Source organism: Canis aureus, chromosome 19 (assembly GCF_053574225.1).
Source record: "Canis aureus isolate CA01 chromosome 19, VMU_Caureus_v.1.0, whole genome shotgun sequence".
NCBI classification, from domain to species: domain Eukaryota; kingdom Metazoa; phylum Chordata; class Mammalia; order Carnivora; family Canidae; genus Canis; species Canis aureus.
Window position 1 is genome coordinate 20,652,846 of NC_135629.1, and position 60,948 is coordinate 20,713,793.

At 44.6% G+C, this 60,948-nt stretch overlaps 2 long non-coding RNA genes and 1 pseudogene across 5 annotated transcripts; 1 reads left to right on the plus strand and 2 right to left on the minus strand.

Moving 5' to 3' along the window:
- Nucleotides 1–9,656: 9,656 nt before the first annotated feature.
- On the minus strand, nt 9,657–35,267 carry LOC144289728 (uncharacterized). 4 transcript variants are annotated; one of them, XR_013357639.1, is made up of 6 exons: nt 35,068–35,267; nt 31,308–31,598; nt 26,843–26,988; nt 23,193–23,365; nt 12,394–12,488; nt 9,657–9,938 (listed from the first exon to the last, which is right to left on the minus strand). It is a non-coding gene; the product is annotated as an uncharacterized LOC144289728 (long non-coding RNA). The 4 variants fall into 4 exon arrangements; XR_013357642.1 differs by having other exon boundaries at nt 12,313–12,488; XR_013357640.1 differs by lacking the exon at nt 31,308–31,598.
- A 16,504-nt stretch (nt 35,268–51,771) lies between these two features.
- LOC144291201 (uncharacterized) lies at nt 51,772–57,796 on the minus strand. Its single transcript, XR_013358527.1, has 2 exons — nt 57,715–57,796; nt 51,772–52,322 (listed from the first exon to the last, which is right to left on the minus strand). It is a non-coding gene; the product is annotated as an uncharacterized LOC144291201 (long non-coding RNA).
- Nucleotides 53,336–54,944, plus strand: LOC144291057 (threonylcarbamoyl-AMP synthase pseudogene; annotated as a pseudogene).
- Nucleotides 57,797–60,948: the final 3,152 nt, after the last annotated feature.

Sequence of the window (60,948 nt, forward strand, 5' to 3'; positions counted from 1 at the left end):
TTTGTTAAAAACAGGATGAGTTCAGGGGAAACTATTCAGAAGATGTGGAAAATCTGAGTGAACACCTCCACTGGGGGGGCAGAGCTGGGCTCACAGGGGACTCTGACAGAATTGAAGTCGGCGGTGCGACAGTTGTCAAAGAAAACACCAGCCTAATTCAGAAAGGTGCACAATTAGTCACCCTGCAGTGGTCAAGGGATTTTGTAGCTGTTCTGACTAATTTCAACTTGTTTCTCTTAAGAAAAATGGGAGGCATTTGGAAGGATCTCAAATCAAATAATCTCGATGATTTAGGAAAAGAAACATGAGCCCAGGGTGAAAAAGTTAATGGAGTTAGGATTGTTGTTGCTGTAACAAAAGACTTTGCTCTCTGTAGATGGGTATTGCAGTCCAGGAAGGAAAGCGTTGGCATCCTTTTGCGGCAAAGTTGGCATAGCTCTCCCTCAATGCCTTTATACACCTGATCGGGTGGTAAGAAGAGGACATAGGTGAGTTGTGTATCTTCCCCTCTGTGGTATACAGGACGTGTCCACAAACACTTCCACTCAGCTTTTCTCCGGCACACAATAGGACTGTTTTTGCCTGCCCACTTGAAGATAAGCACAGTCATGGAATGTCCTTTGGCTAATGACATATGAGCAGAAGTGACATGTTTAAAGCATCAGCTTTATGAGCCAGTGTGATTTTTCCCCAGAGACTTGTTCCTCTCTGTCATGGTTCCAGGGACTGGGCTCCAGAGGGAGTAAAATCCCCAGCCCATCCTTGATGGATGTTTTTGTGGACAAGGAATATGCTGCTTTTCCTTCAAGCCACAAAGATTATTTGTTTTCACAGCATAAGCTAGCCTACCTGGAACAATTAAGTTGCTTACCAGAGTCTCTAGAAATGGTCACTTGATGTGCTCCTATGATGTGGCCTCTTACACCCAACTGTAAGCCATGGGCCTCTGATCAAAGGCCAGTCCATCGATTCTTTCTCAGGAATCAGAATGCCAAGAGATAACAGGGACGATGGGCATTCCATAGTAGTAGCTACAGTTAAGAGGATACGAAGGACAGTTTGGACTGAGCCATGCTGGGCCAAGCACAAGGCCAATGCAAGACAGCTGCCCTGTAACAGGGAATGGCAAATGCAGGGACTAACGTGAGAAAAGGAAACTGAGAAAGGAGGTACAGTCCCCAAATAGCCCCAGTTGTGATTTTCCAGTTCATTCCTATAGGGTTGATTGTACTTTGTTTCCTGTTTTTAGTTTCTATGAGATCCCTATAGACTAACACTGCCTCCCGAACACACACACCCTTCTTGCTTGAAGCAGTCCAGGGTGTTTCTGTGCTTTCCAACAAGAACCCTCATGAGAACAAAGTAGAAACAGCAGCAGAGAGTTAATGGTAGCTGCTAACACTGGCTAATGCTTACTGTGCACCAGGCACTCTTGCGAGCACTTCATGAGTAGTAGCCCATCTCACTCTTACAGTGATATTATGGGGTATGTGCTTTCAGCATTCTCTCTTTTACAGATAAGGAAACTGAGGCATGGAGAGGTAGAGTGCCTGTCCCCTATCCCCCCTATCACCTTGCTACTAAGTGGTGTCTGATTTTAGATTCTAGACTTTAAACCATTATGCTATAATGAACTTCTAAATGCCATTGGTGATGTTTTGTTGGCAAGACATTTTTGAGATGCTGCTGCAGCATGTTTAAAGTTAAAATGATTGTTATTTATTTTATTTTATTATTTTATTTATTTGAGAGAGAGTGCCAGGGGGAGGGACATAAAGGATAGAGAGGGAGAGAGAGAATCCCAAGCAGACTCCCCACTTTGTGCAGAGCCTGATGTGGGGCTTGACCCCAGGACCCTGAGATCATGACCTGAGCTGAAACCAAGAGTCAGATGCTCAACCGACTGTGCCACTTGGTGCCCCTATTGTTATTTATTTTAGGTGTGACAAGTATTGTCTTTAGAAATGCATACTAAAATATTTACGGATAAAAAACTGATGTCTGGGATTTGCTTCAGGTAATGGGAGGGAACAGGGAGTGGGTGGCAGTTTAGATAATCCATGGTTAAACATGAGCTGGTCATTGTTGAAGCTGGGTGGTGGATACATGGGAATTTTTATGTCACCCTCTGCTTTTTTATGTGTCTGAAATTTTCTGTAATAAAATGTAAAAAACAAACCAACCAATAAACGTACAAGAAGGCCTGGAAAAGACTACGACTGGCACAAAATTTAAAGGCTGCATTTTGCTTTTCTATACTATTTTCCTTCTAGTGCAAGGGTCCTCAAGCTATGACCAGTGGTCCAAGTGTTTTTGTACAGTTTATAAGCTATGAATGGTTTTTAGTAATTGAAAAAGTACCCACTTTGTGTTGATAAATAAAGTTTTATTGGAACATATTCCTGCCCATTTGTTTTTATCTTATCTGTGGCAGCTTTCACACTACAGAGGCAGAATTGAGTTACTGTGACAGAGGCCCCATGGGCCACAAAACCTAAAATATTTACTGTATGGTTCTTTATAGAAAAAGTTTGCTGGCCCTCTTTTAGAAGGGGATTTATTCATGCATAACTTTGTTTTTAAAAACCAATAAAAAGAAAAAACAATATTTTCTTTTTTCATTAGGCAAGTAATACAAGACCATTGTAGATAATTTGGAACATACCAGAGTATGAAAAAGGAAATGAAAATTATCCACCGGGTACCCATTTCTAAAATCTTCCCCCTTCCCTCTCATTGACCAACTGTTGACAAAATGAAAGCTGCTCTGTTTCAGGAAAAAGTAAGGATTGTTTTTCTGGTGCACCATTGGACAAGAACTGCAAGCGAACATATGCTGTGACAGGGAGACACCTGAAAGGATTTGAAAGAGGCCATCTGGGATCTTGTTGGATTTAAACTGTAGGATAAACTTCCCATCACATCTCTAAACTCCTGTATAAATAAAACCTAGTGGGAGGGCATTGTAGTGAACGTTCAACATAGCAGTAAGAACTGATACTTGGGGTGTGAATCCAGTTAACAAGTTCCTGGGGAAAAAATAACAACCTTTATTTTATTTATTTTTTGAAGATTACATTTTTTAAAGTAATCTCTATACCGAACATGGGTCTGTAACCCACAACTCCAAGATCAAGAGTCGCATGCTTCTTCAACTGAGCCACTCGGCCAGCCACTCCCAAGATAACAAACTTTAAAACTGACTCAACCAGGTGCCTGGGTGGCTCAGCTAGTTAAGCATCTGCCTTTGCTCAGGTCATGATCCCAGGATCCTGGAATCGAGCCCCACATCCAGCTTGCTGCTCAGCAGGGAGTCTACCTCTCCCTCTGCTGCTCCCCCAGCTTGTGCTCTCTCTCTTTCATTCTATCAAATAAATAAATAAAATCTTAAAAACAAAACTGACTTAACCCATTTCCTAGCAGCACACTAGCCAAAAGACAGAAGCCACCCAAATGTCCACCAACAGATGACTGGATAACAAAACGTGATAAACATGCAATGGAATACGAACTCAGCCATACACAGGAAGGAAATTCTGGCACATGCTGTGATGTGGATGAACCTTGAGGACATTATGCTAAATAAAAAAAATAAGCCAGTCACAAAAGGGCAAATATGATGTGATTTCACTTCTATGAGATATCTACAGCAGTCAGGTTCATAGAGGCAGAATGTAGAACAATGCTTCCAGGACCTGGAGAGAGGAGGCAATAGGAGTCACTATTTATGGGGACCGAGTTCCACTGTGGGATGATGAAAAAGCTCTGGAGATGGTGGCAGTGGTGGTTGCACAAAATGTGAATGTATGTAATGCCATTGAACTGCTCATTTAAAAATAGTTTAAGTGGTAACCTTCATGCCATGTGTGTTTTACTACAATTTTTTAAAAATGACTTAAATTTTAAATAGTTGAAAAGTGATAATAGTAGGCAAAGAAGCCAAATTTTAGCAGCAAAGAGTTCTATTAACTAAAAAAATGTCTTAAGCCTGCATGATTATTATCATGCTTACAGGTGGTTACTGATGAGGAGACGATATGGAGCTTCTGGACTGGCAGTGAGAGTTTGCATTCGGTATTTGAAGGTTCAGGAATAGGTCTGCCTGGGAAATCAAAAACTTGATTCTTCTGGTTCAGTGATTTTATAATAATGCCAAGAGAATGGTCTAAAGGAAAAGTCAGAGCTGTCATAGTTGTATCACCCATGATCTGACTTTTCATCATTTGCATGCTGCGCTTACAAGCCTGATTTTAGTAAAATTTGCTCAATTTCTAATAACCCACTGGGATTATGGCCATTGCCCACATCATTTAGGGACTGAGTATTGGCCCAAGCTGCTGGGCAATTCTTGGCTACCCCAAGCCACCAAGTGTGTGCACTCTCCCTTGTGAATGACTGTATGGTCAGGTCAGCTAAGCACGCACACTGGAAAGATCCAATGTCTGGTTCCCTGTGGGAAAGCCCTGGAGAATGGGATGGGCTGCTGTCATCCACAGCCTAACAAATGCCAAGTTATATCCTAACCATAAATTAGAGTGGAAAAGATTTTCCCACGTGTTGATGAAGAGGAGCCATTGACTATGCCTGATGTGAAGCTGTGTGATCAGATGCCAATGATGGTTGGACCAAAGTGACTCCTGCTGGCTAGACCTAGGACAGTTGGACATGTTACATAAAAGCAGTGTCCATTCTAATTCACTCATTTGACCATTCTGATTGGCTAATGCCCTGCTTGGCCCATTGTTAAATGTTTTTAAAAATAAAAAAAAATAAAAAAAATATATTAAAAAAATCACTCAGCCAAATCATTCTTCGCTAGCAGCTTCCAGGATCTGACTGACACCACAGTAGGGTTAAATTTTCTGATAACTGCTTTAAAAAAGTGGAGTGGCCATTTAACCAACCTCTCATTCCCTCACACTTGGGGCTTTTGAAATGTGTTTTCATTGGATTTTGTCTAAAATATCAAAAGGATAAGATCACTAGGAGTGGAAACCAGAGCCTCAAAAATAGTAAAAACAACAATTTACTGAATATACTATTTATTGGCCACTTTACGTATGTTATTTCTAATCGCCACATGAAGAGTTAGGTCTGTTTCTTATTTTACTTATGATGGAAGCCAAGGCTGAAAGAAGCAAAGTGACTTGTGAAAGGTCATTCACCTAATAAGTGGCAAACCCCACATTCAAATATAGCACTACAGTATTTTGTCTCACATTTGGGAAATCCATGTATAACGCTTCGCTGACGTGGTGGACCTCTGTGGTTTTTGCCACTCAACACATCCATTCCAGTCACCTTTCTTCTGCTAACAGTACACTGATACTCCTCTGGGGCTCTCCCTACTCCCCAAGTCTCATTCCAGGTGTCTGGGAGGGAGCTCACAGGACCCAAACCTGGCAAATGAGTGCATGGTATTTCCCAGGCTACGGTGACTAACTCAGCACATATCCCTGGCCACAGTGACACATTCAACAAATATTTTTTAGAGATTTATTTATTCTAGAGAGAATGAGAGAGAGAGAGAGAGTGCTCGTGGGCAAGTGGGGGCAGAGGGGCAGGGGAAGAGGGAGAGAAAGAATTTCCAGCAGATTCCCCACTGATGCAGATCCCCAAAGCTGGGCTCTGTCCCAGGACCCTGAGATCATGACCTGAGCCGAAATTAAGAGTCCGATGCTCAACCGACTGAGCCACCCAGGCACCCCTCATTCAACAAATGTTTATTGAGAGGAGTTGGGACATAGAACAGGGATCAAGAAGGTGAGGATGCTGCTCTGGTCGAGTTTATTTTCTCGTGGGGGCAAGCAGATAATAAACAAGTAGCAAATACTCAGCATAACTTCGATCGATAATGAGTGTTTTTAAGAAACAAACAAAAAAAACATAAAATAGGGTAATGGGAATATAAGAGTAACCAGGAGCAGAGATGGACTCCTCAAGAGAGTAGCTGGAGTCAATGAGAGGCAGTGACACTTGTGTTGGGTCACACTGCCACCTGACTTGAGCTTGGAAGGGCATGGGTCCCTCAGACTGCTGGCAGCCACCTTGCCCATCCTTGGAGTCTGAGAATAAAGTCAATGTGGGAGAAAGGAAGAGAAAGAGAGAGAGAAATAGGGTCCTGAGGATCCTTGAAGCCTCCGAATCATGCTGTAAGTGAAGTGAGATGTGCTCCCCAAACTTGTGTGGAAGAGGAGCCTATCGATTTTTCTTTTTCTTGAGAAGTTTCGGTCATTTGTATGTTTTATGTTTCTTGCACCAGAAAGAATCTTAGGTTGTACAGCTGGATGTTCAGACTAATCACTGCCTGGCATATGAACCTCCTTCACTACTGGCAGATGTGAGTAGATTTTGGATAGATAAGCAGATGGCCAAATAGACAGATGATAGCTAGATGGCTCATAGGCTGATTGATATAGAAAAGATACAAGTTACTGATTGTCCATGCATGAAGAAAAGGATCAAAAAGATACACACTCAAGTCTTCATATAGTTAACGCTGGAGGGTGAGAGGTAGGGGATTTCACTTTTTAATTATTAACTGCTAGAATGTTTGCATTTAAAAGCAAGCACGAATCACTTTTCATATTTTAAAAAAAACCCTGCAGATCTGGAAGGGTGTGGCCAGAGAAGCCTGTGGAACAGCACATGCCCATAGCCTGTAAAATGAGGTGTTGGAGGGCTGTTACTCCATGTAGCTGCTAAAAGGGATGACTCTTGGGGCTACTCAGCAAAGAAGGGGCTGCCTTGCTGTCTTTCCTACAGAGCTTCCCAACATTTTGCTTGTCTTGTAAGGGCAGCTGAAGGATGATAATGTCTGTACAGCTCATGGGAGAAGGAAATAAGTCCATGAAGCCAGAAGTCTTTTCTTGGGCACTCTGTTGGCCCCAGACCCTGCCTAATTCTCCTCAGAGCCGAGGGGGATCAATTTATTTACATGGAATCCATTTACTGAGCAACCGCAGGCCATGGTTATAGGACAAAGGCTCTTTCTACTGAAAACATATGATCCCTCAGGGCACCTGGCTGGCTCAGTCAGTAGAGCATGTGACTCTTGATCTCTGGGTTATGAGTTTGAGCCTCATGTTGGGCATAGAGTTTACTTTAAAAAAAAAAAAAAGAGAGAGAGAAAAAAGGCAGGATTCTTAAGTACTTCTTCTTCATGCCTAAGGAACTGGATCTATCTCAAAGTTCAGAACCTTGATTAACATGATTACAGATGTCTATTTTGATTTTAAAATATTCATAGAACTTACAGAGTGCCTGGACAGCTCTGTTGGTGGAATGTGTGACTCTGGATCTTGAGGATGTGAATTCGAGCCCTAGGTTCAATGTAGACATTACTTTAAAAATGAAATCTTTGGGGGCGCCTGGATGGCTCAGTTGGTGAAGTGTCCCCCTTTGATTTCAGCTAGGGTCATGATCTCAGGCTTGTGAGGCCAAGCCCTGCATTGGGCTGTGTGCTGAGCATGGAGCCAGCTTAAGACTCTCTCTCTCCTCCTCCCTCTGCCCCTCTCTCACCCCACTTATGCAAAATAAATTAAATAAATAAAATATTTACAAAATAAAATACGCATAGAACTTATAATTACATGCTTATTGTTGCCTGAATTTTGCTTCTCTCTTTTTAGTAGATTTCCCTTAAAGAACAACTTTGGCAATCATCCTGGGATGTCCTTTCTCTTAGATACTTTCATTAGATCATGGATTGTTCCTAAATCATAATCCTAGGCGATTGCTATTTCTTAGAAGAGTCCAAAGTCCCACATAGATTCCAGCTTTGCTATTTAAAGCAAGGAACAAAATTCTACGGCAATGTTGTCAGAAAACTCTTAAAGGTCTATGATAGAACCAGTCCTCATCATGCCTCCTTTCAACTTAGGAAAAAAATAATCACTTCTGTATAGCAGATCCCATTTGGACCCAAATAAATTGTGTGCTAAAGCCTTCTAAAGCTGTAACTACTGAAACATTCCCCTTGTAATTGGACTTTTTTATTTAATCACTTTGCCCAGGGAAAAGGCAAACTCCAAACTAAGGAAGGTTGAATAATCACAAATTCCAACTTTAAGGAATCTGAATTAATGAGATTTCATGGGATTTTTCTTGCCAAGAAAGAACTACCACCTTCCTCCCATGGGTCTATGATGCTTATAACTTTACTTACAGGCTTACAATATCATTCCCTAGAGAAGGAATTATGGTCAGACTTTAATTTGGATCAACAGATAAAATTAGAAAATCTCTTGAGGGAAATGTCATTCATTATTTACAAATGTACATAATTAAAGGAAGAAGTTATATACAGGAGAAAGACTGTACTGTGGAGCAAAGGCTTAAATATAAGTACAATTCCCTGGAATCTCACCAGGTGCATACCTGTAACACATTAATTTAAAGTCTACAACTTGGGGGTGCCTGGCTGGCTCAGTTGGTAGAGCATGTGACTCGAGTTCAGGGTTGTGAGTTCAAGCTGCACAGTGAGTGCAGAGCCTACTTTAAAAACAGAAAAAAGAATAAAAATAAAAATAAATAAAGTCTACAGTTTGGAAAAAAAATAGCTTGAGGAATATACACCAAACTATTACCTGTGTTTTTCTCTGCAGATTAAGGAGAGAGGTGGTTATTGAGGAATAACTTGAGTTGATAGAAGAAATTGATAATGTTTGGTTACTTAATAACTATAACAGGTATTGATTAGGCAACGAGAACACATTTCCTATATTTGTAAATTTCTCATCTGAGTATTTCTAAACCTCATTTGTAACTAGATATAGTAATCAGAGTTTCCAGAGAAAACAGAACCAATAGGTTAAAATATATATTACATATATTATATATATTATATATATGTAGTATATCTATACAGATACAATCTATCTATAGAGAGGTGGGGGGAGAGAGAAAGAGGAAGGAAGGAAGAGAAGGAAGGAGTTTAAGGAACTGGTCCACATGATTATGGATACCCAGGGAAGAGCCAATATTACAATTCAAGTCCCAAAACCACTGCTGGCAGAGTTCTTTCTTACTTGGGGGGAGGGGTGGTCAGACTTCTGTTCTATTCAGGCCCTCAACTGCTTAGATCAGGCCTGACTCCACATTATGGAGGACAATCTGATTTAATCAGACACCACTGATTTAAATGTTTATCTTATCGGAAAAAACCCTCACAAAAAAATCCAAAATAATGGTTGACCAAATATCTGGGCACTGTGGCTCAGCCAGGTTGACACATAAAATTAACCATCACAATGAAGTGTAGACATTTGACCTAATCTTTACACAGGCTTTGGTTTGGAAGTAAGTGCATGTAAAACCCATTCTTCATGTAGGTAGTAGTGAAGACACCCAGCTTACATAGGCAAGATGGCAACAGTCCCAGTGGAAGGACTTTGTTATTTGAGTATATTGGGTTTGTGCTAGCAATGACAGCAGAAGGTTCTCCACAGGAGGTGTCATGGGTTTGTTAAATCAAGTCACATTCTTTAGTCCTCCTGAGAATTTAGTGAACTACCTAGTTCCTTAAATACATTCCTCTTCTGTTTAAACTAGGTGGGGTAGATTCTATTGTTTGCAGCTAGGACGCCTGAAATTCAACAAGCATATTGCATCAATTATTACCATATAACAAATTACCCTCAAACTTAAAGCCTTAAAACAAGAATACACATTTATTACATCCCACTATCTGTAGGTCAAGAATTTGGGAGTAGATTGGCTGGGTTTTTCTGGCTCAGGGTCTCTCATGAAGTTGTGGTCAATTTGTTGGCCAGTGCTGTCATTATCTGAAGGCTTGACTAGGGATGGATGATGCACTTTCTAGATGATTTATCCACATAACTGGCCAGTTGGTGCTGGATGTTGGCAAGAGGACCATGTTACTCTTGTGTGGGCCTCTCCATACAGTTGCTTGAGTCTTCTCACAGCATGTAGGCTGTCTTTCCAGAGAGAGAGAATGACCCAAGGGGAAAAGATGGATGTCACAGTACTTTTTCTGACCTTGAAATCACATGCTACCTATCTACCTCATTCTATTTTTTATAAGAAAGTCATTAGGTCCAGTTCTATTCAAAAGGAGGAAAATTTGTTTTTACTTTTTGAAAGGTGGGGGTGGGAATACAAAAGAATCTGTAGATGTATTTTTAAATTTTCTATGGTAGTCAGGTTCAAGATGCCCCCTTAATTATCCTCACTTCCTGATATTCACACCTTTTGTATTTCTGTCCTATACTCTATCACAGTTGTTCTCTTTGACCAATGGCCTGAGGAGAAGTGATGGTGTGTCACTTCTAAAATTAGGCTATAAACATTTTCAACCTCTTTCGCTTTGTTTCTTTCTCCCTGCCTCCCTTGCTTTGGAGGAAGCAAGTAGCCATGCTGTGAGCAGCCTTATGGCATGATCCATGAACTAGAGCCTCCAGCTAACAGCCAACAAGGAACTGAGGCAGGCCAACAGCTGTATGAGCAAGCTGGAAACATCCTCCAGCCCTCACTGAGCCTTCACGAGACTGCAGATTCAGGAGACAGTTTGTACCCTCATGAGGCCTCTTGAGATGTTGAGCCAGAACCATTCAGCTAAGCTGCTCCTGGATTCCTGACCCACACAGAACCTTTGGGAGATAATGTTTGTTGCTTTAAGTAGCTGACATTTTGAGGTGATTTTTTAATGCAGTGATAGATAACTAATATATCACCGTATAAGTAGCACTATTTTTTTCCCCAGAAGAAATAAAGGTTTGCATATGTGTATGTGTGATGAGTGTGAGTGTGTGTGTGCCTTGAAAAGAGAGTGAGAGAATAAAATGTAGCTCTAAGTCAGCAAAGGCAGACATGACTATCTTTCAGTCCTCACAGAGTATTCTGTTATTTTCCTAACCACATGGAAATTCTCAACTAAATCTTAAGTTGAAATTGTTATTTTTTTAAGGCTGGAAGCTGCTGCTTAGCAAGCTGTAAATTGCCACCAAGATTGTGTGAGGCAAAGCCTGGGCAGGCGTTCCCTCAAAATGGGGGGTTGGGGCCATATTGGACTCCTATATATACCAACAGGCCCTATGCTTTAAAATTAGTAATAACTGTTCTTTTAATTTCTAGTTAGCCTTATTGCTTTAGAAAGTCTATAGTTACAGACTCTAACAAGTATCTTGTAGGTTATCCAATCATATTTTTAGATTTATAATAAAAACAAATGTACAATCTACATTTTTTCAGTTATTTAAGATAATATAGCATCCATTTTTTCAATATACATTAGACGAGAATACTGGGTACCAGCACCAGCCCAGGCCTTGGATGAGGCTCTGTCCTCAGCACCACTGGAAGAGAGCAAATGCCATTGTGGCAGTAGTAACACAATTATGGGAATGCTAAAGCCCCCCTCTTCCATCTGGTGAAAAAGCCAGCAGTCTGTCTCAAAGGAGCCCCACAGGGTGACTTGCGAATTCAACCAGCTCCGGGTTCTGGTCATAAACTTTGTAGGCAGCACACCGGGAGCAATCTATGCCCCAGGGAAAATCTATTAACCACACTCATGAGAGACTCTTGCATAAACCAGAAGGTCAGTTTATTAATTTACAATGAAAATTCTAACTATCACAGGGACCAGGACACTCATGTTTGCACGTCAAGCCTTCCTCCCCTCTTCCTGCCCTCTCCTCTTCCCTTACTTCCATTCCTGCTCTGATGAATACTTGGTGAGAACGTCCCATGAGGCAGGCACAGGGCTGATAGCTGGAGGAACAGTGGCACATGTAACAAACAGAGCTCCTGCCCTCTGCCTGAGAGGTAGAAGGAACCCCTAATCGAAACCTTCACACAGGTCAATGTCAGGTTCCTTTGTGTTGGAGCCTTTGAGACTATAATGACCGTGAAGGTTCCTGGCCTCAGGACAGTGGGCATTCTCAGACACACACAACATCGTGCACATAATTTCAGGGATTCTCAGTTACCCTGAAAGCCATCTGGGGTGTGGGGTACAGAATATCCCCCTCTATCAGCAGAACTCTATGGGAAGCAGCCAAGTCATACCCAGAAGTTTGCTTCAAGATCATGGAATTGGAAGTAGGGTGTTATTTAGGGGAATTGGATGTTCAAGGGCATTAGGCTAAGATTTCCCACAACATGTCATAAGTGACTTTGCCACTTGAGATACTCCATCCATTGGAGGTCTCCCTCAACTTGGAGCAGCACTTGATTGGAGTCTTGCCAGCATAACCTCTCTTCTCTAAGTGAACATAGCTGACCAAACCCCACTTGGTTGACTAGTCTCTCTTTAGTTAGACCAATACCTTGATCCACTGAGAGCCAACATACCTAGCCTTGGAGGGATACAGTGGCTTCAGAGGACTCCACATATCTTATCTGTGATCCATCATGAATAGATTTAAAGCTAACCTTCAGTGGAAAGCTGTGTCTTTCTTACTTGCAAGTTCTTAGAAGCTGTAGTGTTCTGGGCCCCAGCAACTTCCGGCTGGCTTTTCCAAGAGCATCTGGAACATAAGAAAAGGCAGACACCTGGCTCATCAAAAAACTCTTCAGCCTACCTTTCTTCTCTCCACAAGATAAAACAGGAGTTGGCAAACTTTTTCTGTAAAAAGAACCACATAGTAAATATTTTAGGTCTCTTTCGAAACTACTGTGTTGTTGAGTGCAAAAAGCAGCTGTAGATAATACATCTATGAATGAGCACAGCTGTGTTCCAACAAAACCTTATTTACAAAAAGCAGTGGGCTGGTCAGATCTGGCCTGTGGTCTGGAGTTTGCTGACCCCTGGTCTAGGAGATGATCTTCCTCCTGACGGCTTCTCCCCAGCTCCCTCTGTTCTCCTTCACTGGTCTTCCTACAGGATTTATTTCCACCTCATTTCAGAAGATTTGACAGAGAAAATAGTCCTTCTGTGGAAACAGCAAATGGAAGATTGCTTTCAGCTAGGACAGGCTCCCCGTCCTCGGTGCTTAGTCCTGCCTGGTTTATACAGCGTGCAGAAACAGTGGGGAAGAGACATCAAACGGACGTGGGAAAACGTGAAGAATGTTTAATCCAGAGAACAGAAGGTTCCAGCAAGGCACCAGGAGCGGTTAAGAGTACTTCCTCCTCCGTCAGATGATGACATTAGTAGCATCAAAAACACAACACAGATGACATTATTGAATACTTATCCTGTGCCAGACATTCCTCCAGGTGTTTTTCTAAATAACCTATTCCGTGCTGGGTTGGCCTTCCAGCTGTGCCACCCGCTAGCCGTGTGACAGCACTTCACCCCTCCAAGCCTTAGTTCCTCCATCCGCTAAACAAGGGTGTGGAGTCACCTAAGAAAAGCACTCAGCACCGTGCCTGGCTCCCACGAGTGCGCAGTGAGAGTTAGACCTTTGTCATTCCAGGCTGTGGCGGGGCCAGGCTTGTTCTCTGCACCCCGGGGCTTAGTGACGAAGCCAGGTGTTAGAACCTCAGGAAAGAGGGACTCCAGCCCCAGGAGAAATTTGCGGACCCAGCACTTCCAGGATACGAGGTTCTGTGGGATGGTTGTAGATTTTTTTTTCTTTTAAGATTTTATTTATTTGAGAGAGAGAGACCAGGGTGGGGAGGACGGGGGAGGACGCTCCCCACTGAGCAGGGAGCCTGATGCGGGACTCGATCCCAAGACCCTGGGATCACGATCTGAGCTGAAACCAGACACTTAAATGACTGAGCCCCCCAGGCACCCCCCTAGATGATATATTCTTGAAGAAAGTGTTCTGTAGTGAAACAGATCTGAGCAACTATCAGTTAAGCAAAATTAAACAAGTTTCTCAAAGGCTGAGATATCTTAGAGCCCTGAATATGCCGCTGTGGTATAAATCACTATGCAGGTATTATCACCCGCAGCTTTTCCCAGGTGTATTTCTCCACCAACCGTTTCTTGCCCCCAGGGAGTCCTTGAGGATTGGTTTGTCGCAGAAAACCCTTTAAGGAGATGCAGCTGGAGATGTGTGAAAATTGATTGGCTAAGCCAGGTAGTGAGCTCCTCATTAGGGGATGTGTGCCAGCAAAGGCTGGATGCTGGAAGGGCAGGTGTGTGGACAGGGTCATCCCGCGGTGGGTGGCAAGGGGACCAAGTGAAGTGAAAGGCTCCCATCATCCCCCACAGCTGGTCTTGTCCCATCAGGCTCTGGGGGCTGTGCTGGTTTTCTGTTCCAGACCTGGAATTTTAGATTTGACTTTGAATGATACCAAGAAAGGAGCTTTTGGGGGTGAAGGGAGGTGCTGGAGTGTCCTGGTAGCCCCAACAAGGCCCCGAGGAGCCAGGCAGATTGTCCCCCTGCTTTGGAGTCCCCTCAGGTCTGCTGGGGATGAACCCCTCAGGTTTGTGGGTCCCCCAGGGCAGTGAAATCACATTGTCTACATAACACGGGAGCCCAGGAAATGTTCCTGAGTGCCCTGAGATGTCACTGGCCGAGCGCAGACAGCCCGGCCTGGACCCAGCGGGGTGGTCCCGGCAGATCCATTTCTCCAGGCCTCCGGTTCCTTAGGTGTGCAACGGGAACGGCAGGCACTTGCTGTTCACCGTGTGCTGAGGGTCCCCGGGCTGTCGGGCTGTAGCTGGCCCGGACACCATGCGGGAGCCTCAGGCACTCCTCAGGGCTCGGGTGCAGGCCCTCCTGGGAAGCTGCAAGCGCCCGCCCCCAGGAGCAACCTCGGATCAGAGGCTGCAGGCCCTGGATGACAGATGTCCCGGCAGCCCTGGGCCTGGGGGCGGCCAGTTCTGGAAGGCACTCCCATCTCATCTCCACGGGCTCGGAGCAGTGACCTCACTAATTCACCTTGTATCGTTTCTCCACTCCTGTCTTATTCTTGCCACTGCCTCTGCTTGCTCCCAAGATCACCTCTTAAAGAAACTTCCAGTACCTAGACTCTGGTCAGGCTTTGCTTTTGGGGAAATCCAAAGAAAGACAGGATTGAAGAAGACACTGTAGGTATCTGGTTCTGAAAAGTGCTCAATAATTATTAACCGATTGTTATTGAAAAATGGGGTCTGGCCTGCCTTCTGGTCTCTGTCATGCTACCGCATGTGTGTGCATGCACACACACACACACACACACACACACATGCATGCACATGCTCGGGCCAGCAATTCTAAGGCTACTTGAGGTCTTATTCTCCACTCCCGGTTAAGACCTTCTAGCATTTCCCCTGTCCACTCAGAGCTGCAGGAGCAGTCTGGTTAATAAAACCCTTTAAATCCCTGTGGACAAACTACAGGACACCATGGGCTACACCTAGGGTTATTCTCTTTCCACGCGACCAGTCCTGTTCTCCCACCACTCTTTGCTCCTTGCTGGAATTTACCTGCTGGTCACTGGAAAGGATGGATTCCAAAGCTGACCTCATCAACAAAGGCATGTTTCCCTGACTGGTGCCGGGAACACCGAACACAAGCAGGGTGCAACTTTCGAGACTGGAGATCAGTGGGTTAAATAGATGTTAGTGAATCAAAGAAAGCAGGGGTGCCCGGGTGGCTCAGTCGGTTAGGCATCTGCCTTCTGCTCAGGTCATGATCTTAGGGTCCTGGGATCAAGCCCTGCATCGGGCTTCCTGCTCAGCAGGGAGCCTGCTTTTCTCTGTCTCCCTCTGCCCCTCCCCATCCCACTCATTCTCTCTCTCTCAGATGCATAAGTAATATCTTTAAAAATAAATAAAAGAAAGCATTTGGATGCTGTCCCAAGGAGCGGCGAGGATGTACCCTCTGCTTCTGACGTCTCCTGCGGTGGTAACAAGTCTCTATCTTCTGCACTATTAGCAGAGATTTTTCTGTTCATGACACTTAGGCCCTGCCTGAACCCCTCCCCACCCTCCACCCCTATTTAGTCATCTCTCAGGTTTGGGGAATGTCTGTTGAAAACTCACCATGCATTATCACGCTTTTCACCTCTCCGGACAACGGAGTACTTTATGGGAACCCCAGACCATTATGACTCTGTTGGAAACCCCCTCCCCCTTTCCCTCTCTGTGCTGACCATCTCCCCTCACCAGCACGGTATGAGTGGCCTTGGCGGTCCCTGCTCAGTTAGTGCTCAGCCCCATGTCTGTGCCTGCACCCTCCCCGGCCTTGCTGAGCACATCACTGGTTAATTGAAGGACTTTACCAGTCACAGGAGGTGACCTACAAATGAATAGAAATTATCTCTTGATTTAGTTTAGTAGATAATGATGACAGAGAATGTTCATTTACAGTAAAGCAAAGCAAACAGTTTGGTATTATGAGGATGAACTGAGGCACAGTGGAAGAGACTGGGTCTCAGGGATAGAAAGATCTGAGATCGAATCTAGCCGCGTGTTTCGGGCAACTTGCTGAACTTCTCTGGATCTTGATTTCTTAGTCATTATAAATGGGGCAGATGACACTACGTAGACATCTTTTTTCCCCCTTTTTCTTCTTCTGCCCCCTTAATTACATATTCTGGTAATAGTACATCCTATTTCATGTGGTGGTGGTGGAGGTGCTGGTCATAGTAATGATACCCAGTACCTGCCACCTCTCCGTTGAGCTGGCCCAGGTGTGGCTGCTAAAACAGGCAGGGCTCCTTCGGAGGATTTTGTATGTAAATGCTGGAAGAAAGACCCTCTGTCGTTCCTCTGCTGAAGTGAAATGACGAAGGTCTGGAGCTCTGGGTAGAAGCTCCCTGTCCTTCTAAGGCCCTTCCCCTCCACCCCCTGCCTCTCCCTCCTCTCTCCTAATGTGGGGAGCAAATAAAGCCAATACTCAGAAGCAGATCTGTAAGGAGGGAATCCCAACAGCATCTGTTCACCTTTCTTTTGAATTCTCTTCTGTAACTGCTGCTCCTTTTTCATTTGGGTTTTGTGATTGTGTTGGAACCAGAGGGTCTTTAAAGGTTATCGGGCCAAATTTTATTGTTTTCTTGATGAGTGAAATGGCTTGTGAGACAGGCCAGGCACCGCAGGCCTCAGGCTCAGGACTGGAGCTCCTGGATACGTGGCCTCCATGGTACCTTAGCTTGCCGTCAGGCCAGGCAGGTAACTCCCCGGGCTGCTTAGAAGTATAACTCCCAAATCACTAGATGGTGTCTCCCTAACTTCACTGCCCCCAAATCCTTATCTTGCTCTCTACCACTCACTGAGCCAACGGTATCTGGGATACCACTGTGGCACTGATTCCCGTGTGTCCTCTTCGTGCTTCTTACGGAAGAGGTCATGCAGACAACGAATGTAAACTCCTAGATGAATTGCTTTTAGGACCCTCTTTCATCACAAGGAAAACGACTTCGTGTATCTTAGAATAGATTAGGGGAGTGTAGAATGTACAGCAAAGATTCCAGAAGAAGGAAAATGGGATACGATGGGGGGCGGGGGTTTGGCCAGAGCTCCTGGAGACAGACTGCTGCACTTTTCGAATCTCCCTCTTCTCTCCATCACCATATCCCCCTTCTCGGGGTTCCTACACAGAGTCAACATCACAGCCGTTCCTTCCCCTTCTCCAAAGCTGCAGAATCTCCCTCCTGCCTTAAAGGCTGAAAATGTGACTCACAAATTTCTCGGTTTGCTTGTAGCTAGAGTACATGACCGATTCCTGACCAGTTAGACATCAAGGGGACTGTGGCGGAGTTGCTTCTGGGAAGGGTCCTTCCTCCTTGATTAAAGAGAGATGCAGGGCAGCCCGGGTGGCTCAGCGGTTTAGTGCCGCCTTCAGTCCAGGGCATGATTCTGGAGACCCAGGATTGAGTCCCATGTCAGGCTCCCTCTATGGAGCCTGCTTCTCCCTCTGCCTCTCTCTCTCTCTCTCTCTGGGCCTCTCATGAATAAATAAATAAAATATTTTTTTAAAAAAGAGATGCACAGGGGAATGTCTCTTTCATTTCTGCTTTTGAATGTGGCAATATAGAGACATGATGGTTGGAGTTGTTGCAGCCACCTTGCCATCATGATGAGCCATGTCTAAGACAAAGGCCAGCAGACAGGATTGTGATATGGACAGAAGCGAAGATGCAGGGTCCTAGGTGACACCATTTCTCTGCAGAAATAATCCTGGCACAGCCCAATCACTGAATTTCTTGTTCTCTAAAACAGTGAACAGTCTTTATCGTTTAAACCACTTTTAATTGGGTACTTTCTTTCTTGCAGCCCCCAATCATTCTATTACTTTGTCTCCCACTTGATTCCAAGAAGTTTCCTTAATAGAATATAATTTTGTCTCTAAAATAAAGGGTTTTTTAAAAATGTTAGTTTGTACTTTTTTATTACTGGGGGCTCTATTTGATTTTTTTTTTCAAATCTACTGGGTGGCTTAATAGTTTCCTCTCCCATAGAGCTATTTTTGACCTTGTCTTTTATTTCTGTAAACATTTTATGCGTGCCTAGTTTATAATCTATTCCTGATAATTCTAATGTATAAGACTATATATTACAAGACTACTTCTGCTGTCTGCTCTTTCTGCTTGTTCTTATTCATCATGCCTTATTTCTTTTTATCCCTGGTTATCTTTGACTGTATGTTGTTCATTGCACCTGAAGAATAATTGTAAGAGTAATTTGAGGTCTTGGGTAAAGATACCTTACTCCAGAGAGGATGTGTGTCTGCATTTGTCAGGTGCTTGGGGACCACCTTAAACCAGGTTCCAGAGGTTTTTGGTTGCCTGGACCACCAGACACTTAATCCTGGCTGCAAATCCACAAGGTCTGGGCTACTTCTTGTTCACTTTTTCCTGGAGTGTGTAGGGCCATGGGGTCCCTGTTATTATAGAGAGGGTCTCTAATTCGACTGCCCTTTTTATTTCTGACTCCCTTATCCCACAAGGTCATCAAAACAAAAGTTAAAAATGCTGGAATTGGCTAATGCTCTTGGTTCAGAAGACTTCCATGTTCTGCTTATCTTTTTGGGTTCCTGTTTTCCCTTCAATTTTTGCCTGGTAGTATCTTACTATATAATTAATGTTTAAGTATGTGTAAGATGCTCAATTTATTCAGCAAGTTTTCTTGTTTCCCAAAGGAGGGCTGGTCCAAATAGCCTAACACACCATGAGCAGAAATGAAAGATTTTCCTTGTCTCATGGCCAAGTTCTCTGCCAGTGACTCAACTGTGTCTTCAGGGTCCTCACTACCTGACTTTTCTGTCCATGGGTCTGGCATTTTCTTGCCTGTGTCTCCTGACAACTTTGCCCTGATCTTGATTTTGTTATCCTCCTAATTTTTAGCCTTCAATTTGATTTTAACTTGCCCTGAGCCTTGACACTTGTTTATTCCAACCACTACTGGGTTTGGTTATTTATTCCAACTGCTGACTTGGGTATAATAGGGTTCCAGCTACTCACCCAGCTCTTGACTCTCCAGGTGCCCCTGGATCCAGGACCTTATGATATTTGCCAACAATGGTCCCTCATGTGCCTCCCTTCCTCATAAGCCTCCTGGCTACCCATCTGGCCTTGACTCTTCTGAATAATTTTCCTTTCCTTTATAGAGTCACCTACTGCTTTGGTATCACCTATCCAGTTCATGGCACCATCTTGGTCTTCCCTTGATTATTTTAAGTAGATGCATTTAAAGCTGAGTCTATTTAATTATCTTGGTCACCACGCTATGGGAGAGCCTCATGATGGTTTTATACTGTTGAGTAACTCTCAGATTTTAATCTTTCTTTAAAATGTAGGTCAAAGTTTATGATAAAAAAGAAACTGAAAATGGCCAAAAAAAAAAAAAAATCAAACCTGTTTTACCCATTTTATTTGGGTATTGAGAGTCTATTTGGCCCTCTACAAGAAAAAGGCAGTTAAGTATAATGATAGAGGGCACAGTCTTATAAATCCAGGGGGCCCAGGCTTAATCCCATTTCCACCCCTTGTTAGCTATGTGGATTTGTACAATTCATCCTACTCTTCTTAATGTCTATTTCCTTACCCATAAAAATGGCGCTAATATTTCCCTCTTCATAAGGTTGTTATGGGCAAAAAGAGATAAAAGGCATGTTTAGCACAGTACCTGTAGTCCATAATCTCTCAATTAAAGACATTATCATTATCATTGTTATTATTAACAGTAGCAGGGTCTGCCTTCAAATATTTCACAAACTGGGATGTCATGCAGCTGCTCATCCTTTATCCCATCCTGTAATCTCCACCACCTGAAGCTTGACTTCATTAAGCAACAGTGTGGTGGTAATTATTCCCAAATGGCCCTGGCTAAAACACACATGTTCCTCTGGCTCTTACATGGTCAGATTTGTTTAATGAGGTCACTAGTTGAAACAAGTCCTGCTTGATGAAGTTTGGGATTGTGATATGAAACAAGTTACATTCAGAGTTGAAAAAAGTTATATTCATTTTTTCCATGTCCAAGAGTTGTTTTTCCAGAAGACAAGAAGCCCAGCAGAAGACAAAGATAATGAGGCTCCTAGTAGGCCATCAATGTACATGGCCTTAAGTGTCTTTGGTATAGACACTGCAGGATTTTAAGGCTAAATGGGTCAAATCCAGTCTCCTCACCTGCCAGATGAGGAAACCAAGATTCAGAGACATGGAATGACCTTCCCAGGGCCACATGGTCTATTGGTGGCAAAGCCAGAACAAAATTCCCATCCTGGTTCTATAAACTAACCGTGTGACATGCTAGATATTGTGGTTTAAAAGATGTCTGCAAATACATCCACAAATCCTTTGACATTCCTCCCTTCAAAAGCTGGGGTGCAATTCCCTTCCCCTTCAATATGGGCTTATACTTAGTGACTCACTTCCGAGGCATAGAATGTGAGGAAGTAACACTATGTGATTCCTGAGGTTGGGTCCTAAAAAGAACATAATGTTTCCTGGTTATCTCTCCCTCTCAGTCCAGCCACCATGTTTCAAGGACACTTATGGGAAAATCTGCTAGGGAATAACTGAGGCCTATCACCAACGACCAGTACCAACTTGCCAGCCACATGATTGAGCCACCTTGGAAGCTGATTTTGTAGTCCCAGCTGAGCCTTCAGATGACTGCAGACCTGGGAGACATTGTATTTGCAACCTCATGACAGATCCTAGGGCCAGTACCACATAGTCAGGTTCCTCTCCAGTTCCTGATTCACAGAAACTGTGGGAGATGCTACATGTTTATTATTATCCTAAGCTATTGCATTTTGGAGTAATTGTTAAGCAGTACTAGATAACTAATATACTAAAGTAACTAATAGTAATATTTAATTTAATATTAATATTTACTCAGGACTTTTTGAGTTGGAAGTGATAAAAATCCACCTCACTGGTAAAAAAAAAAAAAAAGAAAAAGAAAAAGAAGAGAGAAATGAGAGAGAGAGAGAGAGAGAATTATTATTGGTCCTATACTTGGGGAGACCAGAGACTAACTTTAGGGATGCCATGTTGTCAAATGATGTCATCAGGATTGTTTTTCTCTCTCATCTCTCTATTGGTTTCTCTTTTGTGGCTTCTCTCTGCTGGCTTCATTCTCTCCTTCTACAAAGACACTTTCTCTATACAGTATGGGTTAGCTCAGCTAGAGGCAACTCAGGGTTTCTTCATTCCGACTTAATGGCCCTAAAAGAAACAGATGGCTTCTCTCCCCCAACAGTCACGGAGATTCCCAGGAGAGATTCTAATTGGCCAAGTTTGGGTCTTATGCCTGTGCCTGAACCACTCACTGTGGCTAAAGAAACTGGATAGTATGACTAGTACCAGTGCCTTGGCCTTAGCTAACTTGTTTTTCCCAGTGTGATCCATGAACCAGCAGGAAAGCAATCACCCCGGGCCTTGTTTGAAATGCCAAATCTGGGCATGGATCCTGCTTGGGATTCTCTCTCTCTCCTTCTGTCCCTCCTCCCCCACTTATACATGCATGTTCTCTCTATATATAAAACTTTAAAAAATAAATACAAATAAAATGGAAGTAATGCTATTCACCTTAGAAGGGAGCTCATGAGGCCTGAATGGAATAACACCCCTCGGTGCACATCACAGTGCCTATTATGTCATAGATATACAATCAGGAGAGCTAGTACTCTTCCCTTAAACTGGCTGCCATTTAGTGTTTGCCAAGCACAGTGCTGGGCCTTTTATTATTACATCTTCCCATTGAAGCTTCACTGTATAGCTCACAGTTGTATTGGGAAACAGGTGTTTTGAAAATTTAGGCATTTAGACAAGTTCTAAATCTCTTCATTTAGAAATCAGGAAATGAGGCAAGGTCATACAACTAATAAGTGATGGAGGTAGGACCTGAGCCCAGAACTGTTGACTCCATGGCCTTGTTCTTAATCGCTCTGCTATATTGTATTGCATAATGAAGTCTTTCAACCAATATTTGTTAAATTAAAAAATAAAAGCCCTAGGCTCCCTAAAACAAGGATCACAAGATCAAAACCAACTTGAGCCAGGCTGATGATATAACTGAGAGACAAAGATCAAGCTAAGGAAACAGTCTCTTCCCTCTTTACAGTAAGTGGGTCCAGCAGGTATGATGATAAATGGCAGGTGACCTTCACCTCAGTGTCACAGAGAGAGAAGGACGGATGAGGCCTTGGAAGCTAGGGAGCACATGGGTGGCTCGTGCCTGGCATCTGTTCTAATAGAACAGCACCGAGCCATATGCACTGTTAAATATTTTGAATCTGGCCCCCGAGAAGGTGGATCCAGTGTTGTCAGATCTAATCTGTTCAAATAAAGCCAGAGATATGGACTTCTTTGTGAAATCCTGGACTTTTAAATATTGGTGAATAATTTACCTTTTTAAAAAGTGCACGGGCCATACATGGGGACAGGGAGGGGTTCCTGTGGAGGGTAGTGGTAACCACACTATAGCCTCTGTACTACACTGTGCAAGGAAATATATATTGACTTTTGGTTACAAAACCAGTACAAAAACAAATAGGGAGGGGAAAAAGAAAGGAAGAAGGAAAGAAAGAAGGAAGGGAAGAGAATGCTGGCTACTTGACCACTCGAGCATCAAGCAGTAAGGTAGAAGACAGCTTTCAGCTGGGGAGGACAGGAGGAAAAGAGGAGGGACAATTAGCTCTGTGGCTAATTGTCCCAAGGGCCACAGCTTCCAATGGGGAGTCCATTCTACCTCCCAGTGCTGCCAAGGGCCAACCCAGCTAATCAACTTTTTTTTTTTTATCACCTTGGAGGCCCTCTCTGTCTTTGTTCAGCTGTAATCTTTCTTAATTAGATAATTGAAATAATCATCCAATTAAGTTGGTTTGCGTGCCCCCCCTTACTTGAGGACTTGCTGAATCCAGCTGACTTCTCATTTCCGCTGACTCTGTTTCTCGTCTCACGCAGGGTCTGAAACAGGTTTCAAGCTGTTTTCTTTCCCCTTTTTCAGTGTGCTGTTTCAATTCATAGGAGCTACAGCTTAAGTTCAGTTCGGGATGATGTCAAAACAGACTCCCTAAGCAACAAAAGCCAAAAGTTATAACTGGCACCATGATGGACATAGAGTTTCAGGCTCACGAGGATTTGACTCCCTGTTCTGAGTCTATGAGAACCTGGGCACTGATCTTGCAGAGGCACGGTTTCCTCATCTGTGAAATAAGAATAACAACAGAACTTCCCATAGGTTAAGTTTGCTTAATTGAGATCATATAAGTGAGGCCATCAGCCCCGTCCGTGCCTGGCACATAATGAGGACTCAGTACATGCATGAGATTTTTTTCAACATGGAAAAGGATGTATTCTTAATAGCTCAAAGAGTTGCATCACATCTTTGTAATAGAAATAGAATAGAGGTGCAAGGGTGGCTCAGTCAGTTAAGTCTCCAACTCTTGATTTCGGCTCAGATCATGATCTCAGGGTGATGAGATGGAGCTGAGCCCCAGGTAGGGCTGAGCACTCAGCGGGGAGTCTGCTTCTCTCCTTCTCCCTCTCTCTCCACCCTTCCCACCCCAGTCTCTCTCTCTCTCTCAAATAAATAAATTCTTTAAAAATAAATAAAGTCTAAGAAAGAAGAGAAAATAGAGGAAAGAAAAAGAAAGGGGACTCAGAGAGATAGAAGATGTAAATGATGCCAGAGATTCTGTGGCTATTTGGTATGCTGACATGGTGTTCATATGCTACCTTCCAGTTAACTCTAAAACCTACCCACGAGATTTAGAGATAACAGGCTTTCCCTTCAGGCCCATCCTCTGTAAATGAAATTGCAAGGCAATTGCCCACCAGATTGGAAGGTCCATGTGGGCAGGGCTGTGTCTGCTATGAGCATCATGGTATCCTGGGGGGAATTACCAAGAGATAATTATTCAATAGGTACCTGTTGAACACGGGGGAACTTTTCTCAAAAAGGACATCCTAGCCAGTTTCATGTAATCATACTTTGAAACATTTTAAAATGAGGATATAAGACCTGTAACGCATTAGCTAAGAATAGAGAGAAATCTAGAAAAGGGCTAATATTCCTAGGATCAAAGAGTAAAGCAAAAACCAGTTGTATCTCCAAAACCCAAGTACCCATCCGGGCCTAACCTTAACCTGTTTACAACTACTGAGTAGCCAGAAACCGGCAGCCAGTGGGCACAGTGGATTCTCCACCTTGGTTCAGCCTCAGATGCATTTCAGTCTTGAGTGCAGACTCCTGGAAACTCATTCTCTCTCATTTCAGAAGAGTCAGGGATTGGAGGAGAATGATTGCAGTTCTGTGCAGAGTGTATTTTTTTAATGCTTTTTAATCTTTTAAAAATTACACAAGCAGTACATCACTTTTTTAAATGGGAAAAATGCCCATAAGTAAAAAAGAAAAATGAATTTTCAAAGATTGTTTTTTATGTTTTTTTTTTCCCCCCCGAGGAGTGTAATCTTCAACTCCTGTATAGGGCCACAATGTGCTATATATACAGTGCATTTCTCCTGCTAGCAAAACTAAAATGTTTTTTAGTGCTTTGCTCTGGAGTTCAGCTCTGGATAAAGGCATTGCAAATTCTCATTTCTTCGAACACATCAGTAGATCAATATTCTCCAAGGTTGGATTGCTGGACTTTGGCTGGAGAGGACTGGTTTGGTGTTGAGTATAGTGGGAAGTCAGTAAATGTTCCAGACAACTGCTCAGTCACTAACTTTCTGAGCATACACTATTTCTGCCTCTGTGACTTAGTGCATCCTCATTGCGGTAGCCATAGTCTCAATGATCCTCTTCATGGTCACATGTCTGTATAGGGCTGGATTATGTAATAAATGAGATATCGTAGAAAGGATGGAGCATGGCTTCGAGAGCTAAGTCATGAAGTCATGGCAGTTTCTGCTTTGCTGTCTCTTGGAACACATGCTCTGGGGGAGGCCACATGGCAGCCGTGTTGTGAAGATGCCCAAGCAGCCCTGTGGAGAGGTCCACATGGTGAGGAACTCCCACCAACAGGCATGTGAGTGAGCCAGAGTGGAAGCAAATCTTCTAGCCCCAGTCAGGCCTCCACATAGCAACCTCCCCAGCCAGTATCTTAACTACACCCTGAGCCACAACCACCCAGCCAAGTTGCTTTCAAATTCCTGACCCACAGAGCTGTGCAAGCAAAGATTTGTTTGTTTGTGTTAAGCTGCTAAATTTTGCAGTAATTTGTGATGCAGCAGTAGGTAATTTATACATTCACCTGTCTATGCAGAAGACTTACTCTTTTCCTCTCCAGATTCACTCTCTCAAGGCTCACATCAAATTCTTCCTGCCTGCATTCTCCAGCCCAGAGTGATGTCCCTTTCTCTGAGTCCAGTCACCATGCCTGTCCTTCTTACGTGGCATTAGGTTAGAAGGAAGGACAGCTCAGACAGGCCTGACATCTGTTGTGTCTTTATTAGTAAGTGACCACATAATTTATCGTCCGCACTGAGACACTTCTGAGAGTACTAAATAATAATGATCATGGGAATCAGCAAAATCCAACACAGTTCTAGTGCAAACTAGAACACTCAGTCACCCCAGCTGTAATAGGTGCTATCACCTCTTCCAGAAATCTAACAAGAGGGAGAATATTGTTTAGCAGGGTTTCAGTTTTCCTTGCCCTAGGCTTGGAAGGGCAAAGAAAATGTAACTTTTTACATTTTTCTGGAATAGGTCTTTTTCCTTGAGTCTCTCCACCTGGCTAGATAGTGAAAGGGGGAAATAAGATTTTATGCTAGCCTGGTTAATTTAAACAATCTGTGAGATGGCTCAGTCATCGCCTGGCTGAGCAGGGGGAGAAGCACGGCCAGAGGTCGGAGCCTCGTCTTCCCATCCCCATCACTGCAAACCCTCCTCCTCACCCCTTCAGATGGGACCTGAGCGTACCAGGGATGAGTATGAAGTGGAAAGGGAACCAAGATCTTCATAGGCTTCCTTTAAGGAATGATGGGTGTGAGCAGCTACCTGGCCTGGGGGGACTCCAAGGGCTACTGGTTTACCTAGCTTTTCTGTAGCTATTCTGAAACTAGAGCCATCTCTAATGGGTGTGGGATTCTTCCCTGAGCAAGCACACCCACCAAGGGGCTGAAATCTAGCCACTGCTTTGCTAACTAAGCCTTGAACCCGTGGGGCCGTGTGTGTTGGAGGAAGGAGGCTTTTTTCTAGTTAGCACAAAGGCATTCTGTGGGCCAGGACAGACCCTGGCCAGCACCCAGAGTCCAGGTTATTCGCTCCTGGCTTTGCATTCTTTGCCTGTGGCAGCTTGTTGCTCCTGATTACAGGCCAGAGCTCATTCCACCTCCCCAGTCCCGCAGTGCGCCTATGGGAAATTCTGGGTCAGGCTACAGAGGGCCTGGGCATCTTCCTCAGATTCCTCTACGTACAGGCTACCACCTGCACACCATTGCCCCCGGGCTGAGGGACCCAGGGTGATGGTTAAGTCAGAGGCAGGTCCCCCGGGGGCTGGCCGACTTCCTTGCACTCTGCCCTGCGATGTGGTCCACTTACCTTGGTGTTCTCACACATCCCCCTTCATTTTCTAGATGTTTCTAAATCTCTTCTCCCTCGAGACACTTGTCCTTATCAATGGCCTTCAGCTTTTCCTTTCCTTCCCACCATCTTCCCGGGGTGGCATGAATAGATCTGGAGCATATCTGGGAATGACAAAACTCAGTGATCTGGAGTGGCACTTGACTACCTTTTTCCTCTGGTAACATACCTAGAAAATAATATGTGTATGGCACACTGGGTGACCTGGAGGGAATCTGGAGCCCTGGAGGGCTGTCCTGAGGAACTGTGAGCCCCAGCCACCAAGACCCTACTAGGCTATTCCAAGAGCAGTGGAGACCAAGTCCCCTGGGGTGCATGGAGGAACTCTCGTGGGGCAGTCCTCCCTAGAACCTCCAGCCAGACTTTGCTAGAGGGGAACTGTGTAGTTGAGAAATACCTTTCATCCTCCATAAAGCCTAGCTTTCAAGGCCATTGTCTGTCTGCAGAGGTCAAGAACCTCAGCTTGGAGACTAATGCTGATCAATGGGCTCTTTATTCTTTGATGGTTCCTTTTCCCTAGGGCTCTAAACCTCCTGGCTCAGCCCTAGAGCCGGGAAGCAGCTAGAAAATAGTTTCAAGTGGGAAACTAAAATACATAGGCAGAGCCTTGGTGAAATAGGATCCCCAATATAGCTGTAATGATAGGAGCCCCTCTGGCAGTGTGTGTGTTGGGGGGCGGTGCACTATGGGTTTGGGGTTGGTGGGTAAGACCTCAAGGCAGCAGCACACTTAAGTTTGAATAAACGGAATTTATCAGCATACTTGAATAAATTGTGGCTAAACTGCCTTCTAAAAGAGCAGATTCATGTTACTTCCAGGGCTTTTGTTCTGCTGAGTGGCTTATGCAAATACAAAGGCAGCCCAGTGGCTCTGAGTGATAAAGGGGAGGAAACACTGATAATTCCTTTCTAGCTCTCTCTGTGCCCCTTCCCCGTCTGTACTCATCACCACAGATTAATTTTGCCTATTTTTGAAATTCCTATAATTAAGATACTACAGCATGTATTCCTTATGTCCGGATTTCCTTTGCTTAACATCATGTCTCTGATACTCATCCATGTAGCTGTGGATGGCAGCTGGTTGTTCTTCTTCATTGCTACGTAGTATTCTGTTGTGGCAAAATCTCCTCAATTTATCTTGCCTTTCTACACTTCATTTGGATCGTTTCCATTCTAGTTATCACACACAGAAGCTGCTATGAACATTTTTGTTCATGCCTTTTTGTGGACACGACTCATTTCTCTTGTTACGTGGGTTTTTAAAGAATTCTTGTGAAGTAATTATTGTTTATTTCTGATAAAAGTCATCTGTTTATTTAGAAAATGGGACTTCAAAAGTACAAGGGTTTTAAAAAGTCCTCATCAAGGTACATTCAATTTTGTACTTAGGTTTTCTTCCTTCCTTTCTTTCTCTCTCTCTTTCTTTTTTTCTTCTTTCCTTTCTTCTTTCCATTTTAGGTAGGCTCTATGCCCAATGTGAGGCCTGAATTCACGACCCCAAGATCAAGATTGGCCAGCTCTACTGACTGAACTAGCCAGGCACTCCTGTACTTGGCTTTTTCACTTCAAATATCATGAACATTTTTTCATCATAGTCCATATGGAAGGATCTTACCACCCCCTTTTTTTTTTCTTACCTTCCCCCCTTTTTTTTCTTTCCTTCTTTTTAATTCCCTTTGGACTTGTTCCTTGAGAAGCTAATATCTGTGATGATTCTGAGAAGCTTTACCCAGCAGAAACCTGGAGACAGCTGGCCATCTACCCTATCCACCACAATCCCCGGACAGATGCAGCCTGTCTAATGTGAGAATGCGCTGGGTCAGGAGGGCAGATGCCTCCCTCCATCACCCCTGGACTGAGCAATCACAAATGGACCTAACAAGGTGGAAGTACAGGCTGCAAATTGAGGAAAGAATGAGAAGTGCAGCTGTGAAACTGGAAACCAGAGTAATAGTAAATAGGGAAGCAAGTGATGAGTTTGGAGAGCAGTATTACTGCCTCACTGGAAGTGAGGCACGTCAACCTGCACGTGAACGGTTTCAGCGTGTCAGTTCTGTAGCATCCGTGGATTCATGTTACCCTGACAAAGAACATCACAGGACAGATGTAGAGCTAATGCTTTCCCATTTCCTCCCTCTCTTAGTTCACCTAAGATATTGGCAAACATTTCTCAATCCCTTGTTTGCATTCATTTGCCAATTGTGTTTGGTCATAAACCTAAGTGTCTGGAAGTACTTCTTGGTACTTGTTTCCTTGTCTGTGAAATGGGTGAGTGATGATCCCCTGTCTCTCACAGCAGGGTTTTTCAACCTCAGCACATTTGGGGCCAGTTAATTCATAGGATGCATGACCCACTAGATGCCATAGTAACAGCGTCCTCCTCTCAAGTTATGAGCGGCAAGAATGTCTTCACATATTGCCAAATATTCCCTGGAGTTGAGGGGAAGGGCAATAGAACTCCCATTTGAGAGGAACTGGTTGTGTCACTGTATCTCATGAGATAATATCAGTAAAGTGCTTAGAAGAGTACCTGGCACTAAGTTAAGTACCCAGTGTTGAGGAGGAGGTCCTAGAAATATGGACTTGTGGCTGGGGCTGCTTCGCAAACCAATTTGCTTCTTTATTTCATCAGTATCACTTTTTGCATTTTCTGTTCTCCTTTCTTCAAGTGCCATGGCTTAAGGGCCTTTTTTTCCTTCTTCTTCTTATGAGCAGTGCCTTTCTTTATAGGTACAAGTATCAGAAATAAAACTTAGAAGCACTGGCATTTGCAAGTGGCTTTTGAAACTGGAGAATGTCAAAGAAATGTAAATCATAATCTCCATGAGCAGGAGAGTGCCTTTTTCTGAAGCTTTTGCAACCATTAACTCATTGGACACCACGACAGTGTGTTTCTAGCTGAGCCTAAACGGAGTTCTGAGCTTTGCTGTTGGTGGACAGCCTGGGCTGGTGAGAGACCACAGGGTTGGTGCGCACCATGGGGGGAGGGGTGGTGGTGCACGGAGGTGGTGGGGGCGGGGCGCGAGGGTTGTTGCTTGGTTTGCTTATTTTTTCCTGGTCGAAGGGACAAGACTACTCTCTGGACTGGGAGGCCTGAAGAAGACAGAAGACGAGGAAGACAGCCGGATGGTGTAAGTCCCTTCATGCAGCCTTAGGGATTTGAATGACGAGAGGAAGCTTAGGACAGTGTTGCAGAAGAAAACTGCTGCCAGATGCAGGGGAGGGGCAACCGTGCGTCAAGTTCTCTGCCACACACACTGTCAGCTAGGGCTTCCTGAACCCACATGCCCTCCGGAAAGGATTCCGAGTAGCTTCGGGTCACGTGCATGCCAGACCCCATTCTCACCAGCAGACACAGGGAATAGCAAGGTGTGTGACGAGGACCTCTTCTCTGCTCTTTTGCCAGGCCCCCTCGAGCCTGTCCCCACCCTTGACTCAATTCTGCCTTGATTCTGCCTAGAGTTCTACCGGCTCCGGGGGACCAAGGGCACAAATCTTTAAGTCCCTGGGGTCCCTGAGATGAGGCCAGTCTGCAGCCTCCTCGGGTTAATGACCTGGACTGACAACCACGCCCACAGCCTGTCCCCAGGCTCCGGCCACGCCCTCGCCTGTGACCACGCCCACAGCCTTCCCCAGGCTCTGACCACGCCCCCGCCCGTGACCACGCCCACAACCTTCCCCGGGCTCTGGCCACGCCCTCGCCCGTGACCACGCCCACAACCTTCCCCGGGCTCTGGCCACGCCCTCGCCCGTGACCACGCCCACAACCTTCCCCGGGCTCTGGCCACGGCCTCGCCTTGACCACGCCCACAGCCTGTCCGCAGGCTCTGGCCCCGCCCCCGCCCGTGACCACGCCCACAGCCTGTCCGCAGGCTCTGGCCCCGCCCCCGCCCGTGACCACGCCCACAGCCTGTCCGCAGGCTCTGGCCCCGCCCCCGCCCGTGACCACGCCCACAGCCTATCCCCGGGCTCCGGCCACACTCCCAGCCACGCCCGTGGCTGCGGCCACCCCGCCTGGACATTCCTCCTCACAGCTGCTTTCAGCCAAGTGGCTGCCACCAAGTTCCTGCGAAATGACTCACAGGAGACTGCTAGCTCGGGGGGGAAATCTCGTGCCTGCTTTATTTGTAGGTTGTGGAGACCAGTATGATGGGAGTCCACATAGTACCTGAACTCTAGAGCTCTCAAAACTCTATATTCAAAACTTAGTATTTTTCGAAGGCCCCTGCACACCCCTCTGTGCGACACTTGGGGACCCGCTCTCTTTGAGTAGAAGAGAGGCCAGCCATGAGTACCCCGGCACAGTTTTGTATCTCAGCATGGCATTTGGGAGGGCCTCCAAGTACCGCTGTACCTCCCAATGTATCTGTGCAGCCCAGTAAACTTAATTTCCCATTCTGTCCCTTTATCCCTGGGATCCTCACCAGATCAGGCTGTGCCAAAGCCAGCTCAGCCCTGAGAACCGTGCCATGGCTCTTGGAAGCCCTCAATATCCATTTGGACTGCCTAGCCAGCTCCTCCCCTCTAGAACAGGAGCCCTCCAAGGTCACAGACTGTGTCTGCTTGGTCCTTGTTTACAGGACAAAAATTATTAGCATATGAGTGTTCTCATTTCTTTCTCACTGTCTCAGAGGCAACCTTGCAGTTGACAGCCCATCACCTCCCTCTTGCCGAAGAGGAGGGATTCTTTCAGGTTGGTGAGAAACTGGGTTGAACTGTAAAGAAATGGAGAGAGGAGGGCAGAGGAAAGTGTATAAATGAGTGCTTCCCAAACTTAACCTGCATCAGAACCACCTGGGGATCTTGCTAACACAGCCTGGATACTTGGCCCCCATCATTCTCAAGAAATGCAAGGATATTCGTTGTTTGTCAGCTGCCCAGCCTCTAGCCTGTCTTCTTCAGCTAATGGCTCTCCGTTTTTGTCTGACGGAATGGTTAGCCAGGTGCCCGCCTCTTCCCGGCACATGACTGCTGGCGAGGCCAATGAGGGCTCCCACTCTAAAATCTGAAGCATGGATTCAGGCCCAAAACAGAGAACAGTTGGAGTGTTCTCTTTCCAGCCAAGGCAGCTGGGTGAGATTTTTGAGCATTTTCTGCTGCCAAGAACCTTCTGGAGATGCTGGGTGCCTGATGGCTCTATGCCTGAGTCTTTAGCCTTCCCTTTGCTCTAGAGTACTCTCCAATATCCTTCCAAGAAATTCTCTTTTTTGCCTAGACCAGCCAGAGTCAGTTTCTGTTGCTTGCCATCAAAGCACCCTGACAGATATGCTATTTAACCAATATAACATTTTGAGCTATTGTTTTGAAATAGTGTTTCATTTCCTTACTCTGGGGTGAGGGTGGGGGGTAATTTTAATACCGCTTCACCCCTTAGGCTGAACCTATGGTTGCTGGTTTTATACAGACTGCATTTGGAGTCCATGCCTAGCTCTGTGCCTGAGAGAAACACAGTAGGTGCTCAATGAATGGCCATAGAAAGAATGAGCAGTCATTTCACAGCATGTGTGCTGAGCCCTGGCATCTGTCAGCTGCCCCTGTGCCCAGGGACATGTTAGATGGCCATCAAATACTAAAATAGCAACAGCTTATAGGAAAGCCTGTGTAAGCTTGTAGCAGCACCAGCTAATAAACTTGTGACCTTTTCCTTGGATTTCCTTTCTACCTGTATCTTTTAAGAGCAAAGTGTTATGGAAGGTCAGCAGGGAGCATGGTCTTTGTTCCATGAATGTATTGTGGTTCCATTAAAATATTCCCAGTTAGATAAGAAGCATGCCAGCATTTCCATGGTGGCCTTTCCAGTTGTGGCAGTTATTGCTAAAAAAGAGATCCACTCTCTATATACTATAAAGGCTGAAGAAGCAAAAACAACAACAAAAAACCTGCCATCTCTACTGCTCTATGAACTAGTGATCCTTGGGCACGTGACTTAAGTTTTCTGAGCCTTAGTTTACTCGTTTGTAAAATGGGCATAGTATTAGCATCTTCCTCAGTGGGTTGTTGTGAGGACTCAGTAAGGCAATACATATAAAGCATTTATGTGCATTAAGGCAATGCCTCTAAAGTGCCTGGATCATTGTCAGTACTTGATAAGTGTAAGCTATTAATAAAACTCATTTTTCACGAAAGCCAGAATGTATAATCCTTCCCTCCCCTACATTTAATAGAAGTCTTTAAAAAGGCATTTGATCCAATTATGGTTAAAAAAAAATTATGACACACATGCAGCAAAGACAGAAAGAAAACATACTACGATTTTTAATGTTTGTCTATGGGTGTGACATTATGTCTATTTTTTTTCTTTTAGTTTTCTACGTTTTCCAGCTTCTTTTGCAGTGAACATGTACATTACTTTTATAACCAGAAGTCCTGACAAATGCTATCTTTAAAAAAGAAGGAAAATACTGAGGCAAACTGCAGCATGATTTTGTAGAAACTGGGTGGGGAAAAAAACTTCCTGTTAGATGGAGAAATAGATGTTTTCTGGTCAAGAGCTTATTGGGAGGGAAATGACATCAATTTGGGTTCTCATCAGCTTGAGTGGCAAATCATAATGCAAAATGAAAGTACATTCAGGGGAGCTGAACCCACACTGGGATTTTGCTGCCTGAATCATGAAGCTAGAAATGACCTCAGGAGGGCACGTGACCCCGCCCCCTTCCCTCTCCTCGGGAAGGCTGGCCCTGGGACTTTTCAGGACTCATGAGCAATGGTCCTATTTATAAGCCCTCTAGGAACTAACTCTACATATATTTCCTTCCTCCTAAGCTTTAGGCAGGCTCAATTTAGCTTCTGCAGGTGCCCTCAACTAACGATCTCCAACCTAGTTCTCCTTCTGCCTGGAATAGGCCTGGGAATTGTCCCAGATCTTTTCTATTCACCTTGGGTCCTCATACAAAACCTAATCCCCCCGGAAGTCAGTTTTGTCACCTGTAAAACAGGAATGGGAAGGATTCAAAGAGATAATGCAGAGCTGGGAGTTCAACAGGGGCCATCTTGTCCTGCGACACAACCCATGTGTTTAACCACGTCTGACCCCCCTGATGGGAAAAGGGAACACAGAGAGGTAGCTTGCCTACAGGAAAGGTGACGGGTTTTTGGAGGTGGAGTGGCAATCCTGGGAGAAGGAAGTGAGAGGTGGCTGGGAATGGGAGGAAGAGAGATTGAGGGGGTCCAGATTAAAATGGAGGCCACTCAGGGCAGCAGTGGTCGGCAAGGGTGTGCACAGAGCAACAGAAAGCCCTGTCACAGCAACCACAGAGGAGCTTGAGGACCAAGCTGCTAGAGATTCCATTTTGATCAGTCTACTATGCAGGACTGTAATACCCTTCCCATTATCCACAAAATTTTAGGGCCCAGCCTTGTGTTCATAATGCTTTGAAGCATGGAGGAAGTGAGCTGGCCTGGCAGTAACAGAGGGGGAGGGAGACCCGATGCAACAGCCTCAAGAGCAGCAGGTGAGAGCTAAGGACTAGGGAACAGTATGGAACAAGGCTACAGTCCCTACTGACCAGAGTAGAACTTTCTAGAAATCTGCAGAGTTTCTGAAGAAACTTTTCAAAGCACTGCAGTGGAGGTTGAAGCCACTTTTCTTATTTATGAAAGGAAAGAATGATTACTGGACTTCTAAGAACTTGGGCTCTCCAAGGAGGAGGTATCTGGATGACGAGTATTAGCAGGGTTAATATGAGTTGTAGCGAAGAGTATTACTATTATTACTGATATTCGTATTGGTATTGGTATATTCCTTCCCCTCCCTCAAGTCTTGAATAGCTCTTGCATCCATTCTCCTGGGGCCAAATCAATGAACCACTGCTAAGACCCTGCCTCCCTCTGCGTTGATGAGAGTGGCATGCGGTATCCAATTAAAGGCCCTCCTGAGACCAGAGAGATACACTTATTGTCCACACCCCCTCCATCCACATCCACGGTCACTTCATCATGAAAGGAAGCTAAATGGGCTTGCAATGAATTACTCTTCCCAAAGCCACGCATTCAGGTCCCTAACCCTCCTACATGGCTGCCAGCTGAAGGGCTTGATCATCTGCTGCTGCCTGACAGATCTCCAGACAATTTAATAGCTTTAAATAACAGTACACTTTTATTGTCTCACTCAATTTCTGTGGGTCAGGAAATAGGGAGTGGCTTAGCTGGGTGGCTGTGGCCTGAGGTTGCTCAAGAAGTTACCGTCAAGATGTCACCCGGGGCTGCACTCCTCTAAAGGTCTGGAGATGAAGGACCAGTTTCCAAGATAGTGCACTCATGTGGCTGGCAAGGTAGTGCTGGCATTTGGCAGGAGGTTTCAGTGTCTTGCCCCCAAGGACCTCATTTGATTGTTCTCATGACATCGGAGCTAGTTCCCCTTTTCCCCTAGAATGAGTGAACCAAGAGAGAGTAAAGCAGAATCATAGTACCTTTATGACCCAGCCTCAGAATCATATGCTGTCATTTCTGCAATGTCCTGCGTGTCATAGAGGTCAGCCATACTCACTGGGGGTGGGGACCATCCAAGAGCATAAATACTGGGAGGTGAAAACCACTGGGGACCATCTCAGGCTGACTTCCACCTTCCCCCACTCCCACCCTGGTACCAACTGAAACTGACCATGTTACAACTCCCAGAATCATTGGTTTTTTTTCTATTTTCTACGTGAGTGTGAAATTGACCAATTTTAAGTTACATGAATAATTGTAATGATGATCCCACTTGACATTACTGCATCAATTTCATCTTCTGGGAGCTATTACTGCTCCATGCTGCAAAGGAGGAAATGAAGGCTCAGAGAAGTTCAATGACTTGCCCAGTTTTCCAAAGTTAGAAAATTCTGGATGGCTTGGAACTGAACTTGTGTTGTAGTTCCTGGTCCAATGTCCTTGTCCTCATACCACACCATGCCGACAAGCCTCAAAGACACCACATGCCTCCTTATTTTCCAGGGCAAATGTGGATTAGAAAGCAATGGTAGTGTAGGAGATCTCATCTTTATTTGGAAACAAAAAAAACAAAAAACAACTATTACACAGGTAATCCATGCTCATTGTGAAAAAAATTACAAAATAAATTTTTTTTGAAAAAAGAAAAGACATTCCTCTATAATTCTACCCACCCAAACCTACACTGTTAAAATCTCAGTGTATTCCTGTAAGAACAAAGGAAATGGTTTAAAGTACATTGCATTAATGGCATCTCCAGGGCAAACTGTGAAGGAAATCCCATCCTCAAGCTTCACCTGAGGGGAGAAAGGATGTGAAATGTGAAAGTCATGAGTGCAGTGGGCTGTGTATGTGTGTGTGTGTGTGCTTGTGTGCACACATGTATACATGCCTAGTACTTCTCTGCCCAGACCAAGAGAGGGCTTGGCATGTCAGCAATTAGCCAAGTTGGCAGGGAATTTATTACAACTTAATAGAGAAGTGTCTCTTCAAGCGAGAGGCAGAGCAGCTGTGACTCCAGGTGACACAAGTGGCCTGCCCTCTAGTTTGATTCAAGTTCCTATAGGCAGGGGAAGATTGATTAATTTTAATTCGAGGGATGGAGTCCCTGCGTGGTCCTAGGGCACTGCGAGATTCCCCTCATCATTTTTCATACACATGAAATGTCTTATACGTGACTATCTCCCCAGTTCCTCCCCCAGGCAGAAGGTGAGCCCCAGAGAGGAGGTCTCATCTGCCTTGCTCACCTGTGTCTAACTTCCAGCACCTGTCTCACTGTCTGGCAGGTTATACTACTCGAAACATGTTTGGGGGGACTACTGCAGAATCAGGGGTTATGCACAAGATAGCTGCTAAGGGCATCCATACGTTGTATGTAGAAGGAACTAGACCCTTAATTGTTTCGACAATCAGATTCCTCTGAAAGAGTTACCAAGTCCCAGGCACCTGTAACTCAGGAGGACGCCTACATGAGGAAACAGAAGAGCCAGGTCCATGTCTTTTCTTCCATGAACCGCAAGAAGCATTCCAATGTATCGTGCACTTGTTTGTCTCAAACTTGAAAGATTGAAGGAAATTGACTCAACTTCATCACCCTCATTTGGTCTCGGCATCTAAAGACTTCTCCCTTCAAGTACATTGTCTAGGAGGCAGTAGGGGGCAGGGTTGTGAGCAACAGGCTTAGAGTCTAATGAACCAGGAATCAAATGCCAGGTCATCTACCTTCCAGCTGTGTGAGCTGCGAGAGTTTTGTTGACCTCTCTGAACTTCATTTTCTTCATCTGTGAATTGGGAATATTAAATGTGCAGTGTTGCGCTGCTTAAATGAGGTAAAAGTGAAAGTTGCTAGTGTAGCGCTTTGGCACATCGTGTCTTAAGAATATATATATATATATATATATATAAAATTTCCCTTGGGGAAAATCTTTAACCTTGAAAGTCTAAAAGTAGTGCCAGCTATGCAGCCCCCAAGGTATTTGCATGAGGAGTGATAAATTGATAAATTCTGCCCATGGATGGCTGCCCACTGAACAGTGTCTCTGTTCACTGATATAGAACCATCTCCCTGTGAGATTAGGAGATTCTAGAGCACAACTCCAGGCAATGAGGCAGAGGGGCCCGCCCAGGAGTCCCAGGAACACATTCCCAGCACCAGGCAGGACCAGTCAAGGCTGGAAAGGATACCTGCATCCTAACGAAGTATGTGCACAGGCTGTCCCTAAAGGGGGTTTTTTTCTTCTGCTTTGGATGGGCCAGAGAGGTCCCTTCCCAGCCAAGAGTCCAGGTTTTCTGGGCTGAAGTAGAAATCCTAGAAAGACCAAGGTTCCACATGATAATCCAAGGACCGGGACACTAGGGAATCGATTAAGCATGTCCCCTGTGGCTCCTCTACCTGTCTCCTGTTGGGCTCCTTTCCTCCCTTGTGGCATCTTTCTTGTCAGAGGGGCTTTTGGTACTTCAAGCTCTCTCACTATGGCAACTTCTTTCCCCATCAAAACTTATCCATACCTGGACCAACTCTCTGAACCTAGTTGTTCTGACAATAGGACTCATATGAAAGAGTTATGGGGGTCATCGTTTGCAATATGTGACAACTTACATCAACTAGGTGCTTCTTAAAGATACTGCCTGCATTTTCTGGGCTGTAGGACTAGAAATCGTGCCCATTCTGCCTCCAGGATCTTCTGTCTTTCCATGATGTCTGGGGGAGTGGTCATAAAGTTTCAGTATTTATTATCTCTGATCTATGCCAATCGCCTGGCTCCATTTTATGAATGAGAAATCTAAGATTTTGAAGGCAAAATTACTTCTCCCAAGTCTCAGGACCTGGGAGAGTGGGGGTGGGAGACAATTCTCTTGACCTCTTTCTATCTGCTTGTGCCTAATTCTAGAATCTTTCCATTCAAAATGTGAGCTGTAGACCAGCAGCATCAGTGTCACCTGGGAGTTTGTTAAAAATGCAGAATCTCAAATCCAACCTGAGACCTATTGAAATGGAATCTCCATTTTCACAAGATCCCCAGTTGATTCATATGCTATTTAGAATTGGAAAAGCACTGGTTTAGAACTCACATTTCCCCCCCACCCCACCCCCTTGGCCCCATCTCCTTTCTCATCATTATTTCAACCCCAAGAGTCTGTGAACCTCTGAGACTGAATTTAGCACAATCTCAACATACAATGTTCAAGAGTCCTGGTGTCATTATATACAGCACAATTTTCTGGTGGAAGAACTTTCTTCCCGGTTTTCTGGTATTTTTTTTTCCTTTGTTTAAAGTTCTAAAAGAAAAGCCTCATTAATGGAGTTCTTTTTAGAATGGGCAGGAGAATCCACCACCTTGAACTTCTAGCAGGAAAGGTATGATAGACACTTAATAAATAATCATAACTGGGTAGTGATATGTATGTGAAAGCACTTACCAAATTATTAAGCAGTGCACAAATGTTACTGATTATAATTTCCAGGCTGTAGGATCACAGAATGAGATCCTTCATGAGCCCATTCAGAGTGAAAATGTTTCTCAAGAATATAATGTGAAACTTAAAGATTTTTTTTTTAAAGATTTTATTTTTTTATTCATGAGAAATCCAGAGAGAGAGAGAGGCAGAGACACAGGCAGAGGGAGAACCAGGCCTCCTGCAGGGAGCCCCATGTGGGTCTCCATCCCAGGTCCGGGGGATCATGCCCTAAGCAGAAAGCAGATGCTCAACCGCTGAGCCACGCAGACATCCCGAAACTTAAAGGTTTTAAATTATTCTCACTTTATAGACATGTAAGTCACCAGAATAGTGGTTGTGAACTCTGGTTATGCATCCAAATAACTTGGGGAGCTTTATTTAGGAGTTTTATTTTAGAAATAGGTAAGCCTGGGCTTGGCCCTTGATTCTATTTCTTGAGGTCTTGAGGGTCTGGGCTGGGCAATGTTTTATTTTTAAACACTCCCAGGTGATTCTAATACACAGTGAGGGGATCCCTGGGTGGCGCAGCGGTTTGGCGCCTGCCTTTGGCCCAGGGCGCGATCCTGGAGACCCGGGATCGAATCCCACATCGGGCTCCCGGTGCATGGAGCCTGCTTCTCCCTCTGCCTGTGTCTCTGCCTCTCTCTCTCTCTCTCTATGTGACTATCATAAATAAATAAAATTAAAAAAAAATAATAATAATACACAGTGAGCTTGGAGAACCACTGAAGTGGAAAGTTGTTAGTTCCAGGTTTATAGTAAATGAATGTGAGTGAGCATTTTATCCATATTTATGATATGGCTAAAGTCCAAATTTTCTAATTTCTGAATCTTAATGATGATCAAATCACCAGGAGATACCTTACCCACCAAACTGAAATACTACTGGCTGCCAATTCCAAACAGTATTAACTTGATAACGACAAGTTTGTTTGCCCTTCAGTCTCTTACCATTTAATGTGGGCCAGCTAACATTCATGGCACCAAGAACTGACCTAAATTCTGACAGCATATTTGTGTACAGGCTTGTACTTCGGTGTCAACACTGAATTTTCAAATTCCATATGGTTTTTACTCTGGTGATTAGACATCTTGACAACACGGGTTTGAAAGAATATTGATGAGGATCTAGCAGACTGAAGTTCTAGGCAATGTTCTTTCTTGGAGTTGTCTGATGTTGGGTCAGTTTCCTGCTGTGAAAAATGAGGGTGTTGGACCAGCAGTTATTGAATCTGGCTGACCGTCAGATTCACCTGGAGGGCTTTGCAAAACCACAGATTTCAAGGCCCCAGAGCTACCAGTTGAAACTTCTGGAGTGTTTGTATATGTCTGTGTGGGGAAGAGTGGGAGGCAGGGTTGGGAAGCAGGATTTTTTTTTAAGATGTATTTATTTTAGAGAGGGGGGAGGAGCAGAGGGACAGAATCTTTACGCAGATTCCACGCTGAGCTCGATGCAGGGATCCGGAAGCAGGGCTCGATCTCAGGACCGTGAGATCATGACCTGAGCTAAAATCACAAGTCAGTCACTTAACTGACTGAGCCACACAGGTGCCCCTAGAAAGCAGGATTTTTAAAAGAATCCTAAAATTGATTGGGAAATTAACTGTGTTTGTGATCCATTGGACAAGATAAGCTCCTACATCCTTCTCCACTCTAGGAATCTATGACGTTAGACCTAGTTGGTTAAATTCCTTTGTCTGGAGAAGCTGGTCTAGGGGCAGGGCCTGGCCAGAGGGCTGGGTCTACTGAAGGATAAAACAGAAAACGGAACACTCACAAAAGAACTGTCATCTTTGCCTCCTGCACGTGTCTCAAGATTCTGTGTTCATATGGCCTCTGCTCGTTTTTTGGTCACTTATATTGCTAAATGTCGAATGGTCATCTTATCACATTACCTTTAAAAAGGGTTGAAAAGGTACTTTTGGGGACTAATGTTCTTAGAATAGTTTTCCTCACTTTCCCTACTATCTACCTCACCTCGCTACTGCTCTGAGTTTTACTGTGCAAGAGAATTATTTCTGGGATACTTGTTTAAAATACAGGTTCTGGGGCCACCTGGGTGGCTCAGTGGGTAGAGCATGTGATTCTGTCTGATCTTGGAGTCATAAGTTCCAGCCCCACACTAGGCCTAGAGCTTACTTAAAACAAAACAAAACAAAACAAACAAAACGCAGCCTTTCTCAGGCTCTTTGATGATAAAGACATCCTGAATCTGTCAACAAATGAATGGGTAAAATGTGATGTAGCCATACAATGCAATAATACTCAGCCATAAAAAGAAGTAAAGTACTGATAACATGCTGCAACATGGATAAGTCTTGAAAACATTTTACTAAGTGGAAGAATTCAGATACAAAAGGCCACATAGTGTACGATTCCATTAATACAAAATGTCCAGAATAGGGGAATCCATAGAGACAGAACCTTGATCAGTGGTTGCCAGGAGTTTGGAGGGAGAGAGGAATGTGGAATGAGTGCTAATGGATAGAGGTTTCTCTAAGAGTGATGAAATGTTCTCAGAAAGTGGTGATAGTTGTGTAACTTTGTGAATATATTAAAAATCATTAAATTATATACTTTAAAAGGGTGAGTTTTTTGGCATATGAATTATATCTTTAAGAAGAGAAACAGGGGCATCTGGCTGGCTCAATCCATAGAACACACAACTATTTATCTCAGGGTTGTGAGTTTGAGCCCCAGGTTGGGTGTAGAGATTACTTAAAAAACAAAATATTTTTTTAAAAATACAAAAAAAAAAAAAGAAAAAAGAAAGAAAAGAAAGAAAGAAAGAAAGAAAGAAAGAAAGAAAGAAAGAAAGAAAGAAAGAAAATAACCTAGGCAGTTGTTTAAAAAAAGCAGATTCCTAAACCCTACCCAAGACTGATGAGTTAGCACCTCTAGGGAAGAACCTAAGAATCTGATTTTAATAAATGCCCTATGTGATCCTTCTCATAAGGGAAGTTTAAGAAAAGTTCCTTGGTACACTGAAGGCCTGAGCCATCCTCTGCATGGACTCTTGGCACTCCATCTGTGGTTGGCAGCCTCTAAGATGGTCCTCATGATCCCTGCCTCCTAGTATTCTGCTCCCCTTGAGTGTGGACTGGGTTTGTTGACTCACTTATAATGATTACAATACAAAAAAAGTGATGGATATTACTTTCAATATTAGGTTTTGAAAAGATCATGGCTTCCATCCAAAGAATATATACAAATGGCCAATAGCATATGAAAAGACCCTTAATGTCACTCATCAGTAGAGAAATGCAAATCAAAACCATAGTGAGATAATCACCTCACACCCATTAGGATGGCCACTATGAAACAAAACAAAACAATGGAAAATAATGTGTTGGTGATGATATGGAGAAATTAGAACACATCTGTACTCAGATGTGCTGCTATGGAAAACAGTATGGAGGGTCCTCACATATTAAAAATAGAAATACCATCTGATCCAGCAATCCTACTTTTGAGTATATACCCAAAGGAATTGGAAGCAGGATCTTAAAGAGATATTTGCACACCCATGTTTACTGCAGCACTATTCACAATAGCTAAGGGGTGGAAGCAACTCAAATGCCCATTGACAGATGAATGGATAAAGAAAATGTGCTGTAATGCATATGATGGGATATTATTTGGCCTTAAAAAAGAAGGCAATCCTATTACATATTATAACATGGATGGACTGGAAGACATCATACTTCGTGAAATAACCCAGTCACCAAAAGAAAAATACTGTATGATTCCACTTAATGCGAGGCACATAGAGTAATCAGATTCACAGAGAGCGAAAGTTGAATGGGGGTTGCCAGGGGTGGAGGGGAATGAGGAGTTGTTCAATGAGTATAGAGTGCTGGTTTTGCAAGATGGAAAAGTTCTGGAAATCTGAGTACAATGTGAATATATTTAACCCTACGGAACTGTGCACTTAAAAATGGTTAAGATGGTTAAAAAAAAAAATCATAGGGGTGCCTGGGTGACTCAATCAGTTAAGTGTCTCGACTCTTGATTTTGACTCAGCTCATGATCTTGGGGTTGTGGGATTGAGCCCTGCATCAGGTTCTGTCTTGGGTGTGGAGCCTGCTTAAGATTCTCTGTCTCCCTCTCCTTTTGCCCCTCCCATGCCCACACCTCACCACATGCTCTCTCTCAAAAAAAAAAAAAAAAAAATTTGTGGCTTCCATTGTAGACTCTTACTCTCTCTTGATACGCCACCCCCTCTGTGGCCCTCCAGCCCATGCCATCTTTCAGATCCCCAGCTGTCATGCTGGGAGGACACTTGGGCAGACTATGGAGTGACCCATCAGGTGAAGAGCAGAGGCTTGCCAGTAATATCTCAGTGAACTTGGATGTGGGTCCTCTGAGGCCTGTCAACATGTGAATAAACTTGGAAGTAGATCTTTAACCCCCCCAGTTGAAACTTCAGATAAATTGTAGCTCTCACAAAAGGCTTGACCTCACAATCAACTTTTAGGGTAGGGACACTCAACTGAGCTGCATCTGAATTCTGACACACCGAAGCTGTGGCATCACGATGATTCATTGTTTTAAACTGCTAAATTTTGGGGTAATTTGCTATGCCGCAATAGATAATTCATACGCTATCAAATGCATTTTGCTCAGTGAGATTGTAGTGTGTGCAGACCCCACCAGGGCACTGGCTGCAATCCCATTTTTCAGGATATAAAACTGTATATATATTTTGGTAAGCCAAATAATAGGTCCCCCAAAATGTCCACATCCTAATCCCTGCAATGTGTGAATACAGTATGTCCCATAGTAATAGGGACTTTGTAGATGTAATTAAGATTACAAATTTTAGGGGTTCCTGGGTGTCTCAGGGGGCTAAACATCTGACTTCAGCTCAGGTCATGATCTCAGGGTCCTGGGATCAAGGCCCGAGTCAGGATCCCTGCTCAGCAGGGAATCTGCTTGTCCCTCTCCCTCTTCCACTGTCTCTACATATCCCTCTGCTCATGGTCTCTCTCTCTCTTTCAGAAAAAAAAGAAAAAAAAAAGATTAAAAACTTTAAAATAGATTACCCTGGATGATCCAAGTGGTCCCAATCTAATCGTATGAACCCTTAAAAGCAGGGAACTTTCTCTGGCTGGAGGTAGAAGAGATTTGGCAGAAGTAGAAGTTGGTGAGATTCCAAGTGTGAGAGGGACCCCACCAGTGACAAAGGCTTGGTGGGGAATGTGAAAAGCATGAGTTTGAATGTGGGCAGTCTCTAGGAGCAAAGACCAACTGAAGCCAGCAAGAAACTAGGGACGTCAACCCTACATCTGTAAGGAACTGAATTCAGCCAGAATTTGAATGGGCTTGGAAGTGATTCATCCCAAAGTCTCCAAAAAGGAATGCAGCCCTGCTGACACCTTGATTTTGGCCTTTGAAACCCAGAGCAGAGCAACCGATCCAGCCACCTGGGATTTCAAATCTATAGAGATGCAGGATAATAAATCTCTATTACTTTCAGTTACAAAGTTTGGGGTAATTTGTTATGGCAGCAATAGAAAATGAACGTATTTATGTGTATGAGATATTTATTGGTTTTCAGTCCCTTCCCACCAGGTATCATAGCTATGCAGATGGTGCACGGTATTATTTATCATTTTCCACTTATCCTGCTGAAGCAGTCATTCACTATCTTAGTACCTCTCTGTATTGCAGGCTTGAGTGTACCATGCATTGTTTTTCAGGGATCTCTGGGAAAGACACTCATTTTTCGGGAGCCTGGTGTCTGGCTAGGGCAAGACTGCGTGCGTGCTGCTTGTTTCTGAGGCTACTGATCAATACTTACCATTAGGACGACAACTCCATGCATCACTAAACTTTGACCTCAGTGCCCCAGAGCAGTCCCAAGATGCCAATTGATGTCCAGGCAATATACATATTCCTCAAACGCAATATCCCTTTCATTGACTTCCCTGAATTAAATTTTAGAGGCTTCAGTGATGGCAAAATAATGTTGCTAATGTACCGGCAAGCCCAGGATATTCAGAAAGGATGCTTGGATAAAAGTAATTGTGTTTATGCTTTTTAAAAAGATCTTTTGGATGGGCATTGTGTTTGGATTGTTGATCAGCTGTCCCTGCCTTGTATACAGTGGGTGGTGTGGGCATAAAGTGTCCCTTAAGTCCATTGTGAAAATAAGTACACACCTAGAAGCCAAAGACCTCAAAACAAGTGGTTGGCTCCCCTGAGAAATCACAAGACAGGGCTACAAAGAATTGTGTTAATTGCATTTCTTTTTTATCTACAACTTTTGGAATTTTATTTCCCCAGAAGTATGTATTTTCTAGGGAATTCCTGAGAATGGTCTCCCATCACATAACATCCTGGTGCTCTGAGTAAAAGGAGATGATACTCCTGTTTTCCTGGATCTGTTCAAATGAGTTCAATTGCCAAACAGTTGTTTGGATTAAAACCAAACGGTTAATTTAATCAGGCGTTCAAGAGGCAGTTATTTTGATTAAAGGAATCGTATCTGAATGGCCTTTGGCAGCTTCTTATCTCCAGTCAGTGGGTCTCACACATATAGCTCTTCCGTGGAACCAGGGAGCATCAATTGCTTCAGTAAAAAGGGGTTTACTGGAAGAGAAGACTCATGAAACCCCATTGAAAAAAGTGTAGTTGAGCCTCATAAGAACTGAATAGCTATTAGGAACCAAAAGGCTACTCCCTCCATCTCTTTCGTGTCTTTCTAGAGCTACCTGGCCTCCCATCATTGCTTTGCTCTGAAATTCTCTGCTTACCCACTGGTGTGCTGAGAAATCTAGCAGTCTCGAGTTAATATTACCTTTGATATTGTACTCACCACCATGATTAATTTCATCCTGAGTCTGAATTCTAAGACACTCAATTTTAAATTCCCTGGAAAGAATTTTTGATTGGCTTGGTCTGGTCAGTGGTCTAGCTCTGGTCCAGTCAGCTGTCCCCAGGATGAGTCAGGTGTCATAAGACATGACAGAAGGGCTGGCCCCTCCAGGTAATGGATGAAGCAGGGAGGAAATAAATGAGAGATGCTTCCAGAATTTTTTCTGAACTGATAATAGCAGATGCCCCTTTGCCATGTCTTTTGTTACCAATCTGCAAACTCTTTAAGGGTGGAGGATTTTTTTCGTCTTTATCTTCACCACCATACTTAAGCCAATACCGCATCTATAGATTCTCGATAAGCAAAAAAAAAAAAAAAAAAAAGATAAAGTTGGTCATGATCACTTCCAGTCATACACACATGGCTCTTAACATGCTGACCACCTCAGCTGGATGCTGGGGCAAGAAGTAAAGAGGTGTCACATGGGATGACTACTCTGGAGTTCTTTCTTCTAGCACTGCTTGGGTTAATAGTAACTAGTATGTATTCTCCATTTTCCAAGGGGCAAGCATAATATAAAGTGCTTTAGGTGTCACTATCTCACTTATCCACTATGATAACCTGTGAGAAAATTGGAGTTCAGAGAAGTTAAGTAACTTGCCCAGGGTCACACAGCTCAAAAGTACTGTGGCCAATTCTAAACTGAGACCTCGAGCCCACCCTCCAAAGCCTTTCATTTCCCTTCTACCTCTGTTAGGAGGAGTTGGGAATGAGGCTGAGAGGTGTTGGCTGGGTCAATGCCAATTTTGTGAACTAAATAAAATTGTTCTGTGCTAACAGTTTTTGAAAGCTTTTTGAACACGGCCTTGGGCCTTTCATGGTTCTGAGGTTTTCCAACAACTCCTCTTAATTGAGTCTTCCTAAGCTGAGCTGCTGGATTTAAGTAATGCAACAAGAAAAGAGTTCTCAGATTCTTTCTTTCCCTTTAAGCTAGGTGAGAATGTGTTCCCCAGCTTTCTGCTTTTAAACCCTAGAAAACATTCTGGGAATCTGAGACAAGACCTGAATCAGTGCTGCCATTTTTCCTTGTGCTTTGCACAGTGAGGGCTGAAATCCAGGCCGCCTTCAGGCATTATGTATTATATCCTGGCACCAGGTTGTGTTGCTCGGAGGAAGAGGTGCCATGTTCTAATTCACATCTTAGGCCACCCTTTGGGTGCACTGTGTGCTAGGGGAGGGTCAGACAGGTATAATGTTGTTTCAGATTCCCTCTGATTTAAGTTTTGATTATGACTTGTGATAATGCCATTTCTGGATCATACCTAGTGTCTAGCAAGAGGAATCTAAATTTTGTTAGCCATTTTCAAGGGAGGGAGGGGTTGACGTTGGTGCCAGAACTGGGTTCCCACCTATTGGTGGGTGGGTGGGGTCTTCTCGCTGCTACTTCTCAGCTGGTCCTCCGGCTCTGTAGACACAGCCCTTAACCCAAACCCCAGGGGACAATCTTAGCAGTCTTGGGAATGGTGGGGAATGAAACAGGAACGTGGTTAGCAAAACAACTTGGTGAAGGCCCAATCTAGAGCCTATATTAACGCAGAGAAAGGCTGGCTTGCCTTAGGGTTCTCTCTTTCTGAAAAATCTCAAAGCCCCTTTACCCAACCCCCAGGGCACTATAGGCCTAGCTAAGGGGTGATATAGTATTTATGGCCTCTTTACTTTTATTTGTGGTACTGTTAAAATGCCTTTCCAACAACATGCTGCCATGATTTAATATGTATGTGTGCTCATCCTGAAATATATGCACTTTGGAATGCATTTGGAACAGAAATAGGATTTTAAAGAAATAGAAGATGGTGAGTTCCAAGAACCCCTTCCTTCTGCCTTTACCCTGGGTTCACTCAGTACCGGGAGCTGTGTATTCAGGCAGTACCTAGGGAGTCCCGGGCAGTAAGACGTTGTGGTTAGAGATGATCAGTCTGGAGGGACAGATCTGGGTGGGTTCAATGTCATCTCTGCCACTCACTAGCTATATAACCCTAAGTAAATTGCTTAAATGCTCCAAGCTTCCATTTCTTCATCTATAAAACAGAGATGATAAGTCTCTTCTCCATAACTTCACTGTGAGGTTCAGTGAGATGTTGCCCGTGGAATGCTGAGCACAGAGCAGAGAGCAATTAGCACTGTAAGCTCTCACTTCAAGATGTGAACCTAAATTTCCAGTTGAAAACCTGTTGAACAGCCGAGACTTTCTGTCCTCTTTTATTGGTGGTCCTCCTTTACTCCATATGAATGCCCTCAGAATGTAATCCTAGTCCCCCGCAACGTCATCTGCAACTTTGCTCCCACCAGGGAGACGTTCTGATTCCCAGGACAAGCACCTGGCCCGTGAGCACGCCTCGGCCTCCGGGAGGTCCTGGAGGTGCAGTGGAAGACCAGTGAGCTGGTTAACGAGGGTGTGAAGCTGGAAGGAATGGGCTGTCTGCTGGATGTGCTTTAGTTGCGAAGCTGTGTGGAGAAAATGAAATGCTGAAATCTCAGGACACTGGTAAAGAGGAAAGTTCAGGGCAGCACATTTCCATTCTCACATATAACTGCTTCCATCTCAGGGGTGTAACGAACCCCCCCAGTGGCTTCTTTGTATCAGAGGCAGTGGTAGAGTGTCATCAGTGTGGCCACTGACTTTGGGATGAGACAGTCCTGGGTTGGCGGCTACCAGCTGAGGGACTTCAGGCAAGTCATTGGACCTCCACACATAGTTTTCTCCTCTGTAAAATGGGCACATTAGTAGCATCTGTCCATCTCACTCATGTTTTGAAAATCGAGAGAATGTACATAAAGTGCCTGGCACAGAGTAAGCCCTCATTAAGTGTACTTCACTGCCAGCACTGTCATCGCAATTATTACCTACATCTTGATATTGCTGAGTATATAAGATCTGGGGAATAATCAGCCTTTAGGTAGTCAATAAGTGGTGGATATTATTATCATGTCTCAGCTGTGAATATTAATTATAAAAGCTAATCATTCTTTTCAAAGCTCCCCAAGGGCTTATCCCATTCTGTAAGGCAGCTGGTGTGTGCCCCTCACCCTATGAAAAGATACTACCAGTTGTCACCCCAACTACCAGTCCCCCTTCTTCCTTGTGAACAGAATACCAATTATATTCAAGCAACCATAGGCCTAACCCTAAGGAAAGAATAATGATTAGTGCAAGCCACTAATGGCAGTCCAGTTTACCTTCATCTTAATTGGTTTAAGAGAAGGCATGTGATAAGATAGAAGGGAAAGTCTCCCAATGAAAGGAGAGAGGAGTGTGATGTGATCCTCATTTTGGTCCCTGGCACCTTCTTCCTGCTTTAGGTAATGTCATGTGAGGATGTGATGCTTGGAGCTGCAGCTGCCATTTTGTGACCATGTGGTTACTAGAATGAGAGTGATAGAGCAAAAAAATAGAGTCGAGATTCTTGAAGACGTTGCTAAACTGCCAGATTGACTCCGAGGCTGCTTGCCTCCACACTTCTTTTCTGGTATACAATAACTGTTCTCATGGTTTGGCCTATTGTTAATCTGGCTTTCTGCTTAATTGAGTTTCTCCTTTTCTGTTTGCCAACCCTGCAGAATATCTGCTATTCAAATTCTTCCTCAGATATAAAGACATTCGGTTCCCATTTTCTTCTTCTACATTTGGGTAATTGAGTGTTTTTAAACAAATTCCACCCTCACCATTGTAGTGAAACTGCTCTTGAAAAGGTCACCAGTGACCTCTTGATTGACATGTCCGATGGCTTCATCTAATTTCACATCCTGCTTAACCTCTGCTGCAAAATAGTGAGAAGATTTATAGGTAGAGGTGAAAAGCGACAGCTTGACCACTTTCTTATTCTTAAAGTGAGGCCTTCCCTCTGTGGGTGTCACTGCTCTTTCTATACCTCCAGTCCATCCTCTGTGGTTTCTTCTTTTTCTGCCCCTCAACTCTGTGTGAACCCCGACATTCTGCCCTTTGTCTTCTCATCTCTTACCAGGTACTTTCCCTGAGTGCCTTCTCCACATTTAAGACTTTGGTTACCATCCTTAGGCCCTCGTGATTCCCACATCTGTGTCTCCAGATCTGCTTTTCTCCCAGTGAACAGGATGTGTCCACTTGGGTGTCCCCACAGGACCATCGACACCGTATTTGTAAACTGAACTATGTCCCCTACAAATTACTTCTCTTCTGTCACACACCTCACCACTCACACTAGCCCTCAGCTAGAAACTTCAATCATCCTAAGCGATTCCTTCTTTCCCAACACTCAATTAATCATCAAGAATAAAAATGTCTCTATTCTCAGGAGTCTGTTGCAGCTTCCCCATGTTCACTGCCATGGCCTCCAGTCATCATTTCTGTATTGCAAAAGTCTCTCACATGCCTCTAACCCACCCCCTCACCCCCTTTCTAATCATCTGCATTGCTGTTAGAGTGGATTTTCTAAAAACAAACAGAATCATGTCACCAGATCTAAAATTTTCCAAGGAGGCGGTGTGGGGAGATTGTATTAGCCATCACACCTTCCAGATAAAGTCCACACTTCAAAACGGCACAAAAAACCTTCTAGTTACTCTGGGAACAGATTGGACTTTGTGTTCTATCTCCTACCAACTCCCCTCTACCTTTCCTGCATTCTCAGCTAGAGCTCCTGGGTGGGACTCTTTCTCCTCATTATTTCAAATTCTGATTAGATGCTGGACTCCTATTCCCCAGCATTCTGAACTTCTAGCATCCTCCAGTTCTCAATCAAGCTGTACTTCTTCCCCAAAGCATTCCTCGAGCCAAGGACTAAACCAGAGTTTCTCAGCCTCAGCGTTATTGACATTTCGGGTTGGATAATTCTCTGTTGTAGAGTCTGTTGTAGGATGTTTGGCAGGATTGCTGGCCTCTACCTGCTGGATGTGAGCAGTACCCGCCTCCCCCAATTTCCACAGCCAAAAAAATGTGTCCAGACACTGTGAAATTTTCCCCAGAGGACAGAATCACCCCCTCCCCTGGTTGTAAGCCATTGAACTAAACCAAGTCCCCTCTTATTATCCCTTAGCCTCCTGTCCTTCTCTGATCATAATACCCTTGATATAGTCTTGAAGTGACTTGTCTGATTGTCTCATCTGTTCCAACAGAATGTTATCTCCAAAAGGGCATCTCCCAGGGCCTGGCACCCACTAGGCATATAGTATAGCTTCATGAAAGAGTGAGCTCCCTGATGGGAGCAAACTTGTCTGTTCTCTGCATAGTGCCCAGTGTGGTGCTGGCACATACAGGGCTCAATAAACATTTGTTGAAGGAAGGAATGATTCAATCATCCCATTCAAATGCTTCTCTCTCTGTGAATCTTTTATTAGTATCCCAGTCAAGGTTAGAGTCTTTTTTTCTCTTAACTCCATAGTATTTTGTGCATGCCCCTGTCCCCCCAGCACTTACTACATTGGATATTAGAATCAATTTGGTAATATATACTTGTGGAAATGAAATCATGTTCCCTGGGAGTGCTGGGGTGGCTCAGTGGGTTAAGCATTTGACTCTTGATTTTGGCTCCGTTCGTGATCTCAGGGTGGCGAGACCAAGCCCTGCATTGGGCTCTGTGCTCAGCACGGAGTCTGCTTAAGATTCTCCTCCTTTCCCTGTGATCCTCCCCGACGGTTTGCTTACACATTCATACTCTCTCTGTCTCTAAAAATTTAAAAAAAAAAATCGTGCTCTCTGTATCTTCGGGTCTCTCTCTAGAAACAGAAAAACTAGGGCCATTCCTGTGCCCAGGAATGTCATGATCTACCTTTTCCTTAAACGACTACACCTGTTCTGCCCCTGGCTGCTCTCAGCCACACCCACCACACACACACTCATCCATCTTCCTTAGCCGACTTCAAAGAGGAGGAAGAGCTCAGAGCTGCTGGGCATTGAGGACCCACACATCTGCTTCACGGCCCCGTTTTGCCTCTCTCTTCCCTGACTGTGCTCCCAGCAATGGCAATGAGTTCTGAGAGGTCTTAATAACATATGGTCCTCGCTCACAAGCCTCTTCCGGGGATGGGAAGCACCACATCTGCAACATGCCCACCACCCGATGGCTTGAAATGCAAGAGGCTATAGCAAACCCCATGGTGGAAAGGAGCCGGGATACTATTAAACAAATAAACATTCACAATGGTCAGAAAGGAGATCAGCCTTCTTTTGAGAGGAGTTCTGTACTCAGAGAAGAGTAGGGTAGCTTTTTGGGCACGTAGATGGTTAATATGCATTCTTTAGTCACAAAGTCCTGTGGGGAGAAGATGCCGAAGTGAATATTTATATTTGGCATCCAAGTCTCCGCATAAATAACAGCATAGAACCTGGTGTTTGGTTTGAGGTCAGCTCCGTTTAAACAGCTAGACCAGGTGCAGACACACATGCTGGACCTTTGAACTCCATGTGTTGCAATCCAGATGTGCGGCCGAGGTGATGAACTTGGGTCACTGATGGTGAGAGAGCGTATAGTGCTCTTCTAGCATCTTCCACGGGGAGCCCTGGACAGTAGACTTGGCCCTAAGCCCACTTTCCTCGCCAGAGTCAAGAAACAGTAGCAGCTGCAGTTGTTGCTAGGGATAAGAGATCATCCACTGGGGAGTTGAGATAGCCAGGACAGGGGGTGGGTAGCACGAGGGAGGTCACGAAATTGACCGTGCTTAGCCTCTGCCCACGTCTGAATCACTTGGAGACATTCTGCAATGGGAAAAATATTAGGCTTTTAATGACAGCCCTGACAAACATGATCCGTATGACCAAACCGGTCTCAAAAGCAACTGCTAATCATTTCTTAAAGGGGGATTTGTCAAACGGCATGTTTCTCCTAGGGTTTTCCTAGTCCCACACTTTGCCTCGAAAATGTGCACAGAGTGAGGGGTTTGAACTTTCTGAATTTAATGCAAAGCACATATGTTGTTTGGGTTTTGTTTGTTTTGTTTGTTTGTTTTTATGGTTGCAAAATATGTTATATAAAAAAAGAACCATATAGCAATAAAATGGTAACGTAAACACAAATCCTCCAAAAGCATGCAACATATTTCTAATGAAAGGAAACAACCACCTTCGCTTTACCCACAAAAAAATTAAAAATGATGAAGAGGGGCCGTTTCGTTCACAGATTGTAGAATCCTACTGTTTACTGCTCTCCAAATGAGTATTTTTGAGGCATGACTTAAAATGGGAATTTTCAAAACGAAGCAGCTCCTGGCATCGTGAAGAGAACGCTGATGTTGGTTGGCAGCCAGGCAACTTGAATTCTGGTTTTGACTGCTGACCCCCCGCTTCCTGGCTCCCAACCCCAGCACTCCACTCCAAGTGCTCTTGTCAAGGGTACCAGTGACCTTCTAATTGCTAAATCCAAAGGGCATTTTGTAGTCCACTTTTGACCCGACCTCTCTTCAGCAGATGACATAATTGCCCACTCTTTCCTCCTTGAAACCCTCTTGCTCTGTGCCTTCCATGACCCCATCCCATCCTGGTTATCCTCCGGCTTCCCCCTTCACTCCTCAGACACTCTCCAGGCTTCTCTTCTACACCAATGGCTAGGAGCAGCTGCTGTGGGCTGTGGTCATGTGGGGTTTTGTGGGCATTTTCTTATCAATTCTTCACAGCAGCTCTGGGAGGGGGTTCTTACTGGTTCCCTTTTATAGACAAGAAAAAGTAAGGCTCAGAGTGATGAAGGTTCAGAGTGATCTTCACCTTTTAGGTCAATGGCTAATAAGCAGCAGGACTGGACTTCCCATCTAGGTCTGTTTGAATCCAGAGTCAACTTCTCAACCATTAACGTTGCAATTTTTCTTCCTCGGGTAGCCCCTTAAATAGAGGTATTCTCCGGAGTTCTGTGTTTGGCTCCTTGTTCTTTCTGCTCTGTGCCCACAGGAGCACATTCACAGCTTTCATCATAGCACCTCTATGCTATCTTCAGCCAAAATCTGTCCTCTGCTCCTCATTTCCAACCGTTTCCAACATATCTCCATTTGCATGTGCCACAGTCACTTGTAGGGGTGGTGGATGATTGGCTGAAGCCAGTGATTGCTTAAGGAGTAGCATGTGACTCAGGCAAGGGAGATTTCTTTTTTCTTTCTTTCTTTCCTTTTTTTTTTTTGCAGGGGAGATTTCTGCAAATGTCTAGGAAAAGTTTTTCTCTCTCTTAAATAGACACATGAATGATGGTTTCTTTTCTCCTAGATATTGCTGTGCCTTGTAATATTAGAGTCATGACTACCATCTGTAACCATGAGAAATAGGTCAAATTCAACAAGAGAAGATGGTACCTGGGTCCTTAATGACCAGCTGACTAAATCTCACCTAGGACAGGGGCTTCCAACTATATTATAAATAATACATTTCCTTATTGCGTGTATGGGTTTTTGTTTTGTTTTGTTGTTACTTGCTGCTAAAAGCTTCCTAAGTGGTACATCAAATTCATCATATCTACAGCTCAACTCAATATCCCCTCCTCCAAACAGCCTCCCTTCCTATTACTCTAGTTCTACTGATATCACCATGGTTGACTCATTCACCCATGTCAGAAACCTGGGCATCATCCTTGACTCCTCCCTGTGCCTCACCCCCAAAGTCCAATCATGAATTAAGTCCAGGAGATTTGCAGGTGGCTGAGGACCATATAGGGGTTGAGCACAGTTAACTGTCCTCCTCTGTATGTGCAGATCCCTGCTCAGGTAGTGGGAGACAGGGCTTGGCTTTGCAGCTCCCCAGGAGCCAGGCCATGTGGACCAACAGCCAGGATCATGCATTCTAAACCAAGGTACTTTGGGCTGCCATGGCCAAGCTGTGCCCCAGCACCATCATGGCCATCCCCACCAAAATACTGTATGGCCTGTCCTGCATACCACCTAGAGAGCCACAGCAAGGCCAAGCCATTGGCCATCTGCCTGGGCTGAGTGGCCGACATCTTCAGGTTATGCTATGTGAGAGTACCTGAGGGGCTCCTGAAAGACTTTCTACCAAGACCAGTGGCCCTGGTGTTGCGATGTTCGGAGAAGCTCATTAAGGACCTGAACCCCTTTATTTCTCTTATGGGCATCTCGATTCCTGACCATTTCTTCATGTAGGATTTGGCCCAGATGTTTGGAGCACCATTTGCTATTATCAGTGCCGACCTCAGCTCTTAGGCCCGTTCTCAGAATGTCTTGGAATTCCTGTACTTCTGCTCTCACCTGTCCCTGGTCATTGATAGGGGACTAATTGAGGATGGCCAGAGCCATGAGTATTGCTTGGACAAGTCAAGTTAACATGTCTATACCTGGCAGGTTTGGTATCATTCAGCCTCGAACAGAAGTACGTGCTCCTCCCTAACAGGGATCCTGCTTGCGAATCCCGGTAAAAGGAAGGGCCCAAGGACTGAAGCTGGATGCTCTCTGTCTGTCTGCTGGTGACTGGCAAGACCTCATTTACAGAGACCAGGAGGGCTGCAACATCACTAGTCCAACTCCTTAAGGCAACATATCTCTCTGAACATTGTAGGCCAGGCCCCAAGCTGGGGTTTAGTCTTACACCTGGTGGGGGAGGTCTTATGTGTTATCTGTAATTTCATATATCAGCCAAAATCTCACTAGAGACTTTACTTGAGAATATTCCTAGGATGGCCTTATTTTTTTTTTAAGATTTTATTTATTTATTAGAGAGAGCAGGCTTGAGAGCACAAGGAAGGGGTTGGAGGGAGAGGGAGAAGCAGCCTCCCCGCTGAGCAGGGAGCCTGCCACAGGGCTTGATCCCAGGACCCCAGGATCATGACCTGAACTGAGAGCAGACACTTAACTGACTCCACCCAGGCGCCCCCTATACATTTCTTTTTAAAAAAATATTTTTGAAAAATAATTTAAAGAACAGATTTGGAATCTAGTCAGAGCCTCCTCTCTGATGGGTAGTGGCATTTAAGGTCCCAATCAGCTAGAGCACCAGCTGGTGCTGTTTAAAAGTCTCCAGTGACTAGAGAAGGCACATGTTTGTGCATCTGAAGCTGGGACCAGGTTAGGATAAAGACTGTTGAGCCTCAGGCCCAACACTATTTCCTCTGAACTGGGGGGGGTGGGGGGGAGTGCAGGGCGGGGGCAGGTGGTAGATTGTGCTTTAATGCCTGGTGGAGAGAGTCCTCATTTTGGACTAATGGTAGGAAGTGAGCTCAGTTGGAAGGGGTGGGAGTAGGGAGGTCCAAATTAAGAAAAATATTGGGGGGGCGCTTGGGTGGCTCGGTTAAGCCTCTAACTCTTGGTTTTGGCTCAGGTCATATCTCAGAGTCATGAGATCAAGCCCTGCATCAGGCTCTGCTATGAGCATGGAATCTGCTTAATATTCTCTCCCTCCTGCCCCTCCCCTGCTTGCAAGCATGCTCTCTCTCTCTCAAAAAAAAAAAAAAAAAAAAAAAAAGAAAGAAAACAAATCTCTTATTTTTCTTAAAAAAAAAAAAAAAGTCCAAGAGATTCTGCTTGAAGATGTCTTATTCTTTCTTCCCATTAACCCTCTCCTTGTCCCTTTCAGTTCTTTGCCATCTTTGCTGTCCTTCTGCACCCTTTCTCATTTTGAGAGGTCACCACGGTCTGTGTTGCTCCCAAGGAGATTTTTAAAACTCGGTACTAATCTTCTAGCTTCCTTAATTACAATGTGTCAATAGTCTACCCTTATCTTCAAGATAAACTCTGGCCAATGTGCAAGGTGTGTAAGCTGCATCAAGACAGGGCTCACCTCTCTGTACTGTCACCTCCTCTGCTCTGATCATTGTAGTTCGAACACACCGATTTCCTTGTGGTCCATGAGCCACTGTCCCTTAGTGTCATTGCAAGTATGGTTCCCTGGACCTGGGATACCCTCTCTGAGGCCTCCCTGGACTATCCTGACTGGCCAGCATGTTCTCGTGCACCTTGGTTTGCCTCTCCTATGACGTAGCCGGCATACATTTCAGGCATGCCAGGCATATCTTTCCTTATTTTCATCTCTTTCATCTTGATTTGTATTTTGAACCCCATCCCAAGTCAGTCTCCATCAGTCTGGGGCTCCCCTTTCTCTAGGGGTGAATCTAAGTTCTAGATACTCTAGTGTTGCAGTGCTGAAGGGAGGGGGGTTCCTGCCTGGTCTTGGGGCATCTGTTCATCACAGGTTGCCATAAAGACACTCCTGGTCTTCATGGTCCCTTCAAGTTGAGGAGTCATGGAGGCAATGCTTAGTCCATACTGGGTCCCTAGAATCTGCAAGGCAGCCTTGGCATTGTCCGCATGGATACTACTACCACTGCACCTGCTCTGAGGTCCTGCTGCCTTCTTGCCCACCCCCACCCTTTGCTCTCTGTCCCTCAGCTCTCTCCAATTAACTCCTTGTCTTCTCTCCCTCCGCCAGCACCTGTGAAGAGTTTTCTTGTCTAGAAAAAAGCGCTCCCCTCCACTTCCTTCTTTGGGACATTTGTTTATCCCCCTACCCGCCCTGGGTTGCCCCTAGGGGAACTTTGTGAGTTTAGAATTATGGAACACAAGAGGCCGAGACTGACAGGTCCTTTTTTCTTCTACTCTGTCAGATTTCTTCCTTAAGACAGAGAGCACAGGCCCAATAAACTGCTTGGGAAAGGAGAAAAAAGAACACTTGTAACTATGATCACCTGGCCATCAGGGTGCTTACCACCCTGGAAATGATCTGCATGTGTACCCATTTCTTCCAGATTGTGTGCTCCAGGGGCCAAAACCTGCCATGTCCTTTATCCTGGTATTATCAGCCTCTGGTATCAGGCCCATAGGAGGTGCCTTGTAAATAGCTATCAAAGCTAAAAATGAAAGTAAGAGGAGGAGTGGTCTTGAAAGTCAAGGACACCTGAATGAATCCTGCCAGCTCGATATGCTTGCCTCAATAGGTGGCGTGGGGCAAAATCCTTTACTTCTCTGTGCATGGGCAGGAGCAACAGGGAGAGGGCACAGAGAGGGGTTGGGGGACTCTGTGCTCCTCAAAGGTCTCTGATTTCTACATTCCCTTCTTCCCAGGCTTCCCAGGTTCTGGCTCCATGTTACCCTCTCCCCTCACCCTTCAGTTGGCCCAAACTTCTATATCATATGCCTCTCCCCCGACAAATTCAGTTTGTGCATACATAGATTTTTTGCTTGTGCTCTTTCAGGTTGGGTCCCTTCCCTTCCTCCATTGAATGACTTTCAGGATTCTTGAGTTCCAGGGATTCCATTTGTGATGAAATGCAAAGAACTTGGAATTCTGGTTCCACCATGCCCTGGCTCTGGGATGTTGGACAAGTATCTGAGTGTCAGATTCCAGATTCCCATCTTCCAGATGGGAATGATGACTAACTCAACTAGATCCTTTAGGACAAGGGCTTGGGAGCCCAGACTGCCTGGATTTGAATCCTAGCCTTGCCACTTTACAGATGTGCAACTCAGGGCTGTGACTCTACTTTGTCTTGCATTCCTTATTCATAAAAAGGGCACCTTCACAGAACCCACCTCATGGGGTTTTGTTAGCATTCATTCATGAAAGCATCTGAAGCTTTCAGCAGCACACCTGAGCAAGCACTCCATACAGGTTGATTATCACTATCCCATGGGTGGCCTCTCTTTAGCCACCTACAAACTCATGACACGTGTCCTACTAGTGTGCATGGGGTGCTGTAACAAAATACAACAGACTGGGTGACTTAACAGAAATTTTTCTCTCATTGTGGAGGCTGGAAGTCTGAGATGATGGTCAGCAAGGTTGGTTTCACCAAGGGCCTCTGGTTGACTTGCAGACAGCCTCTATGTCACTAGGTCCTCATATGGCCTTTCCTCTGTGTGCATACATCCCTCATGTTTCTCCTGTCTTGTAAGTAAACCAGTCACATTGGATTAGGTCCCAGTGTAAAGGCCTCATTCTAACTTAATCACTGCTTTCAAGGCCCTGTCTCCAAATGCAGTCACATTCTGGGGTCCTGGGGGGTTAGGGTTTACTCTATGAATTTGAGGAAGAACACAGTTCAGTCCATGACAATGTATCAACAGACCTCCAACATTAGATGTTCCTGTGGGTGAGCCTCGTTTTTTTTTTTTTTTTTTTTTAATTTATTTATTCATGAGAGACACATACACACACAGAGGCAGAGACACAGGCAGAGGGAGAAGTAGGCTCCATGCAGGGAGCCCGACGTGGGACTTGATGCCGGGTCTCCAGGATCAGGCCCTGGGCTGAAGGCGGCTCAAAACCCCTGAGCCACCCAGGCTGCCCAAAGCCTCGTTCTTAATTCAACTCTTAATGAATTCCAGGATGTTTGGGTTCCATGGGTTCCTTCTGTGGGAAAGTGGAGGTAGCTTGCCATCAGAAAAGCAAATTTTGAAAGTTTAAAACCTGCTTGTTGGGGACACCTGGGTGGCTCAGCAGTTGAGCATCTGCCTTCAGTTCAGGGCATGATCCTGGAATCCCATTGGTTTCCCTGCAGGGAGCCTGCTTCTCCCTCTGCCTATGTCTCTGCCTATCTCTCTGTGTGTCTCATGAATTTAAAAAAAAAAAAAACAAACCTGCTCATGGGTCTATGGCCTTAGGCAAGTCATGTGTCCTGCATGAGCCTCAGTGTGCACATCTTCATTCTAAGATGGACGATGGTAACTCTCACGGAGGAGAGGCATGTGTGAAAGCCCTCTGTAATCTCAATGCTCCCTCCCCCCAGGTTTTTTGCCTCTGAGCTAAAAGGACACAAGTAGCTAGATTGATTGTCTTGACTCTCCATTTTAGCCTCCAAATTCTGTGACTCTGATTCTAAAGGTAGAAAGTATCAAGGACAAGCTGCTGGGGAAGCAATTTCTGTGTCCAAAGCAACAATAGATATTGTCAAATCAATGAAGGAAATCACACTATCATAGGGAACCCTCACTCTGCATATTCCTAAGGCCCCAAATGGAGCAGTGCCAAAGTGCATCATTCATTCCCTGGGTTTTGGCACACATGTCTTGTCTGATTCGGCAAGAACTCACTATAATGTGGGCTCCTGAACTAGGTATAACAGAGCCAGAAAATCTGTGTTTAGGAGGACCCTGGGACCTTCTGTCAGAAAGGGTCGCTTGAACTTCACCTTCCTCAGGCAACCTCCCAAACTGGCTGGTTCTTTGTCAATGAAAGCTGTGTTTCAGAAGCAGCACAGTGAAGACAGAAATTAAGAGGTAGAGGTGGGGGTGCCTGGGTGGCTTAGTCAAGTGTCTGACTCTTGGTTTCAGCTCATGATCTTAAGGTCTTGGGATCCAGTCTGGTATCAGGCTCCGTGCTCAGCGCAGAATCTGCTTCAGATTGTTTTCCCTTCTTCCTTTCTTTCTCTCTCTTTCTCTCTCTCTCTTTCTGTCTCTCAAATAAATAAATAAATAAAATCTTTTAAAAAAAGAAAAAAGAGGTGGAGCTGCAAAATCAGATGCTGAATTTGAACTCAAACCCTGTCCCTGACTCTAGGCCAATCACTTCCCTGACTCAGATTCTTCAACTGTCAAATAAGGCGATAAGGCGATAACAATAGTTCTTACCTCACTGGGTCCTTTGGGGCTTCAAGGGGGTAATAGATGTAAAAGTGCTTCATTCATTCCACAATACTATGTGGAGGAACATTTTCTATACTGTTCTAGGTACTAGGGATACAGAACGAAACAAAGCAGATTCACTGTCCTGATAGAAATTAAACTCTAGTGAGAGAGTCAGGCAAAAATAAAGAATACAACATGTAATGCCAGGGCATAGCGATGATGGAAAGAACAATAAAGCAGGATAAGGGGGAAACTGACTGGGGGTTCTGCTGTGTCCGCTATCTCAGTCAGGGAGGTCCTCTCTGAAGGGGGGACATTTAGCAGACATCTAGACAATGAGAAAGATGGAGCCATGGCAATATGTGGGGCGAACAGATAGAAAGGCCCTAGGAGGTGGTTGGGCTTGGCAGGAGACCACAAGAGGCCAGTGTGCCTGGAGCTTGGTGGGAACTGGATGAAATCAGTAAAGCCTTGAAGGCCAGGATCAAGATTCTTGATTTTAATCTAAGTGTCAGGAGAAGTCCTTAGGGGATTTTGAGCAGGGGATTGCCTTTGTCATGGACAGCCTTCTGACCGCTGTTTGGAGAAGAGACTTTAAAGAAATATCGTTATCATGAAGCTGACGGACACATACTTCCTGCTCTCCACCTCCTGGGCACGTGGTGGGCTGCACTTTTTGTCGCTGAGTGGGGCCATGAGCTGTGACCAGGGAACAGAAGTCAGGAGTGTCACTTTTTAATTAGGTGTCAGTACAATTCTCTCCAGAACTCCTTTCCCCCTGTTTCTGTGACCAGCACTGCTCAAGTACTGTTCCATCAGCCTGGGTTCTAGAGGGA